Raw genomic sequence first — 71,012 nt, forward strand, 5'->3', positions numbered from 1 at the left:
AGTTAGTAAAGGAGGCAAGATGTTATGAGTGTTGTCATGGATAAAGGTAACCAAGAGTGTTGATATGGGGCAATAGACCAGAAGTCAAGAGCGATCAAGTTAGTGGAGTGAGGCTTCAAGGAGGGAACAAAATGGTGTGGAGTGATGACTAACATGCTTTAGTTTGAGACTTGAAGGCATATGAGGCTTTGGTAAAAACCTACGAGGGGTAGTGGAGAGCATATGGTAAGTGAGTCAGTATATTATATACAAGTTAGTGGGGCAGGTATGGAGAAGCATTCCAATTTTAAGGCTAGAGGATTAGGAGTGCTTCGAGAGTAGTGACCAAACTAATCTACATAGTTGAACACATATCGCTTAGCACAAAGGCAAAGTTTCTAGTGACTATAGGTGTTGGAGTAGTTATATCGTCCGTGTTTGAGTGGTGGTTCTTAGAGGAGATAAGGAGAACATAGCTCCTTCCTATCTCATCCATGAATTTTCGAGGACGAAAATTTTGTTGTTGGGGAGAATGTAAAACCCTCTTTTTCTGCCCTAAAAATTTAAATGGGCCTAGCCCTATCTGTTGGGCCTAAGTACTGGCCCATAGGGTGTCTAAAGCCCCTAAGGCAGCCTAACCCCTTTCATTTCTGCCTTTCTTGCAAAACAATAACTTATTGTCGCAACCGAAATCACGACGAGACAACGAACCAAAAATAAAAATTTGTAAAAACAGAGTTTGGAGTCGCCACCATAGTTATTATAGGAAACTATGGAAAACCATAAAAAAAAAGCAAGGTCTGCGAAAAACTAGATTTTGGGTCCGGGAGCCGGTTACGCGTGGGGAAGGTATTAGCACCCCACAACGCCCATCCTAAGACGGTACATTTAATTAAACGTAGGTTTAATTACTCGTAAGGTACCCAGTTTGGGTCAAGGGTGTCAATTTGGTTCCCGGCGAAAAAAAGGTTTCAATTTGGTACCCAAGTTATTTTAAGTACATCAATCACGTACATTTTCATTGACGTCGTTAAAGTCTTTAACGTTGACAAATGAACAGGGTATGTTGACACAAATAAATGACACGTGGTATGGCACTTATTACTGACGTGGTATTTTCAAACTAACTAATAAAATAATCTGTGTTTGAATTAAAAAATTAAGTTTGTGAGAGTGTTAAGTTTGGAAAGTCGAAAAGGTGAGTGAGAAGTGAGAAGGTCTGGAGGAAGAAGCGATCGAAGTTTCTGCAAAATCGAAGGGCGAATTGATCGGAGAAGGTGAAATCGTTCGGAGAAGGCGATCAAAGGTACGTTTTTTTGAGACCCTTGTTCGTCGTTCTCTTCAGGGTATGGATTTAGGGTTTTCTTATTCGAATGCGTTTGCTTTGAAATTGGTGTGTTGGTATGTTTTAGGGTGTTGTTTTTATACGCGTTTGTCGGTTGAATGTGCTTTTTAAGTAATGCGGTTGGTTGTGTATTTGTTTAATCAATTTTATGGTCCACCGTTTGTGTGAAAGTGATGGTGTTATAGTTGTGGTCCCCCATTTTAAATTGTTTGTCGGTGTGTATGTGGTATTGACTGTAAATTTGGTATTATTGTTTGGGAAATTTTATAGATTACAGATGGACGACCACTTTGAAGTTGTCTTCCACCATGGGGGAAAGTTTATAAATGATGGGTCACTAAAATACATGGGTGATCATCCCAAAAGCCCAACCCTAAACATGTGGACCAAAGAGGATTTTCTGATACAGAATGGCAATCTGAAACATTAGATAGTGATACAAGTGATGAAGATAGAGATAGATATGGGAGTTTTAGTATATTTTCTCAACCAAAAAATATGGAGGACTATAACTGGGAGGTTAGGACTTACTTCACTGAAAAGGAACACTTCACTGATGCAATTAGAACTTATGGGGTGCATAGTGGGAGGAAGCTGAAAATATTTAGAAATGACAAAAGAAGAATTTGTGTTAAATGTTTAGGTGTGAAGGGTAAGTGCAAGGGGTATGCCTACTGTGCTTACAAGGCTGCCCAAAGCACTTGGCAATTGAGGAAAATAATAAACAAGCACACTTGTAGTCGTGAATTCAATGTGAGGCTAATGACTTCTAAATGGTTGAGTGGACGGTTGGAGAAGACATTAAGAGACAATCCAGGTGTTAAATTGACTGCCTTGAAACACAAGATTGGAAGGAAATGGAATGAGGGGAACCCAATATTCAAAAGACTTTATATCTGTCTGAAGGCTTACAAAGACTACTTTGTGTCTTCTAGGCCCATAATTGGTGTAGATGGTTGTTTTTTGAAGGGCAAATATGGTGGTGAGTTGTTGACAGCTGTAGGAAGAGATGGAAATGACCAGATGCTCCCTTTAGCATACGCAGTAGTTGAGGTTGAAAATAAGGAGACATGAAATTGGTTTTTGGATTTATTAATTGGAGACCTTGGTGGGCCTGAACTTTGCTGCACTTATACATTTATTTCAGATCAACAAAAAGTAAGTTTCCTGACCTTTTTCTGTCACTTTTCAGATTCTTATTCAATTGTTATTCTTTTAATAATGCACTACCTTACATTACTTTGACAAGGACTGCTCCCAACATTGCAAGAATTGTTACCTGGTATGGACCAAAGGTTTTGCGTGAGGCACATCTATTCTAATTTCAGGAAGAAATTTTTTGAAAAAATATGAAGTTGTTGTTATAGAAAGCAGCCTACTGCACACATCCTCAAGCATGAGAGGCAGTCATGAGGGAAATTAAAGAAGTTAATCTAGACGCATTCAAACACTTGTTAGCCATCCCCCCAAGGTATGTTGTAATAAGATTCCTGCAGTGTATTGTATATAGTATGAACTGTTTTTAAAGTCAATTTTTTTTTTTTGCAAAGTAGGTTTTGGTCTAGGTCCAGATTTACAGCCAGACCTGCATGTGATACACTGGTGAATAATATGTCTGAGGGGTTCAACAACACAATTTTGGACGCAAGAAGCAAACCAATTATCAGTATGATGGAAGAAATTCGGATTTATTTCATGAAGAGATGGGCAAGCAATAAAAAGAAGATTAGTACATTTAAAGGTACAATCTGCCCACAAATTAAGAAGAGAATTGAAGAGGAGGCAAAAAAGACTAAATATTGGCTTCCAAGGTAATACTAATACATTATTGTGATAATGTTACAATTCATTTTCAAATGTTAATTCACTTTATTTTTTTTGCACTCAGAACAGCTGGTCAGGACAAAGATTGTTTGAGGTGAGTCACAGGTCAATGATTGGAGAACAATTTTTGGTTGACATTGACAAACAAGAATGCAGTTGTAGAAAGTGGACCATAACAACAATCTCATGCTGCCATGCGCTAACTACTATTAGATTTTTAAATCTGAATGCTGAAGACTTCCTTCCACATTGGTTTCTTGCATCTACTTATGAAGAGACATATTTGTCACTCATATACCTTGTCAACGGATCTCATCTGTGGGAGATCACTGCTGCAAATGATGTTTTGCCTCCAACAAAGAGGGTCCTGCCAGGAAGACCGAAAAAGAAAAGAAGATTGGAGGCTTGGGAATTGAGGAAAGATGACACTCAACTGAGATAAGGTGGTACACGTAAAAAATGTGGGTTATGTAGAGAAATTGGCCACAAAAGAACAAGCTTCCCACATGCTCCTCCTGCACCAGTAGAAACTGCTCCATCTGGAACACAACAAAACACAGCTGCAGACCCTACTCAACCAAGCCAGAGCATTCCACAAACTGAGCATACTCAACCAAGTCAGCCTATTCCACCAACTCAGTGTACTCAACCAAGTCAGACTACAAAAATCTCACAGCCACAGAATTACACTCTTCCAACACAAGCAAGTCAGACTCTACCAACACAAGCAAGTCAGACTACTGTAGTCCATCAAATGCAGTCTACTACAACAGCAGCCTATAGAGAAAAATTGTCCTTCAGGAGGGGCCCAATACTGAATCCGTGATTTTGCAATACTATGTCAATTTAAATTTTATTTGCTGTTGTGTTTTGGAAGATCAAATTGGAAGAAACTTTTGTAATCTGATCGTGTATTTTGGTTTGTATTTTGAAAAGCATTATGTATTTTGAACATCCACTTGGTACGAACATCAATTACCATCTTTTGAGTTAGCAAAACAATATTCAATGAATGTGATATTGGGTTATTATGCACACATTGGCTTATTACTGGATGGCAATGTTTTTGGCTTATTATGCACAAGTTACCTTATTATTGCTGGATGAATATGGTAATCCAGTTTGTGTGCTTTCATGGTGTAGTTTTTTGTGGTTTCATTACAAGGCTATATATGATTGCTGGATGAATATGATGCTCCAGTTTGTGTGCTTTCATTCAATAATCAAATATAGTTCAAATAAAGTGACAGGAAAATTTACTGCAAAGCTATTTTCATTCCATAATCATAATCCATTACAATAACATAACGTAAATACAAACATTCCAACCTATGAAACTGCATCCACACCCACTGTACTCCATCCAGGTTACAACAAAATCAAAAAATTTTGCTCAACTTACAAACCAATATTACGTTCACCAGTCCCAGAAAACATATTACCCATGTTAAAAACTTAATCCTTTTTTCATACACCATAACTGATTTTTCAAGAGCATATATTTTTCTCCTTTGTCTTCTTATGGTTGCATCTCTTTCATCCCCATTGTCTTCGTTCAACCACTTGAAATAATTGCATCCTTTAGATTCTTCATTGGCACCACTTCGTTGGTTACAAGAAATGAAACCCACAAAAATGCTTACCACCAACAAACATTATGGAAACTAAAAATTTAAACAATAATTCATACCTTGTAGTTAGGGCACCCAAGAAATTGTTTTCCAAAATTCTTAATTGTTTTAGCAACTCTCAACACTGCAACCTCCCTACAATAGCACATTTGGGTTCCACCTGCACTCCTATACGAAATAGTAGGGGAGAAGACACTATTTTTTTGTGATGCCCACGAAGAACACGCACAACCCTCACTGCGAGACATTGAAGAATTGATTGGAAGAAGAAGACACACAACAAGAAGCACCCTCTTCAGCTCTAAACCTGCAACCGAATGGAGAGGAAGAAGAAGATGAGACATTGACGAATTGATTGGAAGAAGAAGACACAAATCAAGAAGCCACCTCTTCAACTCTGAACCTGCAACCGAATGGAGAGGAAGAAGAAGATGATATGGTACTATTAAGAGTTAGGGCAAATTTAGACTTCACCAATCATTAAATCACCACTGCACACTGTACAATTATTTTTTTTTACACGTCTTCTTCTTTCAAAGACACGTATCCGTTATCCATTGTCACGTCACCAAGATTTTAACATCGTTCCTGACAATCTAATGGGATGTACCTGATCGATGCACTCAAAATAACTTGGGTACCAAATTCAAACCTTTTTTTCGCCAGGTACCAAATTGACACCCTTGACCCAAACTGGGTACCTTACGAGTAATTAAACCTTAAACGTAAAAAATGATGTGGTTTTCAAAATATTTATTTTTCCCCAAAAATAATAATAAATGAATTTGCAAAAGAAAACTAAAATATTTTTTTGAATTTTTGGGCCCGACGAAGATTAATCCTCGCTCCTACATATCTTCATGTGAATAGAGAATCGGAGTTACGTAGTTCTTTAAAAGATATTTGAAAAAAACAATTGAGAAAATGATTTGATTTTTTGGAGGTGAATTTGACAAGGACTGGCCTTGCTCCTACGTATCTCACAATGGAGAATCAAGGATCACGTAGTTCTTAATGAACAACTATTTGAAAAAAAAAATTGAAAAATGATTTACTTTTTTTAATAATTTTGAAAACCTTTTTTTCTAATTTTAGTATTATTTTAAAATTGGTGTCACACGACGCAAACAGCCAAATAGACACTTGTAATAAATTCTTTTTTTCTAATCTTTTATTTTTTTATTTTTTAATCATTTATAAATTTTTAATATTTTTTAAAGTTATTTTAAAGTAGTTTTGGATGTCATTGCGACGTGAGCAACCAAATAGATATAAAAGAGTAAACAAAGAAAGCTATTTTTTAATTTTAGATCATCTATATATATTAAAAAAATCAAAAGTCTAAATTGGATGTCATGTGACGCGAGAGGCCGGGCAGACAATAAAGAAAAGGGAAAAATATTTTTTATGATTTAAAAAAAAGAATGAAAATTGAAAAAAACTGAATCAAAAGATGGAAGATTTGAGAGTGACGTACCTTAAAAAAATTTCATTGTCTATGTGGGTGGTAATGAGAGAAAGAGAGTGTAGAGAATGTTTTCTTCTTCTTTTTTTCTACCCCTTCAATATGTTTTTTTTAAAGAGAGATAAAAAAGGAGGTGTGTATGTGGGAATGGTGATGGGAAAGAATTAGAGAAGTGTAGAGAATCTTTTCTTTGTCCTGACAGAGTGAATATTTATACTCACACCTTATAATATCAATGCAATCTTAGCCTTAATTGTAATGAACACTATAAGGAAGGAATTGGTCATGATACCAGCAAATTATGGGGATCAAATCGCAGTCAAACAGAGCACAAAATCAATCATCATCAGTAACAAATCAAAGCACAAAATCAATCCCAATTAATAATATTGATTCTTGCCATTTGAAGAGATATTGCTTCTAATTTTTATTATATTACTAATTTCTCTATCAGGAACAAAAAGGTAGAAAATATTTGAGTTATTGGGCTCATAACAAATTGGGCTCTTCGTCCCTTTTTTTCTTTTTTTTTCTCTTTTTTTTTCTAGGTCTTTTCTTTTTTTTCTAAAATTAAAGTTTGAAAAATCTATGAAGAAAATAATGTTTCACATTTTTTTAATTTCTTTTTAAAATAAATTTATTTACCCGGACGAAATTGGGTGTTGACAACTGCTCCTCTTTACTTAGATTTTACTAGATAATATGAAAATTTGATTTTTTTCATATTATCGTAATAAAAGATAAGTAAAGATAAAAACACTAATTTCGTTCGGGTTTCAAAAGAAGACAAATTTGAAGATAGACTTGACCATTCAAAAGGAGATGGTCTGCATCTGAAAGAAACTAGGTGACCATTACCAAGTAGAGGGTCCCAATCAGAAAAACCAAATTCTTTTTGTATTTTGACTTTTTGAAAAAAAGATTAGACCAATCCTGAGGAGAGAGTCTATATTTATAAAAAACGATGACCATTACCATGTAGAGGGTCATTATCTAATAAAAGAAATCAATGACCATTGCCTCGCAGAGGGTCTTGATTTAAAGAGATCGATGACCATTGCCTCGCAGAGGGTCTTGATGTAAGGAGATCGATGACCATTCCCTCATAGAGGGCCTCGATGTAACATAAGAAATCAATGACCATTGCCTTGTAGAGGGTCTTGATGTAAAGAGATCGATGACCATTGCCTCGCAGGGGGCCTCAATGTGACTTAAGAAATCAATGACCATTGCCTCGCAGAGGGTCTTGATGTAAGGAGATCGATGACCATTGCCTCGCAGAGGGCCTCGATGTGACATAAAAAATCAATGACCATTGGTTGCAGAGGGTCTTGATGTAAAGGAATCGATGACCATTGCTTCGCAGAGGGCCTCGATGTAAAGAAAGGAAATCAATAACCATAGTCTCGCAGAAGGTCTTCATGTAAACATAAGGAAATCAATGACCATGGCTTCGCAGAGGGTCTTGATGTGAACATGAGGAAATCAATGACCATTGTCTCACAGAGGGTCATGATGTTAAAAAAGGAGAACCTAAATTTTGCTCTTGAAGTATGGACAAACACCGCATGAATGCTTAACATTTGTAAGACTTTAAAAAATGTCATTGCTGACTTTCTTTTTTAAATGATTTTCAAAATGATTTTGTGGAGTATGATGGATGATTTGATGATGCATGACATGTTATGATTTTCTTTTTGAACCTATATGGTGATGCATACATGGATGCGTGAATGCATGGGTGAAATTTGCTTTTTTTTCATTTTTTATTTTTCCTTTATTTTAATTTGAGAGCAAGGAAAACTAGGCTAAAAGGTTAGAAAAAAAAACTGTGAAGCCTGACAACACTGGATTTAGGGGCCAGTGTGGAAACTAGGCTTAGGGGTTAATGGAAACTGGGCTTAAAGTATATTGGTAATACATATGAATGAAGAGGATTTTGATTGAAAAGATGGAAAATATTTTATTCAAAAAGATGGATGACGCATGTATGCATGACTTAGTATGATGTATGAATTACCCTATGTATGAGTTTCTTTTGCATTTTGTTTTGAAAACAAATTTGAATTGTTCCCCATTACATGGTTATTTCAAATTCATGGAATCATTCTACTTTGATATTTTTTTATTTTTTCAAATCATTTTTTTGGTCTAATCAGTTTACTAACAAACACTTTCTTTTTAATCATTTCTTTTGAAACACTATTTGAATGACATCCATGAAATTGTCAAGGGCTTGAAAAGGCTTGGATGAGGTGATGAAGATTAACTAGGTAGTTGCCCCAATTTGAATTGGTCTCGGGGCACAAAATGTGTTTGGACTTTCCCTAGTTATTGATGGTATGAAGGAAAAGATGGGGACTTCAAGAATTTGCCTTAGTGTAAGAGCCTAGGATGGTCTTAGGGTGCAAAAGCATGTTAGACTTTTTCCAAATGATGAGATTGAAAAATGACGAGATCTTCACAAGTTGCTACTAATGTGATCACAATCTTTGATGTAAATAAATGCCCCAATTCAGAATGAATGATAGGAATATATGAATTACAAACAAAGTGATTGCCCCAGTTTGGGTTTGAGATTGATAAAGATGGATTATTTTAAAGTTGGTCAAGGTTTAGGCTTAGAGCGGGTTATTGTTGGAGCAAAGATGGAGTTGCATGAAGAATGAATTGAAAAAGAACAACCCAATTTTAACCAGATTGCTTGATTGCCCATGCTGATTTTGGAGCTTTGAAAACATGTCAACCAAACATAAACTACCCCAGTGTTTAAAAGAAAATCTCAGAACACACTTTTTCAATCCTTTTTTTTTATATTTTTTTAGAACAAACCTGTTAGCAAATAAAAATTTTCCTCTAAATTAAAATCTTCGAAAGATAAGAACCAATATTTGATCTATGTGAACTTTATTAGGCTTGTATCGTAGCCAAGGCTAGGGGTATGAAAGTGAATGATAGTAAAGGCCCAAACAAGTGATGTGAGGGTTGTTTCAAACAAGGATCTTTGAATAATGTTTCATTCAATATTTATTTGACTTTATTTCGTTCACCTTTTTTTTTCTTTCTATATTTTGACATTTTATTCTCATTCTTTAAACTTTTGCTTCTTTTTTTTATATATAACCATGTCATTTCTTTCTTTTTTTATATATTTTTGTATTGGTGAACTACAAGTCGGATGAAACAAATGCAAACATTATTTCAACCCTCAGTGGGAGGGTGATCCTTGTTTAGGGTAATTTGAAAGAAATTTTTTGGAAGGCTCAAATTGGATAGCAAAGGATAATTACTTTTGTTTTTTTGGATAAAGAAACATGGCCACACATCATTTCAAAACATGATTGTTTTTTCTAAAAAAAATTCACAAGAAAATTATTAATTTCATCTTACAGGATGCCCCTTGTTCTCTTTTTTTCACTTTTTTTGTCTTATTTTTTGCCTAGACTATCCTTCAAAGTTGTTAGTCTAGCGAACTTTTCTTCCATTTGATTTTTTTTGTGATCAAAGAGTTTCTTGTAATCATTTTTAACACATGTGTCCCTTTTATGATAATTTTCCATGAAAAAGAAAACAAGGTTTATGGTGGAAGAGAGATGGAAAGAAAGATAGATTTGAGCAATTTCATGCATGCAAGATTAGATGGGTATTTCAAAAGAAATGATAATAAATAATATTTTATTTCTTTATTAAATCCACTGATTTGACCAAAGAATATTTTATTATTTACTCATTTTTAATAAGAAATATTCCAAGAAATCATTAACAAGAAAAATGGGAAACAATTTGAATTTATTTGTTTTGTTTTTTTTTTAAATTATGCATATACATGTTGAAACTATGAACATGGTACCATGGATGACCACAAAATGGGAATGCAAATGCATGTTTGTGCATCGCAGAGCACTTATTCATGTGATATGCTAATGAAATGCATGCTTATACCTTAGGAGGCATTTTTTTTATAATGGTGTGATTGTGATGAATTTATTATTATATACAAGAAAAGATGAGGGTAAAGGACGCAAATATTCTCCCTTTTGTGCCTTTATTTAACATGGGTTTGATGCTTAAAGTTCTAAAGGAAAGTATATGTGCTCACAAGAATAGTTCCCTAATACCTAAATATCAAGCTCACTAGAGCTATGGCCCACTTCATGGCATTTCCCACGACAGTTGGTAAACAACAAGAAGTGGGAGTACCAATGAAGCAAACAACTCTAGCTGGGGTTCTCACAATGACCACTTGGGAAGTACATCCATTGTGACACTGTTAAAAAATCCCCTCTAATTCTAAGCAACTTAGACCCGGGTATAGGGCCCCACTCATGTAATGAACAAAATGTGTGTGTGTGTGTGTGTGAAGGGAGAACCTAATGTATACCCAAACCCACACCTGACAATTATTCCAAATACAAAAATAAAGAAGAATATACACATACAATTATTCTAAATAAAAAAAGATAAAAAAACACATACCCAAAAAAAATGAGAAAGAAAAAATATGAAGAAAAACCACATCCATTTTGCATATCCAAATAAATGGCCTGACCTTTTAGCATCCCCAGTGGAGTCGCCATCTGTCGTAACCGAAATCGCAATGAGACGACGAACCAAAAATAAAAATTTGTAAAGATAGAGTTTGGAGTCGCCACCATAGTTATTATAGGAAACTATGGAAAACCATAAAAAAAAGCAAGGTCTACGAAAAATCAGATTTTGGGTCCGGGAGCCGGTTACGCGTGGAGAAGGTATTAGCACCTCACAATGCCCATCCTAAGACGGTACCTTTAATTAAACGTACAAAATGATGTGGTTTTCAAAATATTTATTTTTCCCCAAAAATAATAATAAATGAATTTACAAAAGAAAACTAAAATATTTTTTTGAATTTTTGGGCCCGACGAGGATTAATCCTCGCTCTTACGTATCTCCATGTGAATAGAGAATCAGGGTTACGTAGTTCTTTAAAAGATATTTGGAAAAAACAATTGAGAAAATGATTTGATTTTTTGGAGTTGAATCTGACAAGGACTGGCCTTGCTCCTACGCATCTCACAATGGAGAATCAATGATCACGTAGTTCTTAATGAACCACTATTTGAAAAAAATTGAAAAATGATTTACTTTTTTTAATAATTTTGAAAACCTTTTTTTTTTAATTTTAGTATTATTTTAAAATTGTTGTCACGCGACGCAAGCGACCGGATAGACACTTGTAATAAATTCTTTTTTTCTAATCTTTTATTTTTTTATTTTTTTAATCATTTATAAATTTTTAATATTTTTTTAAAGTTATTTTAAAGTAGTTTTGGATGTCATTGCGACGTGAGCAACCAAATAGATATAAAAGAGTAAACAAAGAAAGCTATTTTTTAATTTTAGATCATCTGTATATATTAAAAAAATCGAAAGTCTAAATTGGATGTCATGCAACGCGAGCGGGCAGGCAGACAATAAAGAAAGGGGAAAAAATATTTTTTATGATTTAAAAAAAAGAATGAAAATTGAAAAAAAAAAAACTAAATCAAAAGATGAAAGAATTGAGAGTGACGTACCTTAACAAATTTTCATTGTCTATGTGGGTGGTAATAAGAGAAATAGAGTGTAGAGAATGTTTTCTTCTTCTTTTTTTCTACCCCTTCAATATGTTTTTTTAAAGAGAGATAAAAAAGGAGGTGTGTATGGGGGAATGGTGACGAGAAAGAATTAGAGAAGTGTAGAGAATCTTTTCTTTGTCCTGACAGAGTGAATATTTATACTCACACCTTACAATATCAATGCAATCTTAGCCTTAATTGTAATGAACACTATAAGGAAGGAATTGGTCATGATACCAACAAATTATAGGGATCAAATCGCAGTCAAACAGAGCATAAAATCAATCATCATCAGTAACAAATCAGAGCACAAAATCAATCCCAATTAATAATATTGATTCTTACCATTTGAAGAGATATTGCTTCTAATTATTATTATATTACTAATTTCTCTATCAGGAACAAAAAGGTAGAAAATATTTGAGTTATTGGGCTCACAACTGTAAGACCCGCGAATTTAATTAATTAATTAAATAATTAAATAATAAATGCGGGAGCCTAGTGTATTTATGACATTAATTTCTTTTATGTATGACGTGGAAAAGTGCTAGTTCAAGTGGTTGAGAGTGCTTTGATTGTGTGTGAGGACTTAGGTTCGAGTCCTAAGTATGTCAATTATGTGTATTTTGTTATTAAAGTTTTTATAATATGTTGGGCCACACTTAGAAACATGGGTTGGCCTGATGGTTTAGAGTTGATACTACTTTGGCATGGTGTGGGTTCGAACCTGGGTGGACTCAAATTTAACTTCTTTTTGCTAAAAGGTTGTGTGGCTGAATATGAATAGATGAGAGAGACCTTAGGGGGTAGCTAAAAGGGGCTGAAAAACTATTAAGTGATGGGCCTTGAATAAAAATAAAAGTTAATTCACGTTTTTTTTAATTAACCAATTAGTAAGACCTATAAAAGGCAAAATCTAAGAGGAGAATAGGGTTTTGGAAGGCTGTTTTCTGAGAAGCTTAGAGGAAGTGCGAAAATTGAGCCAAAACCTGCAATTCTCGCTCAGGCGAGCTAGGCTCGCCTAGGCGAGACGGGCAGGGGCGTGTGTTCTCTAATCGTGCTCATGTATCTCGCCCAAGCGATGTGGTTTGGTCTTGGGCGATGGGTCATCTTGCTTAGGCGAGTATACCTCGCCCAAGCGAGAATTCGTGGGTGTTTTAGGTGTTGATGGACATCTTACGTAGGCGAGATCGAATGCTGTTCTGAGCGGAAAGGCGTCTCGCTCAGGCGAGCACCCCATCGCCTAAGCGAGATCTCGAGGTAAGGTTGGTGGTTATTGTTGCACTCGTCGCCTAGACGAGGTTTGTCAATTTTGGGCGAGTGGCAATCTCGCCCAAGCGAGAATGATCTCGCTTAGGCGAGATAGGTTGGACAGGTTATACAAAGGAGTTTATTTTGAGAGAGTGAGTGGGATGAGAAACTTCCACAGCAGGTGTCATTGCTATATTAATGGGATGAAGTGGAAATTATAGAGCATGGTCTATAAGGCTTCTAAGGATATCTCGATGGTGGGCTTGCTGGTGTTCCAAGGGTTGTGGCCCGGAACGTATCCTTGAGTTGTGGCTCAGGATAGGGGTTAAGCACGTGGCATTCTATGGGTTGTGGCCCGGAATGATTTCCTTTGAGTTGTAGCTCGGGATAGCGGATGAACACGAGGAACCTTGAGTTGTGGCTCGGGTTGGCGAGTGTGCCGGTGTGAGTGTGCTAGTTGTGGCCAGTACGGATGGGTCCAGATGGATTGCTCTCCTCAGTGGTTGTTGACGAGTTTGGTAGTCCTGGGACATTACGGACTATGTTCGTATTTGGGAACTCCACCTGGCGTTACGATGTGTGATCCGTAGTATGGTTTTCGCACGTGCTCTATCGGTTGTGGCCGATAGGTGTGGCAGCAAGGCACCTGGAGATACTCATTAGAAGATATAGAACACTGCTTACATGGTTGTGGCCATGAGAGAAACTCAAGCGAGGTTTCCTGATGTACTTATTATGCATGGTGGTGGCCATGTGGAGGGAAGGTAACATGACTTCCATTAAATGCATCGGTACACATGGTGGTGGCCATGTGTTGGAAATAGGGTCAGATTCTGTGGGAAGAGAAAAGAAGAATTGTGTTGTTGTTATACTATTTGTACTGGTTAACATGTATATGTATATGTGATATATGTTTTGTATGTTTTAACTATTAGGTCACCCTATCTGTTTGTGTTTGGCGATGATCGTGTACGTGGTACACGTGAACAGGTGATGATGCAAGTGGAGCTGGTGAGGCTTAGCTGCGGAGAGGGGCTGATAATGGGGATTTTTATGTTCATGTTTTGTCACTCTATTTTAACATATGATGTAAAGGCTCATGGCCTACTTGACTAAACTTACATTTTGTATGTATGGACTTATTAGTGATTTTTAATGAAGTTTTACATTTCCCGTGTTTTGGGAAATGAGGTGTTATTAATAAATGAGTTTTTACATAAATGATGCTCATGTATTATTTCTTTTTATTTAATTAAATTCGTAATATCCGGACGGGATGTTACAACAACAAATTGGGCTCTTCCTCCCTTTTTTTTCTCTTTTTTTCTAGGTTTTTTCTTTTTTTTTTAAAATTAAAGTTTGAAAATCTATGAAGAAAATAATGTTTCACATTTTTTTAATTTTCTGAATTTTTTTAAAATAAATTTATTTACCCAGACGAAATTGGGTGTTGACACTTACCTACTCTCCTTTTCCTTTCCCAGGGCTCTGCTAGGGTTTGAAGTTCAATCAGATTCAAGTTTAGCTCGATCTCGTTTTTGCTCACGTAAGTGGTTCGTCAACTCATACTCTTCTTCGCTGGTTTGGTTCTTCGTAATTACTGTTAGGGTTCCTTGTAGTAATCTCGTACCCCATTTGTGTTAGGGTTTTCAGCTCTTAAATCTACTTCGGGAACTTTCGTGCTTATTCGCTTAAGTGTCGAGGTCGTTTGGCTAGCCCTTTTCTAGGTAAGGGAAGCTAGGGTTTCACGTTATTTCTATCTTATGCGATTATTGTTTTGTGAAATATGAGATAAGATTAGGGAAAATGTTAGTTTTTGGAATATTTCTAAGTTAGGGGTTCAAATATTCATGAAACTGTGATATTTGACGTTATTTTTCGTATTTTGGATGCGTTGCACTGGGTCACTGAGCGACTGCGTGTTTTTCTGATATGCACAGTTTTAGTAAAATTTACTTTCCCGACTCATTAACCGTTGGATTGAGATCAAATTTTGACATTTGGTTCATAACATGCTATTTTATGGTTTGACCGGTTGGATCGTCGATTAGATGTCTGTAACTTGAGAAATGTGTCACGCATTACTGCAATGATTTTTGTTTTGTGATAATAAATTTTCTTAGAAATTTTGGTGTAAGAATTATGGTTGTGGGTTGTGCTTGATTGTATGGAATTGCAGGTACTTAAATGTTGGCACTCATTTATTTGGGATGAATATTATTTTGTGATATATGTATGTCTTGGTATGCATTTATAAAGTATGAGATGAATGAATTTGCATGAGTGATGTGATTCATGGATTGTGAATGATGAACTTGAATAAATCTTGGCATGCGATTTCAATGAAATGGTTGGTTATATATGTGGTCATGAATTCGGTATGAACAATAATGTTACATTGATGGCATGGTAGTGGTATGAGGTGAAGTTCTATATCCCTGAATTGGGAAGAATGGGATGGTATGAAATCAACATGGAATATGAATGAGGATGGGTTACAAAGGATGGCATGAGGTGTTAAATGCATGATCAATATTATTTGTTTGTTTGGAATGTGATTGGTATGTTGTCAGTATGTAAATCCACGAGTCTTTAGGTGAGACTTCCTGAAGGTGCTTCAGTGGTCGGGACATAATTCTATGGCCCCTATTAGTGGGAGTCCATGGTGGTGCCCCATCTATATAATTTGGTAAGGATTCAAGGTAAGGTTGCATCCTGACACTCTAAGGAGTCAGTTAGTCTCACTTAGAGCGGACTCACTCTTGTGGTGAGAGTAGCAGGAGGCCTAAAACTCATTAAGGGCTAACCTTGTGTGTGAGGGATTGAAACATTGTAACACTTGTAACACTTAGCTCGGGGGTGAGCACGATAATCCACCACAAGTGCAAGCATCCGCTGAATCCCACCTGATTATATGTAATTCAGATGAGTCAAGTCCTAGTCTAGTGTATTGCTTGAGAAGTCATAACATGATTGGTTGATGAATATTGTTTTGGATTGTGTAATAACATGTTATTGCTTGATAAACTGTTTCTGCTCTAGCGTACCATGTTTGCTTGTTTGGTTGTCTTGTATGTGGTTCTTCTCCTTTTGCGATGATCATCAATTTATTGATGTGAGCATATGCGAGAAACACCCGTGGTCAACAGGGAGGTGACGGTTCCGCTGCTTAGCCATCTGAGCTGGATTCTACTGCTCTGGACTTTCTTTTTGGGGTTATGGCCTATGTACTAGTCTGTCTTTTAATTTCCTATTTTGAGTACTGATGAACATTGTATCTAGTTTAGTTGTGGCATAGTTGTGTGCCTTGATTATTGTATGGAATAGTGTTTAAACTCCAGGACTGTGTTTCTGTATTATCATGTGTGACACTTTTTTTAATCATGATTATAAATTAAATGAGGTGTTACAGTTATATTGACCAGATTAAAAAGACAAAACACGTTATATGTAATTTAAAAATAATATATATTTTTTTCTTATTTTACATTCTTTTTTCTTTTGATTCAGTCATACATATTTCATGTTATTAAAGTATGAAATCGAATTTTACTTATACATATAAATAGAAGGAGTAAAAACACACTTAACCTAAAAATTTTGCATGTTGTATTCATGCATGAAGTATAAAGATAAATTTTATATGAACTTTGATATAAGAACGAATTTTCCAATTTGCATGCAAATAGAAAGACTAAAAATATATTTAATTTATATAAAATATAAATTAAGAAAATAAAAATAAAAATAATATTTTAAATGAATGCAATTAAATTATTGTATTATGAATAAATTAAATTGCGTATTTATTTATTTATATAAGGCTTAAATAATGATTTGGTTATAGTTTTCATTCAGTTTTTTTAATTTGGTCATACTTTTTATATTTGTTTTTCAATTTGGTCCTCGTCAATTTTATTTAATTTGGTCATTTTCGCTAACACCGTTAAAATAGTTAATGAATTATGAACAGTAATTGGCACGTGTCATTTTGTAATTTTTTTTTAATTTTAAAAAAAATATTTAAAAAAATGTCCATGTGTCAAGTTCATATCATGTCACGTGTCATTTTGTTTTTTTTAATTAAATTAATTTTTTTATTTTTAAAAAAATTTCACGTGTCAATCTTATATCATGCCACGTGTCAGGGTCAGTTTTTTATATTCAATTTGGTCCTAATATTCGTTATTTTTTTTCAATTTCATCCTAATCTTTTTTTCTTTTTTACATTTATCATTCTTGTTCTTCTCCCAATTGAAACAAAATTTAATTTGTATATAAATATTATATGGATATTCTTATTAAAATGTATATTTTTATTAAATATTTTTAATTTAGAGTTAGAGTTGGTTTAAAATTAAAACGAAAAATTTAAAAGTAGGCAATAACACCATTAATTTAAAATTACAAGAGGTTAAAAATACTTAAATTAATGGTGTTATATCCTACTTTCAAATTTTTAAGAGGAAATTAAAATTTTAAATTAATGATATTATTGCCTACTTTGAAATTTTTCGTTTTAATTTTAAACCAACTCTAACTCTAAATTAAAAATATTTAATAAAAATATGTATTTTAATAAGAATATCCATATAAAATTTATATACAAATTAAATTTTATCTCAATTTGGAAAAGAACAAAAATGTTAAATTAAAAAAAAAATATTATGACCAAATCTATTACATCTATTACATATTACATTACCTATCCTCTTTTATTGACAAGTGTCATAAAATTTAGTTTTTTCGTCATTTTAAAACTGTGTAACAAAAAGACCCGGGTTCAAATCCTACAAAAACCAATTTGTTTTTATTTTTTCATTTATTTATGATTTTAACTATAATATTAATTATAAGTAATATTATTATTTGTAATATTTTTATAAATATTATTATTTGTAATTATTAATAATATTATTATTTGTAATGTTTTTATAAGTATTATTATTATTTTTAATTATTAATAATATTATTATTATAAATATTATTTATAATGATAGTAATAAAATTATAACTAATATTAATATAATAATAATAATTATTATTATTATATGTTATTATTATATATTATTATTAGTATTATTAACATTATTATTATATATTATTATTATTATTATTAGTAAAAGAGTAATTAGAAAAATTATTAATTATAATATACGAAAATTAATACTTAAATTAATAGTGAAATTATTAGTATTACTATTAGTATTATTACTATTATATTTTGTTATTATAAAAATTATTAACATTATTAGTAATAATAAAATTATTGATGTTATTATTGTTGTTATTATTATTATTAGTATTATTAACAATATTAACATATCATATATTAATATTATGATTATATATGATTGTTGTTATTATTAAATTTATTGATAATATTAGTAGTAGTAAAATATTAGTATAATATTACTTTTAAATATTTATTTAATAAAAATTGATAATATTTATTTTTATTTTATTTAAATATTTCTATTACAATGACTATAAATTATAAATATTATTATTAAATTTATAAAACTATAATATAATATTTTTATGAGATAATTTTATATTATATTTAAATAAAAAAAGGTACGTATAGGTTACTATTAAAAAATGTATATTTTTTATTTCTTTTCTCTTAATAATTTTAGGGTTAAATACGTTTTTGGTCCCTCAAGTTTCAGTGAATTTTGAAATTAGTCCCTCATCAAAACTTTATACCAATTTAGTCTTTCAAATTTTAAAATGCGTGAATTTAGTCCTTTTAACCAAATTTTGTTAAGTTTATTTGACATTTTAGACACATTTCATGATAGTATTTAAATTAACATTGAAGCAAAAATGTGTCAAACAGTGTAAATAATTTAAATACTATCATAAAATGCGCTTGAAACGTCAGATAAACTTAACAAAATTTGGTTAAAAGGACTAAATTCATGCATTTTAAAAGATGAAGGACTAAATTGGTCAAAAGTTTTGATGAGGGACTAATTCCAAATTTTGCTGAAACTTGAGGGATCAAAAACATATTTAACCCTAATTTTTATTTAAAAATTAATTACACATTTTCTATAAATAATAAATATAATATCAATTATATTATTTAAAAAATAAAAACAAAAAAAAGACCCCTTGTATATGCACGGGTGAGAGACTAGTTGAATATAAAAAAATAACCTTCACACGTGGTATGATATTGGCTTGACACGTGAAATTTTTTAAATAAAAAAAATAAATTAAAAAAGTCACAAAATGGCATGTGGCATGATATGAGCTTGACACGTGAATATTTTTTTTAAATGAAAAATAATAATTTTAAAAATATTAAAAAATCATAAAATGACACATGACAATTAGTGTTCACAATCCGTTAATTATTTTAATAGTGTTAGCGAAAATGAACAAATTGAATAAAATTGACGAATATTAGGACCAAATTGAAAAAATAAATAAAAAGTAGAACCAAATTGAAAAAACCTAACGAAAACTATGATCAAATCATTATTTAAGCCTTTATATAACAAATGTAATTACACATAATTTATTTTATTTAATATATGAATAATAATTACTTTTAATTTTTTTAATATAATATATTTAATAATTTACTTTTTAGTATTATTTTAAAATTATAACTATTTTTTATTAATTTTGATATACTTTTTTAGTATATCACAAGCAATGACTTTATCTTACAAATAAAAAATAGGTTAAAATACTTCATTTGTCATCATTTTTGTACCAAAATATTTAATAAGGCGTAGATTTTTATTAGTCTCAATTGGATCCATATATTTTAAAATATGTAGCAATTAGGTCATTTCTGGAAGTATGATACTAACAACATTAAGTATGTGTTTTTTTTTTTTAATTTGTTTTTAAAAATTATTTTTGTCATGTGTCATGTCAATATCATGCCACATGCCAAGTCAATATGGTGATATGCGTTAAGTCATTGTCTGAATATCAATTTATAAATGACCAAAGGGGAATATCAAAACCAATATAACGACATCATATAAGAGCACCTGCAGAATACACAAGAACTATAAGGGGAATGAATGAATGCCATGGGATTGATAATTGTTAGAATTGTTTTTTAACACACAACTGTAGAATACACAATATTACTAATGGTTAGACAAAATCTTGCAAAATTAATTTCTCTAACATGTGGTCTTCGTGTGGCCAAATGAGTATCAATTGGTTAAGACTTAAGAATTGCCTTATTAGCTCGAGAAATGCCTAATCAAGAAACTGGGGAATTTCCTAAATTACCATTCTGCAAGGGAACTTATTCTTTGGATATCTCCAATAGTCAATCACAACATTTTCAACTCCAAATCATTAACAATATACAGAAAAAAGGAAAAGTTTGGCTTGGAGGATTTCTTTTCCATAGAACTGCTACCAGTTTCCGCAATTTTATAAACTTTTCCCTTAATTATTATTTGTTTGGGAATTCCCTAGTTTCATCATCTGCAATGATCATGAATGATAAATGTTAAACCACCAAGTTATAATAAAAATATATATGAAATAGTAAAAACACTTCTGATCCTATATTTTTCATTACAACCTTAACTTTCTTGATAGGTTGAAACACTTCTGATCCTATAAATCAAACTAATTAATATTATCTTTAACCGTACGAAAAACATTGTGTCCAAAATATACCACATTGTCAAATGCATTTTTTTCAATATACATAAAATATAAATTATGACGTGACAAATTAGACTCCCAATACAAAAGTTCAAAGAAAATGCTTCATTTTTTCCATTGTTTAACTTCTTTTCTTTTTTCTTTTTCCTCTACCGTCCAAAATTCCTCATCTCCCAAATGTAACAGTAATATTTTCAACTTGCCTAAAAATGTCAGATCTTGATAATTTTAGTGGTGGATTCCTTATTTCAGTGCTCCCATCAAAGTGAACACGATTTAATCTAAATTTATGGTTTCTACTCAAAAAGCGACGATGCCCCATAAAACACCACTTCTTCCTATGAGGAAGATGACAAGGTTCTACATCAAAGTTACAAGTAAGGAAGCTAAACCTGTGTGTGTTCCAACCAGATAAAATGCCTAGGTCAGGAAAGTCACTAATTGTCCACATTAGAGCTACTCGCATCCTAAAAGTTTCATTTAATGAAGAATCAAAGGACTTCACACCATCATTCCATAGCTCACGTAACTCATCCACAAGGGGTTGTAAGTACACATCAATATTATTTCCTGGCATTTGCTTGCCTGGAATGATCATGAATAGGATCAATGAAGTGTGCTTCATACATATCCATGGTGGAAGATTGTATGGAATTAAAAATACTGGCCAAATACTATAAGTAGAACTCATAGTACCTAAAGGATTAAAACCATCACTAGCAAGGCCTAAACGAACATTTCGAAGATCAGAAGCAAATTCAGGATGTAATAAACTAAAGGTTTTCCATGCGTCACCGTCCCTTGGATGCCTTATGAACCCATCCTCGTTCTCTAAAGAATATCATCTGATATGCTCTACAGTCTTAGAACACATAAACAATCTTTGCAATCTTGGTTTCAATGGAAAGTAACGCAAAATTTTGCAGGTTGCTTTTTTCTTCTTCTTTGGGTTCCATCTAGATGTACCGTTATGTTTGCATGTTTGCAAATCTTTTTCATCATCTCTTAAATATAACATACAATCATTCAGACATGCACCTATTTTGGTATAGTTAAGACCAAGTTTGTTGATGATTTTCTTAGCCTTATAAAAAGAAATAGGCAACTTTGCTTCATTAAATGCATCTTTTAACAAATCTAGGATCATAGTCATTGCCTTGTCACTTAATCCACACAAAACCTTGATATGATATATTTTGATTACAAACTCTAATTTTGTGTACTTGCTCCCGTCACATAATGTTTGATTTTCATCATTGAGAAACTCATTGAACTCATTATGATCCTCCCTTGACCTTTCATTCAAAACATCATCTACACCCAATGGTTGTGTTCTGCCTAAATTAGTACCTTCTTGCCTATAATGCCCAAATGTTTCATTGATCATTGTTTCCATTGGATTTTCAAAATGAAATGCCTCTTGTATATCATCTTCATTACTAGAAATATCTTCTATTTGTTTCTCACCATGAAGATTCCATACAACATAATTTTTGGGAAATGCTTTTAAAATCAAGTGTTCCTCAACTACACCTCTAGTTTGTCATTTCATAAACCCACATTTGGGACATGGGCATTTAATTGTATCTCCAATAGCCCCATTATCAAAAGCAAAATCTAAGAATTTTTTAAACTAATTGAATATTTAATTGTATTTCGAGGCTTAGCAATCCAAGATTTATCCATTGAAACAGATACCTAAGCAAAATGACAATGAGTATTTTATAAAATACACTAACACTTATAACATTTTTTGATTGAAAGTTATAATATATAAGAATATAAGAAATATGTTTCACCAATAATTAAATATGTAACCCTTTCATTCATCAATATATATCATACCAAGGAAGGAAATAACAAAAATAAATCATTCATTTTTCTCTTTTTAAAAATATGTGATTTCTAGGACTTTATGAAGGTTTCATCAAGTATTTTAAAAAGAGAAGTTTGGATGTCCTATATGTAGTACACAAATTTTGGCTTTTATAATAAGGATATAGATAATTGATAGAAAAATCATGACATGGGTCGAGCATGCAATCCAATCCAAGGTAGCTGAATTTCTAAAATAGTCATATCCAACATATATTCTCAATTGTCTTTGAGGACCCATCATAATCCATTTTGGTGGGGAAATTGAAACATATACACCACACCCAAAAATTCTTAAATGAGAAATATTAGGTTAGTGACCGAAAACCAACTGCATAATAGAGTATTTGTGATAACTTATTAGCTTGATGTGAATTAATACTGCAACATGAAAAATTGCATATCCCCAAGTAACCATTGGAAGATTAGCTCTCATAAGTAATGGTCTTGCAACCAATTTTAGACATTTTAGTAATGATTCCACAAGTCTATTTTTGAGTATGAACATGTGCTACTGGGAATTCCAATTAATATACAATACTCATGAACAGTGTGAGATGTAATTTCACCAATATTATCAAAAAAGATTTTCTTAATCGAATAATCTGGGAAGTGAACTCTTAACTTTGCTAATAACTTTGCAATTGCCTGATTACGAGTTGATAATAAACAAATATGTGACCATATAATTGATTCATTAATTAAAATCATGAAATATCTAAATGATCCACATGATGGGTGTATTGGACCATAAATATCACCTTGTATTCGTTTTGAAAATGAGATTGACTCATTTCTAATTTTTCTGGTGATGGTCTTATTATCAACTTTCCTTTGTGAACATGTAGTACATGAGAACTTATTAGTCTGAAGAAGTTTTTTTTTACTCTTAAGTGGGTGTCCATATAAGTTTTTCAGCTCTCTTTTTTTTCGCATCATAGTAGATCAAGGATGACCCAACTAACCATGTTAAACAAGGAATTCATATTTGATTCGTAAACTTCATGTTTACCATGACATGCATTTTAATTGTATTAATATATGTGTAGTACAAACTATCCAACTGATCATGCCAAATAAGGCATTCATTTTGATTCCTAAACTTCTGGTTTACCATGATATGCATATCAATTGTACTAATGTATGTGTACACCATAAGAAAAGGTTGATAATTTATCCAATACACATTTTTTTTTCATTCAAATCAATTATAGTGATATAAAGATATTTCATATATTCTTCATTATTTCTCTCAATATGATATCCATTTAGACAAATATCTTGAAACTCTTAATAAATTTCTATTAAACTTCTTGGTAGAAGTATAATAGCTCTTTTGGAGCCTTCAAATATATTTGTAGTTGTGAGACTCGAGAAAATTAAATAATTAAATAAATAATTATTTAATAAATGCGGGTAGTATGAGCCTTTATGGCATTTAATGCGAATTGTTAGATGTGGAAAAGTACTAGCTCAAATGATTGAGAGTACTTGATTGTGTGAGAGGACTTGAACCCAATTGGATGATATTTTAATATGTGTATTATTTTACTATTATGTTTGAATGTGATTAGTGATAATGTAATCCTAAAATTGTAGGAATTATCATGAAACATGAATTGGTTGTGCATTGACTTTGTAGTTTAGTGGTTGTGCGTTCAAACCTTCTAGGAACGAATTTAACTTTCTTTTTGCCAAATTTTATTTTTGCCAAATTTTCTTTTGACATGAACATGAAAGGGTAGAAAAACCCTAACTGCAAGAAGGGCAGCCTAGTGAGCTGGGAAGGCAGCCACTAATGGTCTTTGAATGGCCATTAACACCACATTCAAAGTCATTTTCGTTTTCATATCACTAACAAGCATTAAGGCTTAGTTAATGGTCTAATTAAGGTGGTTTTTAAAGAGGAAAGAGAGAAAAAGTGAGGGAGCAAAAGGGCAAACGAATTTTGCAGTGAGAGAGGGAGTCTGAAGGTGATTTTGAGTGGAATTGAGCAGAGCATCAAGTGCATTTGGAGAAGGCCAAGGTTGGACTAATGGTGGCACAAAAGAAGTCCTAATTCTTCCAAGTGAGCAAGAATTATCCAGGTTAGGAGAGTTTCCTTACGTGTGTATATATTCTATAATTATTTTCGTGTTATACTGTATGAATATGATGCCTATGAATGATCAAAATCTCTTCATCTTCGTGTTCTGGAAAATTTCCAGAAACCGCCTTGCGGCTTTGAATGAGCCGTCAGGCGACACAAGCATGCTTTTGTTCAGGGTGTGTTTTGAATTTTGTGATGGATTGGGTTCTTTGAGATTGTTCATGTGTACGATGGGAAATCATGAAAAGTATGAATGTACGAATGCCTGTGTGTTTGGATGAACCTTGGGGATTCAATGAGAGACATTCAATTGCGTTAACCTTGATAGGGTTTGGGAAGATGATTTAGTAATTTGATTACTTAAGTATAATCGTGAATCAATCATGTTCTGATTGGATTAGTATGATGTTATTGGTTAAGCACGCATCCAAAAATAGAATAATTGAGAAATATTGTGTCGTGGGTGAAATACTAGAATTTTGCAGGTTAAATTATTGGTGTTCTCAGGCGCAAAAAACCTAGAATTTTTCCAGATACTGATGTGCTGCCTGGCAGCATCTTATTGGCCGTTAGGCGACAATATTGAAACCTTACTATTTTAGAGTTTAATTGGATGGCTGGGGATGAGGTTGTAGGAGTGGAATCATGTTAGGGTGGTGGGTTACCAAGAAATTAACCTTGATTGGAGAGTGCATATCTGAACTTGTGGGGAGTACATGAGATTGTAAGTTCAATCTATTTGGGTGCTAAAACCAGTAGAATATCATTACTGATATAGCGCATGGCGGCACGGGTGTGACTGCTAGGCGTAGGACCACCAGGGGTGTCCCTATACTGTGTAGCGCCTGGTTGCAAGGTGTGCTCCGCCAGGCGATAGACCCTGAAACAGTGGGTTTGGGAAAGGCCTGGTGCCTGACGACAAGGGTCCCGCCAAGCGGTTTGCATAGTAATTTTGCATGGCGGCGCTTAGGCTGCGCCAGGCGATAACGCTGCAGGTAATGGGTTGCGTGTGTTGCTTATACGCAGTAATGCGAGACTTGGATCAGGAGATGTTGTGCCATGAGCGGATAGGTTCATGGATGGTGGTGAACACATGATGATATGAGCGATGAGGTTCATATCCTCTTACTCTCGTGTGGGGATACGAGTGGGTATGTTCGTATGTTCCATGCTCTCACTTGAGAGATGTTGTGAGCGAGGAGGTTCGTAGCTGGTGGATCACGTGTGTTGGACTACGGGTGGGGAGGTCCGTAGAGTAGGACTGCAAGCAGGGTGGTTCGTAGAGCAGGACTACGAGCGTGGAGGTTCTTAGAGGCAGGACCACGAGCGGGCAGGTTCGTGTGAGTATCATAAATCCTAAGTCCAGGGCTAACTATTTGTGTGAATTGAAGGTTGAAAAGCCTTGGGGTGTTAAGGTCTTGACCAAGAACTTACTAGATTAACATAGTTGGGTGTATTTTGATATTATTAACTTATGTGTTAATTTCTTATGAGCTCACCCTTTCTGTTTGTATTTGGCTATGATCGTGTGACTTGTCGCACAGGAGAAGATGATATTACAGGTGATTTTGGTGATGCATAGAGACGAAGAGAGGGCTAGCTTGGGGACTTTGAGCTAGAAAATTATTTCTGTTTCTACTATTTTTGCTGGATTTTGAGAAATTGACTTTATTACTTGAGATGTTTAAATTATGGCGCGTTGATAAATATTTTCAATTTTCCCGCATTTGGGAATAATAAAATTATGACGTTTTATTTTCAATTCTTATATACTTATTTTAATTAAGTAATTTTCAGTAGGGACGTTACAGTAGTACTATATCTTCATCATTGGTGTTAGTGCGAGGAGAAGAAGAATAAAATATTTAGAGGATTTTATTGATAAAGAAAAACTTATTTATAAGCACAAATATAAAGCATTATCTTAAAAGTGAGAACATAATATGAGAAAATGTATTCTTTTAACACTCTCATCACCAATGAGGTGATCAATGCTTCCATTTGGTTTAGCAAAAAAAAAAACAATATCAAGATGAGTAGTCTCCATATGGCCATAATCAAAATCATCATCTTTATAAGTAAAGTATATTTCTATGTTCTTCTCCTTATTTTTTAAGATGTTTTGGTGTACGACAAGTACAACTAAAATGACCTTTACCACCATAATGATAACTTATATTCTCATCTTATTTGTCATTATTTTCACATTTCCCTCCTTTTTCACATTATTGTTCCACTTCTGGTGATAAAATGTGTCTTTGAAATTTCCTTTATGATCATGTTCAAAATCATTATCACGACCATGAAAACATATATCAATTGTCGCTGGATTCACTTCTAGGAATGGAGCGAAACCAATTGGACGGGTTTCATGATTTTTTTTTATCAAAAACTCATTGTTTTGTTCCACCACAAGAAGGCATCAAATAAATTCAGAATATTTTTGAAATTCCTTTTCACGATATTGTTGTTGCAGGAGCAAATTATTTGCTCAGATACTTTATTTATTTCTTTAATGACATCACCAAGACTCATTGCATCTAAATATATTTCAGCATTCAATATCCAATATAAATAATTCTTCTTCGTAATATCAAGGATCACAAATTCAAAATTTACAAGATTTGACATGTTTAGAACTAACACGTAAAATAATAGTAATAAGGCAGATATGAAGATTGATAAACTCAAATCATTCTTATGACAAAAATAAGAATGTAAGATAAAATTGTAAATGAAAAAATGATTAGAAAGACCCTGGATTAAGACCCGTAGAACATTGTCCTTAGACAGAAAATGCTTCCATTAGTGCTGGGTTGGTTGGAGCATTGTGCTGATAACATGTTATAAAATAAAGCTAATAATAGATAAAAAAAAGAAAAAAAAAGGAAGGATGGAGGATAAGAGTAAGGGGAGAACTTTTCTCTTTGTCTAATTAATGATAAGAAGAGTCTTATTTATAGATAGAACATGTAACCCATAAATGATCCCAATAATATAATTAATACAAATATTTAAACCTCAATAAAAATAATTAAACATATAAGTAATCATAACAAATGAATCAATTATATAATCATATAAATCGTAATAATTATATCAAATGGACGGCTAATTATTCATATCCGTCATGTAATTTGATTGTATTTAATACTATTTTTTATTCTATTTAATTTCACTCTTAATTTTATTTTCATAAATTATTTCCTCTAGTTCTTTTTTTTTCATTTTAATCATTTAATGTTCATTATGTATTTAATAAATGACGAATAGTCCATTAATTTTATGAAATTGAATAGAATTAAAACCTTTAATTACATTTTTGTTTATAATTATTAAGTCAACAACGTAAACATTCCCGCCAAAAACGAATCTGCCTACCATTCCCAACAGCCCATCTACTTGTCACCAACATTGTCTCTTACTAATACATATAATATATATATTTCTTTTCATTCTTCAATTTCATAATAAACTTTCAATTTGCAACTTAAGATAATAAGAAGTCACGATATTGCCCTTTTAAGGTAGCTTTTCATTCAAATCGCTATGCAATTGTTCATAATTTGTTACTAATCGATTTTGATTTTGTTTATGATTCGCATGATTACTACTCAAAACTTGTGTTTGACTTGAATTGACGAGTAATTAAAAAAGGTAGAATTACCGAAAAAGAGAATACTAATTCCAGCTAAACAAACATTCCTTAGGTGTATCTCTCTATCTTCTTCTCGCCCACCGAAAACGACCCACCTCACCTCACCTCAGAATTTCTTTTTCTGCATATAATTTAGGAAAATCACATAAACGGAAAGTTAGGCTCCGTCACTTCATGCCCACCAAAATGGACCCATTCCATAAACAATCACATGAAAAATAATAATGTCATTTATCACAATATTCTCCAAGGTGTCCACTTCAACAATTATTCAGATTTTTCTCTTTACAACACATGCGTCAATCTAAGTTTTGTATTAAATGAAAATAAAAAGATTAAATTCTATATAAAGAAAAAAAATTTAAACTTATTAATTTATTGTTTTAAATTAAAAATAGTATAAATATAAAAAACACATAAATTTGTTATTTTAAAATTTTAAATTAAAAATAATATCTATATTTTATATAAATTGATTTTATATGATATTATATATTTTTTTCAAAGACTCGTATTTCTTTTCTTCTTTTTGATGAAAATGGATGGTTATAGATTCACCAATTTTATTTATCACAATATTCTTCATGTTGTCCACATCAACCATTATTAAGATTTTTATTTTTTCTTAAATATAAATATAAGTTTAAGTTCAACACAAAAAAAAAAATAACAAACATTAAATAAAAATAATAAAGTTAAACATAATAAGAAAATGATTAATAAATTTATTATTTTAATATTTAAAATTAAAAACAGTATCAAACTTTTATGTTCATTGAGTTCATTCGATTAATTTTCTTAAAGTTTTTTTTTTTTTTTTTTTTTGTGAAAATGAATCTGGTGAACTAAATGTTTTGTGTCACATAATACCAATGGATGGTTATAGCTTCACCAATTTTGTTTACTATATTGTTTTAGAACTTTTTTAACCGCCATTCTGATTTGGTGATGAATCATACAGCTTTATAAGAAAATATTTTATAGTCAAAAGACACGAAAACGTATTAGGTACACAAGAAAGAAAATTGTCATGTTGAATGGATGTCAATAATTTAATGGACTGTTACAAAATCTATCATATATAAAATTAGGATTTATCACCTCTCCCTTTGCATTTACAAAATCTGTTATACTCTTGTTATTGTATATCAAATTCAAGTATGTGAGCACTTTTTCTTTTCTTTTTATTAATTATTTTTATTAACCACAACCACTCATGTAGCTAGATATCAAACTCTTATTCTGTAAATTTGGAATATTTCCCTTTGGAAGAGCTTGTGTGCTAGTACTAGAAATTTGAAAACTTTATCTTGATTCTATGTTTTGTTGTTTCATTCTCAGCACGCGTTTTGATTCATAGAAAAGTGGTCCCCTTTTTGTTTCTTCCCTTCCTTTTTTCTAAGGCAACCTTTTTATTAGCTTTTGTTTTTTTCCTCCATTTTCTTTTATATATCTGTTAATGCAAATCGAGCACTAGTTTGGTTTTATCTTCTTCTGTGCTTCTGGTTTCTGGGATTGATCACCTGCTAGGGTACTGCCTCTCTCTCTTTTACAAGTGCCCTTGTGCTATTGTTGAATGATTTAAGTGATGCATCAACATGACATGATTTTACAATTATTGGATTCTGAAATGCTGGAGAATCTCTGGTTTGATAATTTTTTTTTTTTAAGATTTGATACTTTATCAAAAATGCAGTCTCCGAAATCTATATTTTGTTAAAGTGATGTTGTGTTGATTTGCCTATTCCAGTTGAATTCTGGTTTCGAGACTAGTTTTAACTGAAAGTTCTTGGTTACTACTGTAAGATCTCATGGCTTCTTTACAGTTGGAAACATGGTTCTCTTTGATCTCTTTCTGGTGCATTTCTGCATTAACTAGTTAAAAAATGGTATTTCTGGGGTTTGGTTTTGCTATTGATCGTGCACCATTCTAAAGCGGGGAAAGATAAAATCTCTAGGGTGGTGTTTTGAAAAAAAATAAAATAAAATTGAGGAGTCAGTGGCTAAGTTGCATTTCATCCAAGACTTCAGCTTTAGTGTTTTTGAAACCATAGGGACTACTGGGATTTTCTAACCTCTCATCAAAGAATAAGACATCTTTTAACCATTGGTTAAAAACTTAACTGTTGTTAAAGTTTGCTTAGGAACTGATTGTGATGTGCTTTTCAGGTAGATACTTCATATCTTGGCAGAAATTGTAATAAAGTTGAACCATCACAGAGGATGAATGGGCAGAAAATTAAGCGCAGAGTGGGTAAATATGAGGTAGGGAGGACCATTGGGGAGGGAACATTTGCAAAGGTGAAATTTGCAAGGAACTCTGAGACTGGGGACCCTGTGGCTCTTAAGATTCTTGACAAGGAGAAGGTTCTCAAGTATATGCTGGCTGAGCAGGTACTTCAACAAATTTTCTTTTAAATTACACTCTTGTTCTACCTTCCTATGTACTATTAAGGCATACATTTTTATGTGTAATTGGTTCAAGATACTGATTAAGCATGGTTTTTTTCTTCAACTGAGTTTCAGTAGTCATTAGGTTTCAGATTTCAAATACATCTATTGTAGTGAAGTTGCTGCAGAGCCTCACTTGAGGAAGATAAATATGTCTATGATGTTTTCTTGATGTATTTTCACAGATCCAGCGAGAAATAGCCACAATGAAGTTGATCAAGCATCCAAATGTTGTTCAACTGTATGAGGTCTCTCTCTCTCTCTCTCTCTCTCTCTCTCTCTCTAATACTACACGCACAACCAATATCTTGTCCCTCACTTTTTGACAAAGATATTCTTCTCTTTTTATTAGGAACAGATAAACTTTGACTCAAATGTTGCTGATGCAAAGAGTAATCAACTCTGTTATGAACTCAATTTACTGGCCTATGTTTTGATATCTTTACTATATCTTTCATTGCATTTAATCGCTTCTAAAAATTTTCCTTGCCTAAAGTTTTCCAATTTTTAAAACCAGTGTTTGGGCATAGAACTTAAAAAGCAGTCGATTTGAAAGAATTTAGCTTACCGTTGAAGAAATTTGTCAAAGTGTCATGAAACAATATTTGAAGTCAAAGGATTATAAAAGTTTTCTAAATGTTGAAAGTAACCTCCTTCACTTAAGGTTCTAAACATGTTTATTCACCCTGTCTAACAAAAGGAATCTCAAATCAATTTTGCTTTCTTGTTTTTATATTTCTTCACCTTACGGGTGAACTTTCTATCCCATAAGCATGATTATCTTTCTGATCAATTAAGCACTTAATTTGATGTCAATCATCCTTGCCACTTCTGGCTTGAAGACCGCCAAAAGTGATTTGCATACATTCCATTAAAGCTAATACTCAAGACTCATAATAACAAATACCCTATCAAACTGAGTGGCCTACTCTCTCATTATTTGCTTTCTAGCTGATACTCAAAGAACAAAGATTAGAATTCTTATGCACGAAACAAATTACCAAATTATTTATCAAACAAATCCTTATACACTAAATTCATTTCTTAAAGTGCATCATGCAAGATTTCATATTTCATTTGCAGGTCATGGGGAGCAAGACAAAAATATACATTATTTTAGAGTTTGTGACTGGGGGAGAGCTTTTTCATAAAATAGTGAGTAACTAAATTTTTCTTAGATCCTATTTGGTTGTAATTTTCTTTCATTTACGATTGATCCGGAAGTTGATTAGGAAAATATAAAGTGGATACGTTTTAGATTACATTTTGGGTTCTCGCACTCCATTTGGATTATGATTCTATAGTTGTGCTCTACCTTTTTCGTGCTTGTTAATTCCTTCGATCCCCACTGGTATCATAGTTTGACATGTAAAAGGGTGTTGTGTGTCTTAGTCCATAAGTTGCAATTTTATTGAAGTGGAAAAAGTGTTTGTTAAAGGTTTTAATTTTTTTTTTCTTGTGAAGCTAAACAGTGGACGAATGAGGGAAAAGGAAGCACGCAGATATTTCCAGCAGCTTATAAATGCCGTTGACTATTGCCATAGTAGAGGTGTCTACCACAGAGACCTGAAAGTAAAGCCCTTTCAGCCTATTAGCAATATGCTGATTCCTCAATTTATGCTTTTGATTAAAGAAGACAAAAATACTTACTTTTGTTTCATTGTTATTCATGTAACTTTGTTCTGCAGTTAGAGAACTTACTATTAGATTCTTTCGGGAACCTTAAAATTTCTGATTTTGGATTGAGTGCACTTTCCCAACAAGTCAGGGTAAGAATGATTCATTGCCTTCAGAATTAAATTTGGGTAAAACATCATTTTGCAATTTAAAATTTGCACCATTGATTAACTTAGTCCTCTATATAAGGAAAAATGGTAAATTTAGCCTGATTTTGGCAATTGTAAGTTAATTTGAAGCCCGACTATGGCATGCATGAGTAACACAGCACAAGGACTAAACTTGATTTTTCAGTATGTTTGGGGAACAAAACTAAAATATAATTGGCATGTAAAATCAAACAAGTTTCAATTATATAAGTAGGGAAATTAGTCTTGAAAATTTGAATCTCAAAAGATAAGCTCGTTAATTTTCTACTTTTCGGCAACCAAAGTTGTGGCAGATCCTGGCCAAGTAATTGTTCTTTTTATCTCATAATATCCACATGTTTTGAATTTGAATATGAATGACAAACTGGTCTTTTGACAGGATGATGGACTGCTTCATACAACATGTGGAACTCCAAATTATGTTGCTCCTGAGGTGCAGACAAATTATATGCTAACTACAAAATTTTCTACATTTAAAATCAATCCTGTAACCATATATTCTTGTTTAGTAGGTCCTTAATGATGGAGGCTATGATGGGGCAGCTGCAGATTTGTGGTCATGTGGTGTGATTCTCTTTGTATTGCTTGCAGGCTACTTGCCTTTTGATGACACTAATATTCTGAACCTGTATAAAAAAGTAAGCACTTTTGTGTTTTTGCATGACTTTATTATTGTCCTGTATATTGTGTTTATTATTTTCATTTCTTGGTTTGCAGATATCAGCTGCTGAATTTACTTGCCCCCCTTGGCTTTCTTTTAGTGCCAGGAAATTGATAACTAGAATCTTAAATCCCAACCCCGTGACTGTAAGATGCAAATGAACCCTTTTAGTCAAATGACATAGCTCTCTGGACAGTTTGAAAAGTTTGAACTCATTACAACTGAAATTGCATCCTTATTCCTAAATTAAAAGAGCCATTTCACTTGTAATATTTGTATTTTTTGAAACTGAGTTAGCTATGTCATTTGACTGATTCACTATTTTTCACTTATTGTAATCTCCTTATCTTTGATTTTTGTTGCATAAACCACAAATATTTAAAAGAAGATGATAAGTAATAATCAAATAGTTTCATTGTTCCTTTAATTGTTTCATTCGTTTTTCTGATTTTCTATAACTTCATTGCAGCGTATCACTGTATCGGAGATTCTGCGTGATGAATGGTTTAAAAAAGAATACAAACTTCCAGTTTTTGAGGAGACAAAGGAGAGAAACACTGATGACATTGAGGCCATCTTTAAAGACAGTGAAGTATGTTGAAAATGCCCTGTATGATTTTGGTATTGGTTTTCTGTATTCATTGTTGTATTGAACACAGAGCAGTAGGTTCATATTAAGGATTTTCTCAAAAAATGCAGGTACACAATGTAAGAGAGAAGGAAGATCAGCCAACACCTATGAATGCATTTGAATTGATATCCTTGTCCAAAGGGCTGAACCTAGAAAACTTGTTTGACGTAGACCAGGTTTTTAACTTCATATGATAGGATTGTTTTTATTATAATGATGAATCTTTAGCATCCATTTTTTTTCTCTCCAATTCTCATCCACCAGGAATCTGGTTGAGATGTGGAAAGGTTTCCAGATACCAAGGAAATGAGTGTAGCCCCACAGGCATGTCTCATTGGATATTCAGGTTTTTATTTACTATAATAGTAAAAATCATCATTTATGTTAGAATATGTAGTCAACAATAATCATGTTGATTTAACAGTGACCATGCTACAAGTTAGTTAGTGATTATTGGGATGCAAATTAGCATCTGTTTACCTCCTAATTACCCCTTAAGTACTCCATCGATTAACTGTAATCAAGCTATAAATAAGAGATCAAGTGTCCTGCCATTACACACTGTTACTCTCTATAATTATCTCTTTCAATATTATTTATTACTTTACTCATAACACCATTTATATAGTGTGAAATGTTTAACCTTTTTAGGATTTAGTAATAAAATATAAAATATAGTAAAGCATGAATTGCTACTAAGTTATTTAAATTTCAGCATACTGAATTAAGGAGAACCTAGTTCTTTTTAGCCAGGTTATTTTTCATTTTCATAAAAGGACTATAACCAAACATTTGTGAAAAATTCTGAAACAATTAAGGAGATTAATTTTGCATATCCTCGTCTTGCGCTGTTTGTCATCCTGAATTAATTGGAACAAGACAGTGAAACTATTAGGAAGGGAAATAATGGTAGAGTGGAAGGTGTATTATAGAAGGAAATTTAAAAATATAATGTAGTTATGCAGTTAGTTGTTTTGGGTGAGAGACTTGTGAGAAAGTCTGTGTATAGTTTTCCTTTGGGAGGTGTTGGGGTCTTTTTTAGTGGGGAGAGTTTTCTTTCTGTCGTAAGAGGGAGTACCCTGTGTGAAAGGAGGTATCTTTCTTTATATGTGGTTGTTTGTGTACAATATTGAGAGTTTCTGATATAATACTGCACAAGTTCTCTACGTTTTTGGCTTTTTGTTCTTTCTTGATCATAACAATTTAGTCCGACCTGCCGGATCTGAAAACAGAGGAACCAAATGGAGAGTCGACAACTAAGCAAGCTTGAAAGATGGGCAATGAACAAGAGAAGGTGGTTGTGGAGTTGGAAGGTGATATGACCGTAAGGAAAGAAAGTTTGTTGGATATGAAAAAAATCAAAGAACTAGTACAGGACATCAAGAAAAGTGAGAAAGTGTTTGAAGGAGGGGAGAACTCGATTAATGATGAAGAGAAGAAGGAAGAAGGATCGAAAGATGTTAGTAGATCAAATGAGGAAGGAGAAGAATTGTTAAAGCCTTGGACTAAAAGGGTGGAAAGGAATTACCACATTTGAGGAGAATGATCACTTAGGATGAAATCTTTTAAAGTTCAGAATGTCACTTCAAAGGAAAATCTATGTTTGGCTCTCATTAGCATGGAAGGGAACGCAAGCCATTTAAATTTTGGTGTCAGAAGTCCAAGAATCCATCTTGTAAAGCGGTTGCAGTGGCGTTGAATAGGAGATTTGGATGCAGGGAGAAGTACTGTGTTTGAAAGGTTAGCAGCAATAAGACAGAATGATAAGGTGGACGATTATACCAAAGAGTTTGAAATGTTGGTGTCACAAGCTCTGCATGTGTCTGAAGAACAATTGTTGGGATATTTCTTTGTGGGGGTGCAAATTAATACCAATTTTCAGAATAGGGAGGAGCTGAAATAGTTTCATGTGCATAAACCTTTAAAGGTACTAGAAATATGCAAGATTCTTCTAGTATGGACAACAATGCAAGAAAAGGGTCACTCAGCACTACATATGATTCAACTATAGGAGGAAACACAGCAGTGGGTTTGAGGAACCAAGGATCAAGAAACTTTCCCTAACCTGAATATGTTAGAAGAGAAGAGGGGAGATGTTTCCATTGTGGAGGAGCATATAGTCTAGGGGCATCATTGTGCTGCAAAGAATTTGGGGGTTAGCATCTTGGCTGAAGATGAGGGATCCTAAGAAGTGGGGGATATGAGGTAGATGGAGAATGGCAAGTTCTCGCAGAAGGGAGGAGAAGAATACATTGATTAAGAATGTCAGAGCATGGATTTGTCTGTTTTGTCAGTAGGAGGATTGACACAACCCCATACTATCAAACTACAAGGAAGAGTGATGGGAAGATTTATGTTGATATTGATAGATAGTAGGACGAGTCATAATTTTATCTCTTCTTGGCTAGAAAGTTGAACTCAACTTCATCATACAGTGTAATATAAGAACATGGACTCAAGAAACAGAGGAGTAGATGTGGCATGTATGTAGAGGTACAACTGAAAAAGCATACGGTTAAGGAGACCTTTTTCTTGTTTGATTTAGGAGGGGTGGATTTGAATTTAAGGGTAGCACGGTTAGTGATAGAACAAATGAGCTCTAGAAGAGGGGATTGAATAGAACCTGTAAACACTTCTCGTCCAGGGTTAAACTAGACCTCTAGTATCAAGAACAAGCACACAAAGGATTTAAATTGGTTCACCCAAACTAACGGCCTACGTCCGGTTCTCCCTTAGCATTCGAGATTAAAAACTTTCAAGAAAATAAAGAAAAGAGACAATCTCATAGAGAGCACAATTTAAGCTTATTCGGAAATGCTTCACAATGTGAAGTATTACACAGTTTTTCTTTCAATCACAAAAGAGCACTTCTCAAGGTCTGTTGTGTACAGTATTGGGAGTTTCCGATATAATTCTTCACAAGGTCTTTTTGTGTTCTTTCTTTCTTAACGAGAAACGTATAATAAACAAAGGTTTGGGTTTAAAAGGAGGAGTTTTTAGCTAAAAATGTCCAAACAAATAAATTTAAAACTCTTAATTTTTAACTTTTAAGACAAAAAATTGTTCCAAACATCACCTAGTTATTATAACCTGGTTTGGATGAGAGCCTTTGATTTGCAATGCCTAATTTATGAGGTTTCTTACTTTAAATTAATGTGCGGATTGTTAATCTGAAGTTATTGGTTACAGGGGTTTAAAAGAGAAATAAGGTTCACATCAAAATGCTCTGCCAATGAGATAATCAACAAGATTGAAGAAGCTGCAAAACCTCTTGGTTTTGATGTGCTGAAGAAAAATTTCAAGGTAAGCCAAGCTTGTGCAACTTATTATGTACATGCACTCATTTAGTTCCATTAATGTTAATTTTCTTTAATTAAGAAATAATCATTGACAGATGAAGCTTAAAAATGTGAAAGCTGGAAGGAAGGGAAACCTTAATGTTGCCACAGAGGTACATCGTTGCTATTTTTGGGTGATGTAGAGCCTCATTTCTCATAATATTGAATATTGATTTACTCTTGGCATTTTAAACAGATATTTCAGGTGGCACCTTCTCTTCACGTAGTTAAGATTAATAAAGCTAAAGGTGATACATTGGAGTTCCTTAAGGTACCCTTGTCTCTCCCTTCTCATTGAATTGATTTCTGTAGTATCTCCTACATTTTAAATATAATTCTTCTGTTGTGAACTTTTGAAACCTTAGTTTTCTGAAGTGGAACAAAATAGTTTCCACTTCACATAATCAAACTAAACTTGACGTTATGACATCCATTTTACCTTCTGTTGTCTCTTTTCTGTATCTTTAGAAATGGTAATTCTGAAATGTGATCTTAGTGAAATAATATTGCAAGTAATATTTGTAATCTCCGACATTATGTAAGTTTTTGCTTAATAACATTCAGAATGGTGTGGTTTTTAACACCTTTGTGTTCCTTCCTTCTAATTCTAATTGAAAAGAATTTGCCTGTTTGACACTATGCAGTTCTACAACAATCTTTCAACACGCTTGGAGGATGTTGTTTGGAAAAATGAAGATGACATGGACGATGCGAAGTGAAATTGATGCAACCACCAATGTTGTTTTTTTTGGGGTATAGCAATGTCCTACTATGATCCATTGCTATCATTGATTGTTGTCCACATTATTTTTGGTAGGTTTGGTGGGCATATACCAATGTTTTCCTTGAATTATTGTTGGAAAATCGAGTTTATGTCAATACTCTTGTAATGTTGAACTATGTTCATGAAACAAGAAATATGGAAAAACTTACTTGGACATTGTATATATCCATTTTGTTAGTAGCGATCTATTTCTTATTTATTGCTATTTCTTATTTATTGCTATTATAATTAGATAATGTTATTATGCATATTACAACAATACTCTTGAGAGAAAGACGCCAACAAAACAATATCAAAGTAAAAGATACTAAGAAAACAATATTATATATAGAAAAAAAAAAGCATGAAAAAGAACATCAACTTAAGTTATTGATAGAAAAAAAAATTATTAGTGCATTTAGTTGTCAGCTGTACAACCAGTACGAAACTTGAAGAATATATTTAGGGATGTCAATATTTTTTATATATAATTTTTTAATTAAAAAAATATTTTCTTTACTTAAATCATGTAATTCAAACTTTTCAATTTTTAATCTTCCTAATTTATTGAATTCACATAAATGAATATTCTAATTTTTATTTCAATTCAAGACTATTCAACTAACTTATTATATGAAGTTGAAAATACAAAATATCAACATTTTATAAAGTTGGATTATACAAATTTGAGAAAATATAATTAGGGTTCAGGCCAATTTCATACAAAAAATTCTAAAAATCATAGTTAGGGCTCATATTAATTTGGAGAAACTTAATTTGGGAGAAATATCATAATGGAAGAATCATAAATCTAACATACATAAATCATACTAGGGTACTGATTCATGAGATCGTGTGAGTATGCATGATTCATTCTCTATGTTCTCCAATTTCTTTTTTCTAATATGTCTTTCTTTTATTTCACACTTTCTTGATGACTTGCTGTGGAAAAACCTTATAATTAGATATAGAACCTTAATCTCTTTAATTTAGTTATTAACCATACTAGGGTACTGATTCATGAGATCGTGTGAGTATGCATGATTCATTCTTTATGTTCTTCAATTTCTTTTTCCTAATCTGTCTTTCTTTTATTTCACACTTTCTTGATGACTTGCTGTGGAAAAACCTTATAATTAGATATAGAACCTTAATCTCTTTAATTTAGTTATTAACCAAGGTCCTCAAATTAATTTTTATTTTACTTTTGAAATAACATATATATATATATATATATATATATATATATATATATATATAACACAATTGTATAGTTTTGTAAGGGCTATGCAAACCATGGCAGGGTATGTATTGGGAACCACAATAACAATATGTTTGGGGGCCTCTCCCTACACCTCCAATAGATTCTCTCCTATACCTCCAAAATATATTATAATTCCTAAGTTGCTCGATAGTAAATATTGAAAACAATTTTTCTCCCTCCTATTAATGAAGCAGCCTCACTCATTTATTATACCAACACCTCCAATGACCTAGTTCTTTGCCGCAATATATATATATATATATATATATATATATATATATATATATATATATATATAAAAGCTAAATAAAGAAAATGGTATTTACTTTTTTTTTAATTTCATCAAACGAACTGGCACGTGATTGAAGGGGTTAATAAAATTAGCCTACCATTAACTTTCTTGCCGTCACCTACCATTAACTTCCTTGCCGTCAAAGTGAAAAAAGAATCCAAAAGCTGATTTTCAAAAAAACTTTGCAGACCCTCGCATATCATCGTGTCTCGCAGACCAAAAGTAGTTTTCTTCTCCACCATGCCTCTGAAGTCCACCGTCCCTGCAAAGTCCACCATCCCCTTCGAAAATCCACCACCACGAATTCAGTTAAGGTATGAGTTGCATCTGAAGAATATTTATTCTTTTATTGTTTCAATTTCCTCTCATATTTTTTCGTGTTTCATTTATAGATATGTTATATTTACTTTTGTAATTTTATCTATGTTTGTAATCAATAAAAAATGAACAAAATTTTTTCTTTGAAACCCTAATTTGACAGCTTTGGCTGTTGTAACGGTGTATCTAACTTTTTGGAACTAAGACCAATTTTTCATTTGTTGTCATCCAATTATATGGGCCATATCATGTAGTCGTTTTTTTTTTACGTTTTTTTCTTGCTACATGGGTGATCTTCAAGATCGATGCTTTTGTGTAAGGAGCTAAGCAGCTAAACTAAACCCTTTTGCCTTTTTCATAGTTTTGACATTTTTCCATTTGACTCTCTTAATTACTATATTCATAAAGGATTCTGAGCCCCAAGTTTGTACTCTTGGGATACTGTTGTTTTTTATGTTCTACACTGGTTCCCAAACCGAGCCATATTGGGGTGAGGCCAAAAGGTGAAGGCTTTTGGCCTCGAGTGTGACCCAAAGCCATATATCACGTTTCTACTTCGATTCTAGTACACCCGAAGCCATATATCCACTTTTATGCTTCGGTGATCCTGACCACCACCATTGAACCCACTCCAACCCATCCAAAACAGGCCGGCGCTGGCAAGCCCTACGATCATGTTGTTTGATGGAAACCTTTCTCTCTCCTTTTCACATCTTGGACCCACCTATTCAACCACCCAAAAAGTTATGATCTTTAAAGAAAACTGGAAAATGGAGAAATGTGAGTGATGAAATGAAGACCTGATGAGCACATAATATATAGGTATATTCATGCATTAGTGTAAGGCATTTTTATTCATTTGTGCATTATTAGACTCATTTCATCCCATGATTTATCTAGTTTCGGATCATACATTTGGATTGGTGTGTTATTGGTGTAAACAGGTCTGAAGGGAGTAAGTTAGACACAAAATAGCATGTTCCACAAGTATCTGGTGGAATCTTCCACGACTTGTGAATTTGGCTTCAAAGATGCGAGTTTCAAAACAGTTTGTTCCATAGGTGCCTGGTGGAATTTTCCATGACTTGTGGAGTTTGCTTAAGGAGATCATGCGCAAAAATAGTGTGTTCCACAAGTGGCCTGTGGATTTTTCCATAACCTGTGGGATTTCCAGCGAGAAATTTAAAGATTACGTGGACTGATAAAGATTTAAAAGGAAAAGAAAATATAAAGAGGAGAGAAAGGGGAAACGGTTAAAGGAGAGAGAAAATCACTTCAGCAAAGGAGAAAACGTGGGGAAAGATAAAAGGGGAGCGTTCACGGAAAAAAAAACTTTTTCTCCTTCCTCTCAATTTGGTTTGTTGTTTTGGCTACCGTTTGGAGTTTTTCTTTTCATTATGCAGAATTAATTTCTTTTTGTTGGAGGATTGATGTAAGACTTTGGATTATAGGTTCTACTCTTTACATTTGATGTTTGTTAATGTTCTTCATCTCAGTGCTCTGTTTATGGTTTTATCGTTTATTTATAAGCAATTTCACAATTGGGAAATTAGGGATTGCTTGCGATTATAAACAAGACAGGTTAGATTATGTCACAATTGGGAAATTGGGCATATCTAATTAGTTTGCAATAGAGATGATTATTGATTTTCATGATTTTATTGAATTTTTGTAAATTGACCTAAGGAATTGGGGGTTCGAATTCAATAAATAGATTTTACCTACTAAGGGATTAGGGGTAAAACAGCTCTCAGTAAACTCAAGTGGATGATTACATTACTTGCATCAATTGAAAATGAGTAGAATTTTATAGAAAAAAGTACAAAATCAATCCTCTAACGATTCTTCTCTTGATTAAAGTTTTCGTTATAAATTTTATGCTTGCAATTATATTGATTCGCATTTGCTCAAAATTATGTAAATTAGGAATCTAGTATTCAACAAATCAATCCTAGAGGACGATATTTTATTACTACGTTAACGATTGGTTCACTTGTGAAACATTCATCAAGTTTTTGGCGCCCTTGCCGAGGATTGATTTTCTATTGATATTAGTGATCTAATTTGCTTGAGATTTGAGTTTTAAGTTTTAGTTAGTTAAAATTGTTTGTGTTTTTCAGTTTTTTGTTTTTTTTTGTTTTAATTATCTTGTTTGTTGTTATTTTGTTTTCACGCGATTTTTGTTGTTAGAATCTTGTGTGTTTAAGTTGTTTATACGAGGTATAGTTGCAAAAAAAATCTTGCTTTTTGACCCAGAAATTGAACGTACTGCTAGACATAATAGGAGTATCACAAGAAAGAAGAAGCAAGAAAGAAAAGCAGGGTCATCAATTCATAAGAAGGAGCACATATCAACAATGGCAAAAGAACAACCTATGAGGAGGACTCTGCTTGACTACTCGATGCCAAATACAAATAATTACCAAGGGAGCATCGTGAGACCTCCTATTCAAGCCAACAACTTTGAAATCAAGTCTGCACTATTACAAGTCATCCAGCAGAATCAATTTGGAGGTGCAGTTTCAGAGTATCCTAATTCTCATATGGAGAATTTTTTGGCCATTTGTGACACTTTGAAGATTAATGGAGTTTCAGATGCAATCCGCTTGAGGCTTTTTCCTTTCTCATTACGGGATAAAGCTAAAAGTTGGCTTCAAACACAACATCAAGGTAGTATTTCTACATGGGAAGATATGGCTACAAAATTTGTAACCAAATACTTTCCTCCATCCAAGTCAGCAAGAATGAGGAATGAAATCACTACTTTTGTGCAACAAAAACTGAATCGTTGTACGAGGCTTGGGAAAGGTATAGGGAGCTATTGAGGAAATGCCCACATCATGTTTTACCAGATTGGTTGCAAGTCCAAATATTCTATAATGGTCTTGCAACATCTTTTAAAGCAATTCTTGATGCGGCAAGTGGAGGATCGTTTAATCTGAAAACACCTAAGGAAGTTATGGAGACTCTGGAGTTAATGGCAAGTAGTACAATGAATATGCAGTTTGACCGGCGAAATAGAAAAGCTGGAGTGTTGGAGGTTAATACCTAGGATGCTATCCTTGCCCAAAACAAGTTGTTAACACAACAAATTACTAAGTTGACGCAGAAGTTGGGGAATATGCAAGCAAAAGCAATTAATACAACGTCTCTACTATGTGATTTTTGTGGAGGAATGCATCAAAATGGTAAGTGTCAAGTAACTCAACAAGAGGTGTAGATGAATGCAATGGGCCAACAACAAAATCAGTTTGCTAATAATTTTTCAATTTGGAGGAGCCAACCAAATAGACCTTGGAGTGGTTCGAATCAATCCAATCAACCAAGGCCTCCTTATCAATATCAAGCACAACCTAGTAACCAAGGAAACAAGATGTCTACTTTGGAGAGTGCTATGGAGAAATTAACGGTGCAAACCTAAACATTTGTGGAGCAGACTTCTAATTTCATGAATGAGACAAGGACTAATCTCAAGAACCAGGAAGCTTCAATCCGAAAGTTGGAGAATCAAATTGGTCAACTTTCACGACAAATTTCGGAGAGGCCTCTTAGAACATTCCCCAATGACACCATTCCAAACCCAAATGAGCAATGTAAGGCAATTCAATTGAGGAGTGGGAGGTTGGTAGAAAATGAGAAAAAGAGTGATGTGAGTTGTGAGAAAAATGCACGAGAAGAGGAGATTGTAAAAGAGAGTGAAAAAAATGAGCGAAAAAAAATGTGAGGAGAAGAGTGAGGGAGAAAAAAATGAAGAGAGTGAAAAAGGCAAAATGAGAGAATATGTTCCTACTATTTCATTCCCTCAAAGGTTGAAGAAGAAAGATCAAGATAAACAATTTGCCAGATTTCTTGATGTCTTTAAGAAGCTCCACATTAATATCCCATTTGCGGAGGCATTGGAGAAAATGCCAAGCTATGCTAGATTTATGAAGGACTTGTTGTCTAAGAAAAGGAAGCTTTAAGAAGATGAAATCATAATGCTCACAGCGGAGTGCAGTGCAATAATTAAACAAAAGTTACCTCCCAAGTTGAAGGATCTAGGAAGCTTTGTGATTCCATGTGAGATTAGAAATATAATGGTGAGCAAGGCATTGTGTGATCTTGGAGCAAGCATCAATTTGATGTCTTTATCCATTTTTAAAAGGTTGGGTTGGAGAAGTGAAGCCTACTATGATAACCCTCCAATTGGCGGACCTTTCAGTGACTTATCCATATGGAGTAGTGGAGGACGTCTTAGTAAAGGTGGATAAATTTATCTTTCCAGCTAATTTTGTGGTCCTTGACATGGAAAAAGATACTAAAGTTCCAATTATATTGGGAAGACCATTCTTAGCCATGGGAAGAGCATTGATAGATGTACAACAAGACAAGTTGATGTTAAGAGTGGGTGATGATAAAGTCACATTTTCCATAAATGAAGCAATGAAACACAAGGTAGAAAAGGAGGATTGTTTCCGAGCTGAAACTATTGAGTCTCTGGTGTTTAAAGAAATGGATAATTATGGGAGGAAGAGTCCATTAGAGCTCACTTCGTTGTCAGGTGGGCAAGCAAAGGAGTTACTTGCAGAAGTGAGTGATGAAGAGGTGGTTCAATGCGCACATCAACTAGAAGTTCTCAAGCCATTGTTCAGTACTACAAGAAGAATAGACCTAAACAAGAGTAAAGGTGGAGGTGAAGGGACATCCAAGGATGTCAAGCCACGATCAATCCATTGGATTCTCTTAATGCAATAGTTTGACATGGAAATCCGGAATAAACAAGGGAAACAACATTTGATAACTGATTACCTTTCAAGACTGAAGTTTAATGAGGATGAACAGGATGTTCAACCTATTTTAGTGGTGTTTCTAGATGAGGAGTTTCTAGTTATTAATACTTTGCCATGGGTTGCAGACTTTGGCAATTTTAAAGCAGCAACAACCTCGTCACTTCACAAGCAAAGCTACTTTCAACGTCGACAACAATGCACCGGTTCCACCACTAATAATTTTGTGAGTTTTATCCCTTCTATTCTTAATTATTTTGTTTATGTTGGGGAAAACTTAAACATCTAAGCTTGGGAGGGTCACTTGCATGTTAGTTGTTGCATTTCATTTTGTTATTTCATTTGCATAGCATACACATCAATCTAACTCAAGTCTAAGTTTATTCAATTATATTTTGGGAAGCACATTATATATAATTGTTGGGGAACTCACACACTACACAAGAGGAGGTCTTGACAATCGACATGTAATGAAGATAATTTTTGAGTGATAGACTTAAAGAGGTTCTTTTTAGGTTTATAAGGTGACACTCACTGCAATTGGTTACTGGAGAAATGTTTGTCAATTTCACAAAATAAAAAAATGAAAAAAAAAGAAGAAAAGAGAAAAAAAAGTATAATTATTAATAAGAATAAGTGAAATGGACATCCCTTTAAGACTGTTAGTTACTGGGAAAAGAGACACTCCTTTGAGACTGGGTGTGGAAAGTGCAAAGCATTTGAGTGGAGGATCCATGCTTAGTTAGCAAGTAAGTGTTTTCTAGGCCAGAAACCTATGAAGATATCTTTTTGCAGAGAACTTTAAAAACACATAAAAGATTCTCATCCTTAGTGTCTTGTGTCTTTACTCATTGATAAAATTGCACTTAGGGACCCAACATATGTGGAATGTGTGTATCTGGAATATTTTTGGATGAATTTAGATTTGAGATAGATACCAACACATCATTCTATTTGCATTTGTTATGCTGTTTCATTACATTTTCTTTGCTTGAGGACAAGCAAAAGTCTAAGCTTGGGAGAATTTGAAGAGCACATAATATATAGGTATATTTATGCATTAGTTTAGGGCATTTTTATTCATTTGTGCATTATTAGACTCATTTCATCCCATGATTTATCTAGTTTCGGATCATATATTTGGATTGGTGTGTTATTGGTGTAAACAGGTTTGAAGGGAGTAAGTTAGACACAAAATAGCATGTTCCACAAGTGTCTGGTGGAATCTTCCACGACTTGGGGATTTGGCTTCAAAGATGCGAGTTTCAAAATAGTTTGTTCCACAAGTGCCTGGTGGATTTTTCCACGACCTGTGGAGTTTGCTTCAGGAGATCATGCGCAAAAACAGTGTGTTCCACAGGTGGCCTGTGAATTTTTCCACAACCTGTGGGATTTCCAGCGAGAAATTTGAAGATTACGTGGACTGATAAAGATTTAAAAGGAAAAGAAAATATAAAGAGGAGAGAAATGGGAAACGGGTAGAGGAGATAGAAAATCACCTCAACAAAGGAGAGAACGTGGGGAAAGATAAAAGGGGAGCGTTCACGGAAAGAAACTTCTTCTCCTTCCTCTCGATTTGGTCTATTGTTTTGGCTACCGTTTGGAGTTTTTCTTTTCATTATACTGAATTAATTTCTCTTTGTTGAAGGATTGATGTAAGACTTTGGATTATAGGTTCTACTCTTTACATTTGATGTTTGTTAATGTTCTTCATCTCAGTGCTCTGTTTATGGTTTTATCGTTTATTTATGAGCAATTTCACAATTGGGAAATTGGGGATTACTTGCGATTATAAACAAGACAGGTTAGATTATGTCACAATTGGAAAATTGGGCATATCTAATTAGTTTGCAATAGAGATGATTATTGATTTTCATGATTTTATTGATTTTTTGTAAATTGACCTAAGGAATTGGGGGTTCGAATTTAATAAATAGATTTTACCTACTAAGGGATTAGGGGTAAAACAACTCTCAGTAAACTCAAGTGGATGATTACATTACTTGCATCAATTGAAAAGGAGTAGAATTTTATAGGAAAAAGGACGAAATCAATCCTCTAACGATTCTTCTCTTGATTAAAGTTTTTGTTATAAATTTTATGCTTGCAATTATATTGATTCGCATTTGCTCAAAATTATGTAAATTAGGAATTTAGTATTCAACAAATCAATCCTAGAGGACGATATTTTATTACTACGTTAACGATTGGTTCACTTGCCAAACGTTCATCAGACCCACCCAATAAACTGCAATGTAATCGACAACTCTAGTGGAGAGGGGAATGACATATCCACCGGAGAAATCAATAACTCCTAGCTTCGCCAACCACCATTGGGGGCACTAAATGCTAAACGCAGTGACGATGTAGGAAAAAGTAACCCAAAGAGGAACAAACAACATCCACGCACGAATGTTCATTCTCCCGAGTAATGCACCAACTATGAGGATCAAAGTGGTAGCGGTGGGAAAGAGCCCCAGAAACGCTTTCCCTAGAAGAAACTCTTGGTCCAGCGTCGCCCTTGGTTTCCCCAAGAAGAACACCATTTTCTCGTCGAATGACATGTGGAAACCCCACGCCACCCAATAGAGAAGAACCGCGGAGTGTGGTGGAGTTCGCGATCGGGGTGGTTGTTTGCGGTGAGGCAATGGTGGTGATTCGCGCAAGAGGAACAACAACTTCGAATTTGGGACGAAGATGAACAGTGCTGGGTTCACGAATTTGGAACCCTAAATAAGGGATATGGTCTTGGTTCAATTAATAACTGAGACATAAAGTGGAATAGGCCTCAGTCCTATTCCACCCGAGGCCAAAGCCTCTACTGTTAGTGGCAATTTTGAAAATTTGGGGAACTTTGACGCGTTATAGGCCTCGGTTGAGTGATAACCAAAGCATAAAAGCCCTTATAGGCTTTGGTTGGATTGGGACCCGAGGCAAAAAAGTTTAAAAAATTTCAAAAATGCCATTGCGTCCTTATAGGCTTTGGTTCTACAATAATCAAGGCCTATAAGGCGATGTAAAATCACGATTTTGTACTAGTGAATAATTAAATTTGAAGTATGTTCGTTGGACTAAGTATTTTTCCCATTAAGTTTCTTCAATAAGTTCACTAGTATTCAATATATTGATAACAATTGCATTGATGTAAGTTTCACTTATGAATTTGTGATCACCTCAATTATGTTTTCAAGTGAGAATTATGAGTGAAGTTAGTGAAGGAAGCAATTTTAGTGGTGACTGGAAGGTATGACATTTTTTAATTTATTTTGTTTTGAATGTGTCTTTGATTAAAATTGCTATAACTAGTTTTTTTTTTGTTGATCTAGATTTTTTTAGGCATTCATGCCGAACCAAATTTATTGTTAGTTTGAATAAGAAGTTAACAAACGATCAAAAGTCATTTATTGAGGCAACACCATTTGCATGGTTGGTTAAGTTGAAAGAGTTTGTGAAGATATCTAGGAATCTATTGAGTTTGTTAATTAGTCGGTGGGTTGAAAGGCTTGGGCAGTTTGACATGGGCACAAAAGTTGTTGCTTGTAGCTTATTAGACGTATGTCTTGGTCTTGGTTTGAGGGTAGTTGGTCAGAACATTGATTTAACCCAAGAAGGGTTAGATAGTCATTGCAAGAAGTTATTTGGACCTAACAAAGTTGTTAATGTTGAAATGGTATATGATACCTATTAAAACATAGTAAACATCTAGAAGTTAATGATTTTTGTAACCTTTATCTTTTGCTAGGAATTTCTGAGTTTTTGTTGGCCAATCGTAGTGGCATAGTCTTTTCTATTTTGTTCAACATTGTGGATGAGTTTGTAGTATTGAGAAATATAATTGGGGTGGTGTGGTGTATGAGTATTTGGTTGGAAGCATTTGTAAAGCTAAAATGTTGATGAGGGACAAACCAGGTTCAAAAAACTTCCATGTAATGGGATGTGTTTACTTGTTACAGGTACCATATCTTTAATTTGGTTTATTTTCCATTTCATGAGATAAAAGTTAGTGGTGAAGAGTTCTGACTGATTTTCCTTTAAAATGTTCTAGTTATGGTCGTTCGACAATTTTCTCATGTCCAACTCAAAGGAACGACGTCCAACCACCAAGTTCCCCAGAATCTTGCATGGGATGGAAGTGAAAGTACGGGACTATGTAATTAAAAGGAGTGTGCATAGAAACACAGTAGGCTGTTTGACATGATTGATATTAAGTTTTTCTTAATTATGTGATTAGTACTTGTTGAGAGTTTTTCTGAATTCTTGCAGGTTGTTTCAGATGTTGTTGCCTCTGTAGAAGAGCTAAGCAATACCTTTTTGAAAGAAGGTTTTAAGGAATTTGGATGTGGAAGTAAAGGTGGCAGAAAAGATGACCTAATGGAAGCTGTTGAACATCAAAAACAAATGTTGGGTGAAATGCAAAAAGAACTTTATGAGTTGAAAGCAAATATGAGTGATAGGAAGAAGCAAGGCCATGATGAGGTTGAAGATAATTATTATCAGTGGGATGAATCTAGTGTTGCTGACATAAGTAAAGAAAAATTTACTAAGATTGCTTAACATAATATTGGTCACATTGATGAACATAAATCTGGGGATATTGATGAAGGTAATTTTGGCCAACGGGCCTTAGATATGCATGCATTTTGGTAATTTTTGTTCTGTTAGCCAAAGTGGTGTTGTTGGTTACAGTGGTGATTTTGCTGAGACATCGATGGATCAACTTGGGAAAGAAGAAGATGGTTTACATCAAGATGGCAAGGAAATACAACTAAGTAATATGTATGTAAGACGAATGGATGATCCAAGGAAGCATTTCAAGAGTTTTTCGATAAGAACTCCTTTTGCAACATATAATAGGAGGAAACACCCTCATTAGTTTATTTAGATGAATCTTGCTTTGTGTACTTAGGAGTTCAGTTTGAATTATGTTAAGTTGTTATTTACATATGTTAGTTATCAAACAATTGTATTTCATATAACTTTGTTGAAATTGTCAGTGATTTATAGAGTTGTTTTTACTGTTATTGAATTGTTTTGTTTAGGATACATCTTTTGTTTTATGAAATTATATTCAAGTGAATATAGCATATTATATTTTATAATTGTTTGTCATGGGAACCCAAACACCAGACCCTAGTTGATAATTTTGTGAAAAATGTTATGAGCAAGTCACCAGGTAATACATTAGGGTCACCAGATTATTCAGTCAATGTTAGATTCTGTGTGCTCAAGCACTTGTGGGCTAATTATTACTCACCATTTTGTTTTAGAATAAAATATACCTATTATACATGTCATTAAGGTATTTCGTGACAGCATGAAGATTTTAGTTATAGACATCCTTACAACATAACAGGAGTGAATAAGTTGTGCAAAAAGTTCAGGGAAGATCACCGATTATGAATTGTGTGGTCACCAGATATTTCATGCAGACTTAATTTATGTGTGGTGGATTTTGTGGACCAATTATGTCGCACCAATATTTATTATATTCAACATACCTTGCACACATGCTTTGAGGGTCATTCTTGTCACTGTTAGTGGGGAACAAGTTGACTACCTATACATCAGACCTTAGTTGATATGTTTTGCAAAATGTTATTGTCATGTCACCAGTTATTGAAGGAGGTAGAAAAAAAAAGAAGAAAACATTCTCTACACTATCTCTTCCTCTCATTATCACCCACATAGACATCTCTCATCTTTATCTCTATTGGAAAAACAAACACAAATTAGAAAAGGAAGCAAAAACAAAAAAGAAAAGAGAAAAGGTGAGGAGATATTGAAATTTTTTTTAAGGTACGTCACTCTCAATTCTTTCGGCTTTTGATTTAGTTTTTTTCAATTTTCATTCTTTTTTTTATCATAAAAAATATTTTTCCCCTTTCTTTATTGTCTGTCCGGTCGCTCGCGTCGCATGACATCTAATTTAGACTTTTGTTTTTTCTAAAAATATATACAGATGATCTAAAAATAAAATATAACTTTCTTTGTTTACTCTTTCTATTTGGTTGCTCACGTCGCAATGACATCCACAACTACTCTAAAATAACTTTAAAAAAATATTAAAAATTTATAAATGATTAAAAAAATGAAAAATAAAAGATTAGAAAAAAAATAATTTATTCGAAGTGTCTATCCGGTCGCTCACATCGCGTGACACCAATTTTAAAATAATACTAAAATTTAAATAAAAAGATTTTCAAAATTATAAAACAAATTAAATCATTTTCAAATAATTTTCCAAATAGATTTTGCAAAAAAGAACTACGTAACCTTGATTCTCCATTCACATGGAGATACGTAGGAGCGAGGATTAATCCTCGTTGGGCCCAAAAAATAAAAAAATAGTTTTGTTGTTTTTTTATATTCTTTTATTAATATTTTGGGGGAAAATTAAATATTTTGAAAAAAACACATAACTTTTGCACATTTAATTAAAGGTATCGTCTTAGGATGGACGTTGTGGGGTGCTAATACCTTTCCCACGCGTAACCGACTCCTGGATCCAAAATCTGGTTTTTCGCAGAACTTGCTCTTTTTTATGGTTTTCCATAGTTTCCTATAATAACTATGGTGGCAACTCCAAACTCTGTTTTTTACAAATTTTATTTTTTTGGTTCGTCGTCCCGTCGCGATTTCGGTTGCGACAGATGGCGACTCCACTGGGGATGCTAGACAGTTAGACCATTTATTTGGATGTGCAAAATTGATGTGGTTTTTCTTCATATTTTTTCTTTCTCATTTTTTTTTGGGTATGTGTTTTTATCTTTTTTTTTATATTTAGAATAATTGTATGTGTATATTTAATCTTCTTTATTTTTGTATTTGGAATAATTGCCATGTGTTGGTTTGGGTATACATTGTGTTCTCCCTTCACACACACACACACACACACACACACATTTTATTCATTACATGAATGGGACCCTATACTCGGGTCTGAGTTGCTTAGAATTAGAGAGGATTGTGTAGCAGTGTCACAATGGATGTACTTCCCAAGTGGTCATTGTGAGAACCCCAGCTAGAGTTTTGCTTCATTGGTACTCCCACTTCTTGTTGTTTACCAACTATCGTGGGAAATGCCATGAAGTGGGCCATAGCTCTGGTGGGTTGTTGGTGCCCACATTTGCCTCCACATTATGATCCATATTTATGTTTAAATTAGACTGCACATTTGTCTCCATATGTTCATCGATAGTTTGTTTTGGAACATAATTAAGTCGCATTACAAGCAAAGAAGCTTTCACTTCTTCTTCAGTTGGAGGGCTAATGTCATATTTGAAAACCTATTAATCAGAAAAATGAGGAAAGTGTATCAAATTCAACCAACACTACAAGTAAAGAAAATAGATAATTATGTGTTGTTATTTTATTTTCCTTGATAATGTTCCTTAGAGTGATATTTAGGTATTGAATCCATCGATCAACTTTGAAGACAACAACCTACACATTCAATATGCATGCACTTTTAGCAAGAGTAGTTTATGATGATGACAAATAATATTTTAAAAAATGAGTGCCTTGTTTTTGTACTTCTTTCAATAGCAGAACAGATCCAACAACAATGTCTGAACCAAATTTAGCATCCTTAAGCACTTTATTGTGGATGCTAGCCTTCACGATATCAGATGGGTCCTGATATAGTCATTTTCAACATAAGTGATATGAGAAAGTAGGAGTACATCACAATCACTTAAAATAACTAACCTTCATAGTGATAAGCATGTCACCAAGCATGTTTGGCTTACATTCTTTGACTACACAAGCCATAAAGTGCATTCTTTTCAATGATTTCCTCTATGACAATGGAGTTATATTTTTAATGTTTCCATCCTCAACTAGAGCTACGGATAAACGATGAAAGCACTCATTAAAGTAATATCATGAATATATTATGTGCTTCATCTAACTGCTTGTTAATGATAACAACCTAGGCGTTTCCAGTTGGTCCAGGGATGAAAGTTGTGGCTGAGTTTGACCTTTCCAAAAATTCTTTGAGAACCTCGTCATCTACCGCCAATGCCTCCCACGGATCCATTATTGAAACAAGATGGACTTCCCTTTAGAAGTGGGTTGAGCAAACTCCAAAGTATACCTTGACACTTTGAGATCTACTTACGAAGTTGTGAGATAATTGGTCAGGTCATCTTACTTTTCTTTTATATATGGACAAATATAAGGTAGAATTACTACTTTGCCCTTCACTTGCTTTTTGAACACACCAAACTTAATGCATTCCATTCAAGCTGTTCTATTTCATTGCATTTACGTGTCCCCCACACACCACCCTAAAATCATTTACGCAATATTAAATGGGTTTTATTGCATTGCATTGAACCACCGTTTTAAAAAATAGGGTTTCATTGAAGCAAAATAAAACCATGGAAATGAGCACTAAATGTTGAAGGCCTACTTCCCAATTGCACAAACAAGTTTGCTATAAACCATCAAACAATGTAAGTGTTTCCTTTTTATTTATTTATTTCAAATGTCATTCCGTACCAAAGCTTATTTAATGAACACTGCACCATTGATGCGAGGGTTTTTGTAAAAATTTTCTTCAATGGACGTCACATGAAAGAACTTTTCACACTTATGAATAAACTATTAATGCTCATCGTTATAAAGATCAAATTTTTATCTTTAAAAGGAAGGAATCATTTGAATACATTAAGTTTTAAGCAACGTCTATGGTCATGTTTTATATGATAACTTACGTACCTAGGCCCATGATGAAACACTTTACACTTTAGTGTGGTGATCCTTTCACAACTTTATTAGACATAAATGGGGGGTACAAGAAGTGTGATTCAGAAGCATTGCAATGATGACTACCATCATTCAAAGCACTTTGATGAAGTTCTCTGTCTATATGTTAGGATGATTTTTGAAAGTGCTGATGAAGTGAAGAATTATTATAGAGAATACGCAATCAAATCTGGTTTTGGAATTAGAATAAGAACATCTAAAAAAAACAATGAAAACCAAATGTGTTACTTAAAGTTAGTTTGTGTAAGACCCGTGAAAATTAAATAATTAAATAAATAAATAATTAATTAATTAATTAATAAATGCGGGTAGCGGGAGCCTTTAAGGCATTAATTATTGATTTATATAACGTAGAAAAGTACTAGCTCAAGTGGTTGAGAGTACTTTAATTGTGTGAGAGGATTTGGATTCAAGTCCTATGTATGCCAATTGTGTGTTATTTAATTTATTATTATTTTTAATAATATGCTTGATCATGTTAAGTGATAATATAATCATAGAATTATATTAAATATCACGAAACATGAATTGGCTTGATGGTTTAGCATTGACTTGGTATTGACATGGTTATGGGTTCAAGTCTTGGAGAACCCAAATTAAACTTTACTTTTGCCAAACTTAGTTTCTTCTTGAATGTGAAGAGTTGAAGATAAACCTAGATGCATGGGCAATGGTGGTGCACGGTTGTGGAGTGGGTTGGTGCGGAAGAGAGAGAATAAGATATTGTGGTGCACGGTTGTGGAGTGGGTTGGTGCGGAAGAGAGAGAATAAGATATTAGGGTTAGGGGTGCAGTTTACTTGGTGCACGACTGTGGAGTGGGTTGGTGCGGAAGAGAGAGAATAAGATATTAGGGTTAGGGGTGCAGTTTACTTGGTGCACGGCTGTGGAGTGGGTTGGTGCGGAAGAGAGAGAATAAGATATTAGGGTTAGGGGTGTAGTTTACTTAACAGGAGAGGTGCAAAACAGAAATTGAAAGTTACAATTCAGAAGGGGTGTAATTAGCTCCAGAATTGTCTTTTTTTTCAGAAATAGTTATTCCAATTGGAAAAAGGGTGTGTAAACCTGAAAACAGGGGGTGTAGTTAGCTCCAGAATTGTCTTTTTTCAAAAATAGTTATTCCAATTGGTAAAAAGGAGTGTAAACATGAGAATTGAGGGTGTATGTAGTACCTGAACTATTCCTCTCCAAAATTCTTATTTTGGGACTTAATTTATGAATTAAAATATTCATTATTTACACTCTTAAGGACTTAAATTAAATTACAGTTGCATTATTAAACTCAATAATATCCAATAATATAGTATACAACTAAATACAATTTTTAAGTGCAAAAATAATATTAAATTCCCAAAAATTTAAATATTGAATGTGAGTCAAGGTTCGACTCATCATACCTTCCAGGCGGTTTGGAGGCGGGCAGTGCTTGGCAGTACGTGTCCCCCGCCAGACGATTTTACTACAGCAGTATTGGTGTGATTGTGTGATATATATAACTGTGCAATATTTATATATATGTGTAATTTATTAGCTCACCCTATCTGCTTGTGTTTGACGATGATCGTGTACGTGGTACACGGGAGCAGATGTTATTGCAGGTGGATTTGGTGAGGCCTAGAGACGGAGCAGGGCTAGTTTTGGGAGAAGATTTTATCAGAACTTTTATGAAGTTTTTATGCTTTCAAATAATTTGTAATTATGAATATTCTGGACTTTTGGATAATTACAATCTTATTTATACTTATGAAATTTTGGTTTATTGTGAAAGTAATAAAAGTTTTGAATTTTCCCGCGTTTTGGGAATATCAGTTCTAATAAATGAATTTTTATTATTTACTTCATTATTTTATTATTTAAATCCGTAATATCCGGTCGGAATGTTACATTTGGTATTAGAGCCATGGTTTTCAAAAGATTTTTGGGGTCTATGGGGAGTGAGCTTATCGTGTTCCGCTTACGAGTCAATGTGTTAATTATTTTGTCCTGAACGGAAGGGAATCTGAAGTTCCACGACAACAATAAGGTAAAGTCCGAATTGATTGTTTTGGAGTAGTAAAGCATGTTATGTTAGTTTGTGTGATGTATGCTCGAAATTCGTTCATACCATTGAAACCAGGTTGTACTTTTACTCAGAAGACTAGGAAAAGCCGAGTAAAAGGAGTTGTTATTTTACCCTTAGGACTTTGGAGAGTCGGGTAAAATGGAGTTTTGGTTTACTGTAAGACTTTGATTTAAGCTTACTAACAATGTCCTCGCTAGGTTTTGTTGAGAAGGCAAGGAATGTTGCTTGTGAGGCTTAGGAAAAGTTATGCTCTTACCGGGTTTTGGTGAACAAGTAAGGGTGGGACTCTTGTTGGGTTTTGTTGAACAAACAAGAGTTGTGTTTGTGAGACTCAGAAAAAGCAACACTCTTACCGGGTTTTGGTGAACAGGTAAGTGGTGGGCTTTTGCCGGGTTTTGATGAGCAGGCAAGGGTGGTTATTGTGAGTCTCAGGGTAAGCAACGTCCTTACCGGGTTTTGGTGAGCAGGTAAAGGTGATACTCTTGCTAGGTTTTGGTGAGCATGCAAGATTTGTTGCTTATGGGTCTTAGTGGAAGCAACACTCTTACCGGGTTTTGGTGAATAGGTAAGGGTGGTACTTTTGCTGGGTTTTAGTGAACATGCAAGGGTGGTTCCACGTAAGACCTAAGGAAAAGTAGTACTCTTACCGGATTTTGGTGAACAGGTAAGGGTTGGGACTCTTGTCGGGTTTTGTTGAGCAGACAATAGTTGTTGTTTATAAGTCTTAGGGAATCAATGCTCTTATCGGGTTTTGGTGAACAGGTAAGGGTGGGACTCTTGTAGGGTTTTGTTGAACAGACAAGAGTTGTGTTTGTGAGACTCAGGGAAAATAACACTCTTACCGGGTTTTGGTGAACAGGTAAGTGGTGGGCTCTTGCTGGGTTTTGATGAGCAGGCAAGGGTTGGTGTTTGTGAGTCTCAGGGTAGGCAACGCTCTTACCGGATTTTGGTGAGCAGGTAAGGGTGATACTCTTGTTGGGTTTTGATGAGCAGGCAAGACTTGTTGCTTACGGGTCTTAGTAGAAGCATCGCTCTTACCGGGTTTTGGTGAGCAGGTAAGAGTGGTACTCTTGCTGGGTTTTGGTGAGCAGGCAAGGGTAGTTGCTTATGAGACCTAAGAAAATTAATGCTCTTATTGGGTTTTGGCGAGCAGGTAAGAGTTATTACTTGTCCTTCCTTATGCGTTGGTGCGCAAGGGGAGAGGTTCCTTCCAAGAAGCATTGGTGCGCAGGGAAAGGAACTTGTGAACTGGAAGTATTAAGAACAGAAAATGTCTTGGTAGAGTGATGAGGGTGCACATTCATGACTATATCTGAGATAGTTTCCTTTCTTAATTCTAAAGGTTTTGGTAAAAGAGAGAAAAGTGATAGGTTGAGTTTGTCTCCTATACCTTTCTTGTTAGGTTTGCGTTTGTTTTGTGATATGTGTGTGTTATCTGTAGTGGCTAACTACAGAAAAAGGGTCGAACTTGATTTTTTGTTTTGCAAGGGTTGGGTAGGACCTTTGAGAAAATCTCTTGATTAAAGATGTGAGTACGCATAAGGATATCTCGGGGGGGCAAGGAAAAATAAGTTGGTTTGTTAAGCCTAAGAAGTGAAGTCGAAACTCAGAATCAACGCGTTTGGCGGAGGGATTTTCAAGGATAAGTTCTTGGGGCTAACACTACAAGTTTGGTAAGAGGAATGCAATTTAAAAGTTAGAACAAGGAGAGGTGTCAGCGCATGTGTGTGCAATAGAGTGGAAGAGTTAAATTGATACTACAACTTAATATAGGGATAAGGTCAGAAGGAAAAGTGGTGAAATGTAAGAGGTGAAGGCTAAAATAAAAGGGTAAGGACCAGGAGGGGAGAATTTCAAGATAAAGGAAGTTGAGGCAGTCCTATGAGAATTTTTCCTGGGTTAGCTCAATTTTCGAGGACAAAAGTTTTTTTAGGTGGGGAGAAAGTAAGACCCGTGTTAAATAATTAATTAATAAATGCGGGTAGTGGGATCTTTTAAGGCATTAATTATTGATTTATATGTCGTGGAAAAGTACTAGCTCAAGTGGTTGAGAGTACTTTAATTGTGTGAGAGGATTTGGGTTCAAGTCCTATGTATGCCAATTGTGTGTTATTTAATTTATTATTATTTTTAATAATATGTTTGATCATGTTGAGTGATAATATATTCATAGAATTATATTAAATATCACAAAACATGAATTGGCTTAATGGTTTAGCATTGACTTGGTATTGACATGGTTGTGGAAAGTCTTAGAGAACCCAAATTAAACTTTATTTTTGCCAAACTTAGTTTCTTCTTGAATGTGAAGAGTTGAAGGAATACCTAGATGCATGGGATGCATGGGCAGCCAAGGTTGGCTGAAAAACGGACCATGTAATGAATGATAATAAACATTACCATTACAAACTTAAATTTCGTTTTTGGTAATTACCTATTCTTTAAAAGGCAAGAAATTAGGTTAGTAGAAGGGTTTTGCAAAGCTGAAATTGCACTCAAAAAATAGGACACGAATTTTGTTAGAGTGGCGAGGTTTGAACGAGGTTTTTGGAGTTGAATTGAGAAGAACCAAGGAAAGCTTTTAGTGATCAAGGGAAGAGCTTGCAATTTTCAAATTTGGCAAAGGAATTCAGGTTAGGGGAGCTTTACGCGTTAACTTTAATTTTAATTCGAATGGCATGCTAAATAGCGAAATTTCATGCGTCGATTAATTTAATTCTGATTGGTATGTTGAATTTGGTATGATTATGATTGATATGTTATTTCCTTTTAATTTATTGTTTCTGGAAATTTCTAGAAATAGTCTGGTCGGCGATGAACAGCCACCAGACGATTCTTTCTAGTCTAGGCCTTTTAGGGTTCCTACAAAGGAACCACCTGCCAGATATAGCGTAAAATAGGCAACTGACCCATGTTGATCAAATTCTTGCCAGAGTTGACTGGTTAACCAGTCTTGACTTTCTGACAGTCCATTAAGAGACTGCCACGTGTCAGTGAAGTCTCTCCATTAGGGTTTGACTGCCACGAGTGATTGGACGAAGGTTACGGGGTTGCCGCGGTGGCGACAGAAACGCCGAAGGGTTCACGTTCCAGAGATGCGATGGTGGTCGCGTGAATGACTCGTGGTTGCAGGTCACAGTAGGGTCTGCAGGATGCACGGAGAAGATGACACTCGTGAACTTCAACGAGTGTAGTGGTGGACGACGTCGAGCATGGTAGTGTTGGCGACGAGTAGGGCTGCGAGAGGTGGTTGCGTGTGGTGCGCTGGCTGTTCCCGTGAGTTGCAGGTGCGGAGGAGGGTGGTGGTGGTTGCAGGACGTGCGAAGAAGACGCAGCTGTCGCGGACCACTGGTGCAACAACGGTGATGAAGTTTCCGACGAGGGCGCGATAGGCGGCGGCTTTTCAGCGTGTGCAGTGGTGGCCAGACATGGTGTGGCGGTTGCGGAGTGGGTTGGTGCGGAAGAGAGAGAATAAGAGATTAGGGTTAGGGTTTGTGTTAGGAAAGAGATGATGACGTGGCAAATATTGATTGGTGATTTGAGTTAGTGGAGGATTGATGATGTGGCAATCTGTCATTGGTTAACTTAGTAAGTGGAGGATTGCCACGTGGCGAAATCTGGTGAACTAGATTTTAAGTGACATTAGGGGTGCAGTTTAGTAAACAGGAGAGGTGAAGAACAAAAATTGAAAGTTAAAATTCAGAAAGGGTGTAAACCTGAAAACAGTGGGTGCAGTTAGCTCCAGAATCATCTTTTTTCAGAAATAGTTATTCCAATTGGAAAAAGGGAGTGTAAACCTGAAAACAGGGGGTGTAGTTAGCTCCAGAATTGTCTTTTTTCAAAAATAGTTATTCCAATTGGAAAAAAGGAGTGTAAACATGAGAATTGGGGGTGTATTTAGTACCTGAACTATTCCTCTCCAAAATTCTTATTTTGGGACTTAATTTATGAATTAAAATCTAATACTATATACAATTCTGAACTAACAAATGACAACTTTTTCAATATTTTAATATTTCTGAACCACTCATTCAAATTTTACTTTCTACAAGAGGAAAATATGGTTATGTGTCAATCTCCCAGAATTTTGAAAATTAAAAATTAATTAAAAATAAATCACTCTCACAATATTTTTTTCTGACTCTCTGTGTTCCACACACAATACCTCTTTCTCATCCTATTTCAAACCATTTCAGCTTCTTCTCTCTCTTTCTCACTCACACACATTCAAACCTCTTCAGCTTCCTCTCTTCCTCTCAGCCTCTCAACTTTTCTTCTTCTCTCTTACTCCACCAGTGTTCGTCCTCCATCTACCTTACACCCATTTTCTTCTTCTCAAACTTTATTTCTCGGTTGGATGGAATTTTTGCTCTCAGATTTATGAGCACAGTGAGTAACACCAAAAAGGTATCAATTTTTCTGCATTTTTTCGTTGTTCTAACATATTTAACTAAGTTTTTTTGTTGTATTTCTTGGTTGGATGATTTTTGTGCTGACAGATCTATTTTTTTTTTGTATTTCTCTGTTAGATGAATGAAAGTTTTGCTCTCAAATATACTTATTTTTGTTGTATTTTTGTGTTGGATGGATGTTTTGCTCCCCAGATCTACTTTTATGTGTTGTATTTCTCTGTTCGATGGATGTTTTGCAGTCAGATCCACGAGCACAGTGAAGAACACAAAAAAAGGTAGCAACTTTTTTGCGTTTTTTCGTTTCTACGGATGAATGTTTTGCTCTCATATCTACTTATTTTTGTTGTATTTCTGTTGGATGAATGTTTTGCTAACAGATCTACTTTTCCTGGTTGTATTTTTTCGTTCGAGGATGTTTTGCGATTCATGAGCACGACAAAGAACACAAAAAATGTAACAACTTTTTTGTGTTTTTTCGTTGTTCTACCATATTTAACTACGCTGATGGATGAATGTTTTGCTCTCAAATTCATGAACATTATGAAGAACACCTCAAAGGTAACAAATTTTTTGCTTCTTTGCAATTTTTGTTCTTCTACCATATTTAAACACTTTTCTTTGTATTTCTTCTCTGTTGGATGAATGTTTTCTTGTGAGATTCATGAACACGATGAAGAACATCAAAAAGGTAACAATTTCTCTTCTTCTCTTTGTTTTTGTTCTTTTACCATATGTAACTACTTTTCTTTGTAGTATTTTTCTGTTGGACTGATGTTTTCTTGTGAGATTCATGAACATTGTGAAGAATAACACCAAAAAGGTAATAATTTTTCGTCTTCTCTCATATTTTTAGTTCTTCTACCATATTTCACTACCTTTCTTTGTAGCATTTCTATTTTTGATGAATGTTTTCCAGTCAGATTCTTAAACCCATGGAAAACACCCAACAGGTAAAAACTTTTGTTCTTCTCTTTGATTCTTTGTTCTTCTATCATATGTAACTATTTTTTTTTTGTAGTATTTGTCTGTTAGATCAAGGTTTTTATGTGAGATTTATGAAATGATTGAAGAATGCGAAAAATGTTTAATTTTTTCTTCTTCTGTCTAATGTTTTCTCTTTTACGTATCTAACTATTTTTCTTTGTATTATTCTTCTGTTGGACCCATCTTTTTCTTTATCATTCATTAACTAATTGAAGAACACCAAAAAAGGTCAATGTTTTTCTTCTTCTGTCTAAATTTTTCTTCTTCTACCCTATGTAATATCTAACTCATTTTCTTTGTAGTATTCAACAGTTGGATCAAGTTTTTCTCTGTCAAATTCATTAACTAATTGAGGCAAGGACATCCATCAAGATTTTGGGCAAAATAGTTCAATGAACTCGTTAAGCAACATAAGAAAGGTGAAACCTGTTGAATCAATAGTTATCTGCGAGATGATTTAGATTTTTTAAACTTGTTTAATCAATAGTTATCTTTCAAAAATCTCTTATTTTGATATTAATAGAGTTGACTAACAATCTTTCATTTTTGAAACTTCATTCATTTTTTTCTTTAGATAACAAAGTGTAGTAACAGACTTCAAAGCTGCATTTTTTAGCATTATCAACATATATTTTTTATATTTAATTATTTTATATATAATATTGAATGACTTTATTTTATTGATAATAGTCAGTAACAATTTTTTAGTTTTAAAACTTCATTCTACTTTTTTGTCTTTTTCTTCCAAATTTTATTCTTCACATAACAGACCTGCAAATATGGTGGGTGTTTGAGAAGAATGAGGGAGCCAAAAGATGTTTGTTGAAGATGCAAAGGTATGCCTAAGACATTTATGCAATTCCTAAGAATAAAAGAGCATATAAACCAATGTAGAAAATTTAATCTTTGGGTAAAACATTTATGTTTGACAGAGATTGGGAATGGCATGTTGGAGAAGGTCTGCATGGGAAGATACAACATTCATTTAATTAGTGAGGGAGTGCCATGTCCAAAAAAACCAACATAATTGGTGGTCTGCATAATTAATGTTTTGAAGCAGTAAGTATCATACCAAGACACCTTAAAAACCTTTACAAAGTTTCTTCGAGAAGGTAATCAACTTTTTTAAAAAATTCAAAGTTTCTTGGAGAAAATAACTAATTTTTTTATAATAAATTAAATTAAAAATTGTAATAAAACAAATTGATTAAGATTTGGTGTGGAATTTACAAATATTACACGATATTTACTAAAATGTTTTGTAGCCTTGAGAATGAATAATTTCAAATATAATTTTAATGTTATTTTATAAGATAATATTTACTATTTGAGAATTATAATAGTGAAATAAAAAAAATTATAAACTACAATTTATTTTTAAAATAAATGCAAATCATAAAGGTAGAATCCAAATTTTCTAAATTTTTCAACAAACAAACTTAAAATAAAGCTCATGCTCCAATCAATATTTCTTCAAGTTTAATAGGTTAAATCTATAACACACATTATAAAAATTTCATAGTAAAATAAAAATTATAATTTAAAATTAAAAGAAATACATAATGACTCGGTTTGTAACTATCAAATATTTTTATATAAATAATAATAGTTTCTCCTTTCTTTAGACAAAATTAGGTATTTTATAATTTTTTTTAAGAATAATCATTAAATATTACACATTTTTTTGAATATGATAAATTAATAATTTCTTATTAATTAATAATAATAATAATAATAATAATAAATGAAAATAAAATTACTTTCTTTAAAGTTATTTATTTACCAAATTAAAAATTAAGATTTTATTTTACCTAGCTTACCAAAGAAGATTATATACTTTTCAAATCTTATTTTTCATTATCCAAAAATTAAAAGATGTTGAGAAGAATAAAAATAACTTTTCAGTTTCTTTCAACACTGCTTTTCAACTTCAAATCTTATTTTTTATCCTCCAAAATTGAAAGATGTTGAGAAGAATAAAAATAACTTTTCAGTTTCTTCCAACACTACTTCCAATGTAAACTTTAGTCTCTTCAAATCTCTTTTTGCCATTAATTAGCATTAATTATGAAGAAACCAACGAAGTTTTGTGTGTCTCGATACAATGTTATATTTGAATTTATTGTATTATAATTTTAAATTAAAAATACTTAAAAAAATCTACCTACTTTCTTGAAAAAGTTTTACACTGGTTTCAAAATTCTTCTCACTTTCCATTAAGTAAAAATCATTTTGAATTATCAAATATCTAATGGTATCTAATGTAATATGTAATACATAATATTATATACAATTGCAAAGCTAACAATATTTTTTTTAGTTTTAAGTGTTAAACGTAAATATTATAAATAAATGAATAAATAGTGAATAGTAGAAACAATTAAATTATAATAAAGAACAAAGATAAAAAGAAAAATAACGAAAAATAAATAACAAAATAAATAAATATTTATTATATATAATGTATAAAAAATATATATACTTTAGACTTTATAAATTTGTCAATAAATAAATAATAAAAGTAAAGAACCTAATTGCATACATTTATTAATAAATTTATCTACATTAAATAAGTGTGCGTATATATATATATATATATATATATATATATATATATTTATATTGAATTGAATTGAAATATTCAAATATATACAACATTCACAAATACATATTCAAATATATGTTATAATGTATTATAAAATGTTTTTTGAAACTAAATTTCAAAATTAGTTTATTAGAAACGAAGATGTTCTCTGCTTTTTAATTCAGTGAGAAATCTATTTTAACGTATTAAATAATAATGTTTGGATTTAAAATTTGAAATAATAATAATAAATGCAAATAAAATTATTTACTTTAAATACATTTATTTACTAAATTAAAAATTAAGACTTTTGTTTTTTTTTATTTGGCTTACTGGATATGTTTTTTATACTTTTCAAAAAATATTTTTTATCTTCAAAAAATTAAAAGATGTTAAGGAGAACAAAAACAACTTTTTAGTTTCTTTCAACACTACTTTCAAGATAAAATTTTGTCTTTTCCAATATATTTTTATAATTAATTAGCATGAATTGTGAAGAAACCAATTTTAATGTCTCAATACAATGTTATATTTGAATTTATTGTATTATAATTTTAAATGGAAAATGTTTTAAAAAATTTACATACCTTCTTGAAAAAGTTGTATACTGGCTCCAAACAATCTTCTCACCTTCCCGTAGAGTAAAAGTCATTTTGAATGACCAAAATCTCTAATAAAATCTAATCTAATATATAATTATATACAATTGCCAAACTAACAATACTGTTTTGAGTTCTAATGTGCATTGTCCCAAAAAATACATAATTAGTGGTCTTCATAATTAATATTTTGAAGTAAATATTACAAAATAACAACTTTAGAAACTTTTACAAAGTTTCTTGGAGAAGGTGCCTATTTTTTATAAAATAAATCTAATTAAAAATTATAATATAATAAATTAATTAAGATTTTGTGTGAAATTTACTGATATTACACGACTGAAATGTTTTGTAGCATCGAGTGAATACTTTAAAATATAATAATATTTACTATTTCATAATTTTTATAGTGAAGTAAATGCAAAACATAAACTACATTTTAGTTTTATAATAAATACAAATTATAAAGGCATAATCCAAGTTTTTAATTTTTTGAACAAACAAAATTAAAATAAAGTTCTAACTCCATGAATTTGTCTCATTAATGATAACATAGACTTTTAAAAAGTTTAAAGAAGAAGAAAGATTTATAACTAACAAATATTTTTATATAAGTATTAATATTTTCTCATCTTCTACAGAAAAATTAGGTATTTTATTAATTTATTCTAAAAATAGTCATTACATATTACACTTTTCTTAAAATCCAATCAGTTAATAGTTTCTTAATAATTAATAACAATATTAATAAATGCAAATAAAACTAGTTACCTTAAATATATTTAATTATCAAATTAAAAATTAAGAATGTTTTTTTTACCTAGCTTACTGAAAAATATATTTATATTTTTCAAAATCTACTTTTCATCTTCCAAAAATATAAAGATATTAAGAAGAATTAAAACAATTTTCCAGTTTTTTCCAACACTACTTCCAAGGTATATTTTTTTAACCTCTCAAAGAACTTTTCAGTTTCTTCCAACCCTACTTCCAAGATATATTTCTACAACTTCTCAAAGATGAATGTTTTCATCATTAAATAACATTAAATATTAGAAACCAACAACTTTTTGTGTTTTTCATTGCAATGTTATATATGAATTTATTGTATTAAAATTTTAAATGGAAAATATTTTAAAAATCTACCTACCTTTTGGAGAAAGCTTTAAACAGGTTTAAAAAATCTTCTTAAAATTTAACGTAGTTTATTGAATAAACTTTATAAATCAACACTTACGTCTTCCAATATAAATGTCAAAAATATAAAGAATAAATGAAAAACTTTTCGTCTTCCAAGAATTTTGCATTTTGAATTATGACTCTATTTATTATGAACAACAATAATCATGATTTGTGGGACTCAATGAATCATGAAGTATCAATCAAACATATAATTAGAGTTTAAGACATTCACAAAAAATATTATTTATCAATTTTAAGTATATAAAAAATATAAAATTTTTATATCACCATGTTGTTTTTTGGAGATGTTATCTGCTTTTTTATTTATCGTTAATGATTAATACAAAATGCAAAATCTCCTTCTAATAATGTGCTTGAAAACCTATTGATCTAATATTACTTATTATAGTTGTATTCTTAACTTTATATCAATTATGATTTTAAAATATTGCATTGAAAACCAAAATCTTCTTCTATTAATCTGTTTGAAAATTGATTGATCTAATATTACTGATTACAGTTGTATTCTTAACTTTATATCAATTTATGATTAAATTTAAATATTAATTTAAGAATAAATTTATATTTATGTAGAATTAATGTAATATTATCATTATATATTTTTATATAATATTAAATTACATTGAATTTACATTGTAAATTACTTTTTTCATTTAATATGCTTCGAAACCGAACTTTTCTTATAGTTGGTTTTTTTAAACATCAAGCAGTAGATAATATTAGATAATATATTCCTTCCGTGTGTTTTTAGAATAAAATTCAAAATTAATTCATTGAAAATAAAATTGTTTTTTGGTTTTAAGTTGTGAAAAATTAATCATAATACATATAATAATATTAATAAATTTTGGATTCAAATTTGAAAACGTAACAGACAGTCAAAGAAAAAGGATGTGATAACAAAATTTAAATTTAACATTTAAAATGAAAAATATATACAAAAATTTAATTTTTGTAATAAATACTTTAATATTTTTGATAAAAATATATAAATTCAAATATTCAAAAAATTTGATGACCCATAATGATATAATAATATATTATAAAATATAATAATATGTAACAATGTAAATATAAAATATAATAATATTACTATAATTAAAATATAAGGTAAAAAATAAAAATAATAATATTTTTAAACTTTTAAAGATATGGAAATAATTAACTATTTCAATTTCAATATTATTGCAAGATTAAGATTCATATATTGTGAAAATTGGAATTTGAAATATATACAGTAACATTTTTTCTAAAAGCGATTATCAAACTGAAACTTTCGAATGAAAGTAGATACTATTTAACTAATTAAACCAAAAATATATCAATAAAATTTGAATTTTGACATTCAAAAAAAAGTTGTGAAATAGTGTGGGTTTTTTAATAGATTCTTATAATGTCTCTAAACAACTTTCAAATATTTTTAACTTATAAGAAAGGTTCATATTTAATATATTATCAAAATCTTAAAAATGATAAATTGAAAAAATTTAATGAAAATACATTAATATTCACAATTAAAAATAATAAAAGTTAAAAATATGATATAGAAAATAAACAAGTAATATAATGTTTAGGAACAAAAGCTTCGTGGTTCTTAATAATATAATAATATATTAATATATTAGTCCAAATATAACGATAACAATAGTAAAAATAATAAAATATGGTGTAAAATAGTAAATAAATAATTGTAAAATTTAAATATGAATTTTTAAATATATTTGACGTTTTACACAAACTTAAATAATAATTTAAAAAATAATTTTTATACATAGACATTGGTATATCATTACAAGTTAAAATTATACATTTTTAAAATTTTTAAAGATATAAAAATCACTAATGATCTCGATTTCAATATTTTTTTCTAAATTAGGATATATATTGTCAAATTTGAAATTTAAAATATATAGTAATAAAGTTTGAATTTAAATTTTAAATTTTAAAACCTATAAAATATGGGAGCAAAGTTAAAATTTGAAATTCAAAATCCAAAAAAATTGTGAAAAAAGGACTTCAATAGAGGAGTCCACCAGAGTCTAACCTTTGAATTTTTGCATAGTGTACTATGTATATTTGTCTACATAGTCTACATTTTGTAAGTTTTGGTTGTTTACTATTTATATTTTGTTTGCAGTCTAACATTTGTATCTTTAAAGAATCTACTATTTATATTTAGGTGTAATTAGTCGGATAATACTCACTTTTATTCAAATATGTCAGTTTGGTACCCGTTTTTAAAAAGGTGTCAATTAGATCCCTTTGAGAAAAAAGTATTAACGTCATTAACGGTATCGATATTTAAAATGATTTACAAGAGTGAAAGGAACCTAATTGAGACATTTTTTCAAAAGTTGGGACTCGATTGACACATTTTTAAAAGCGAGTACCAAACTCTGACACATCTGAAGAGAGTGAGTACTATCTGACTAATTAAACATTACATTTATAATGATCTATCATTTGTAGCTTTATATCGTTTACTCTTCACATTTTTTGTATCGTAGTCTACTCAATAATTTCTATATCGTCCATCATTTTTATTATTAGAGAATTAACTATTATATTTTTCTACATTTTTTACTCAATATTTCATTTAAAATTAAATTAAATTTCTTAATTTTAATTAACTAAATCTTAATATATTATTTAAAATATTAAAAACATATATGAATAATTTAAATACATTTTTATCATAAAATCGATTAAAATATTATTATTGAATTTTATAAAATAAAATTTATATTAAATTTAATTATACTTTTATAATTTTAAAATTCGATGTGCGTTGCACGGGTAAAAATACTAGTATTCATTATTTACACTCTTAAGGACTTAAATTAAATTACAGTTGCATTATTCAACTCAATAATACCCAATAATATAGTATGCAACTAAATACAATTTTTAAACGCAAAAATAATATTAAATTCCCAAAAATTTAAATATTGAATTTAAGCCAAGGTTCGACTCATCATACCTTCCAGGCGGTTTGGAAGCGGGCAGCGCCTAGCGGTACGTGTCCCCCGCCAAGTGATTTTACTGCAGCAGTATTGGTGTGTTTGTGTGATATATATATATATATATGTGTGTGTGTGTGTGTGTGTGTGTGTGTGTGTGTGTGTGTGTGTGTAATTTATTAGCTCACCCTATCTGCTTGTGTTTGGCGATGATCGTGTACGCGGTACACGGGAGCAGATGTTATTGCAGGTGGATCTGGTGAGGCCTAGAGACGGAGCAGGCTACTTTTGGGAGAACATTTTATCAGAACTTTTGTGAAGTTTTTATGCTTTCAAATAATTTGTAATTATGAATATTCTGGACTTTTGGATAATTACAATCTTATTTATACTTATGAAATTTTGGTTTATTGTGAAAGTAATAAAAAATTTTAATTTTCCCGCGTTTTAGGAATATCAGTTATAATAAATGAATTTTTATTATTTACTTTATTATTTTATTATTTAAATCCATAATATCCGGTCGGGATGTTACAGTTTGTTCCCGTGAGGGGAAGTGTGTGTCTTCCATTCCACCCGAAACGAAGACTCTTCCAACACAAAGAAAGCAATTTCCAACATGCATGACAACGATTAGAAAGCAAGATATGTGGATGATTAGTAGTGTGGTAGATGAACGTAACCATGACGTGCTTTAGGGAAGGAAGGTGGCGGACAAGCTTTGTTAAACCACTTTTCAGCTATGAGGGAATTGAACAAAGATTTCTTTTTTGAAATTGATATGGATTCACATAATCGAATAAGCAACGTATTTTGGGTTGATGTGAGTAGGGCTGCCTTTATGGAGTTTGGGGATGTTGTATCGTTTGAGACAACGTACTTAACCAATAAGTACGACATGTGTAACATCCCTGGCTACCCCTCCTCGGGCCCTAGAGGCTGTCAGGTTACTACAGCCCAATGCACCCCAACCCATCACCCTTCTCCATCCATTCATACTGGGTGGGTTGTTGCCAGTGGGAATCGAACCCCTAACCTGACCTTTAACACCTCTGGCTCACTAACAGATGCTACCAGTTATGCTTTGTAACATCCCTGGCTACCCCTCCTCGGGCCCCAGAGGCTGTCAGGTTATAACTGGTAGCATCTGCTGGTGACCTAAGCATACTAAGACCTAAGCATATACAAACATCATATATTGATAAGCGAACTAAGTGTTGGCCAACACGAATGAATTCCCCATCTACAACCCACTAATTCAAAACTTCCCTAACCAAAGGGCAATTTATTTCAAACACCTTGTCCAAAGACAAACACCATCTAAATGGTGTTCTTTCAATCCGCTTAGGTGGGTCGCTTTGACTACATTGTTTACTTCAACAATGTATTTCGTATCACAACGATGCACAATCCTCACCTATATACACGACAGTATAATTTAGTTGAACAATTAGTAAACAAATTTTCATTTAAATGGTCCTAAGGAGTGAAAATTGACCTAGGCATCCTTCTCCATCTTGGTCATCTTACCCTTATTCCATGAATGCAGAGAAGATTTCACTTCCATTTTCCCTGCCATATAATTAATTGAACTATTAAACAATTGTAATAACCTAAGACCAAAATAAATAAGATTGAAAAAATGTTACATAATACTTTTAATTATCCGTAATATGCATACTATTGAATTCATTCAATTAAATTCATGGGATCAAAAAACTTATAATCGAAAGTAGAAAGAAAATTCCTTCTAAGTCAACCAAGAGCGGAAAGCCAAAAACATTATTAAAGCAACCAAATAACAAAGCAAGAAGAATAAACATTTAATGATCATTCAATACATATATCTTATTTCAATAAACTTTTCTATAAGTTTTGCGTATAAGTTAAATCAATTTATACAACTAAGCTCTAAAAAAAAGATGGACTACGGTATACTTATACAACACTAACAATTGAGATTTTGTATAAAAGATAAAATTAGATTATCTTCTTTATAAAAGGTACTGCATTATGAATGACTAAATTAGATTAAGTAGAAGATACTGCATTGTGAATGAATAAATAATAGTTTTAAAGTAGTTCTATTTGGGAGTATTAAGATCAATATTTTGTTTTTGTTTTAAAACTACATATATCAAGTGATGGCTTACATATGGATTTCAATTCTCTGATGATTCATGAATTGGTATGATTTCCTATCACTGAGAATGCTCTAAGGCTTAGAACAGTAGAAAATGAGTAGATTACTTGCTAGTTACAACTACTACTATTTATTCTATTATAGTTTCGTCAACTACATTAATTATGGAGGAGCAGCATCAATTGAAGGTATTAGGATAAGAATGCTAAGCCCGACAGTTTTGGAAAGGACTAAGAGAGACTTTGACCAAATAGAGCCAACATGTATGCTTACCTTTACTCTTAATTGTCTTTATTTTACATTATATGCAAAAGTTCCTCAATTATTTTGAACAATTAAAAGGAGGGATAACTTCAGTAAAATACTTGTCAAGACAAATGCACTGATCAAAATTACTAGAAATCATCCACTCAATATTACAATTTAATAACACACTACCAATCAAAAACTAGATTCAACGCAACTATTATCATGCAAATCTTAAAAAAGTAAGTAAATAGTGAACTAAAACTACCTAAGCAAGTGTAAAGAGGTATACGGACTCTAAAAATCTACTTCTAAAAATTGAACCTTAAAAAACAATTGCACTACCTAGACTTCTACCAATTTTGTTCATTTCTA

At 32.6% G+C, this 71,012-nt stretch overlaps 1 protein-coding gene and 1 non-coding gene across 9 annotated transcripts; one reads left to right on the forward strand and one right to left on the reverse strand.

Annotated features, from left to right (window-relative positions):
- The first annotated feature begins 29,445 nt into the window (after positions 1-29,445).
- On the forward strand, positions 29,446-38,242 carry LOC114187931 (CBL-interacting serine/threonine-protein kinase 3-like). 8 transcript variants are annotated; one of them, XM_028076353.1, is made up of 15 exons: positions 29,446-29,525; positions 30,537-30,761; positions 31,004-31,066; positions 31,902-31,973; positions 32,283-32,390; positions 32,507-32,587; positions 33,024-33,077; positions 33,157-33,282; positions 33,362-33,451; positions 33,775-33,897; positions 34,005-34,112; positions 37,126-37,239; positions 37,331-37,387; positions 37,471-37,545; positions 37,919-38,242. In XM_028076353.1, exons 2-15 carry the CDS (start codon positions 30,591-30,593, stop codon positions 37,991-37,993), a joined length of 1,317 nt encoding a protein of 438 aa, XP_027932154.1. In that variant the 5' UTR covers positions 29,446-29,525; positions 30,537-30,590; the 3' UTR covers positions 37,994-38,242. The 8 variants fall into 8 exon arrangements, 6 of the variants coding, with proteins under 6 accessions (XP_027932154.1, XP_027932155.1, XP_027932156.1 ...); XM_028076352.1 differs by lacking the exon at positions 29,446-29,525 and adding an exon at positions 29,597-29,898; XM_028076356.1 differs by lacking the exon at positions 29,446-29,525 and adding an exon at positions 31,171-31,210 and having other exon boundaries at positions 30,708-30,761.
- A 4,410-nt stretch (positions 38,243-42,652) lies between these two features.
- Positions 42,653-42,758, reverse strand: LOC114189295. Its single transcript, XR_003605601.1, has one exon. It is a non-coding gene; the product is annotated as a small nucleolar RNA R71 (small nucleolar RNA).
- Positions 42,759-71,012: the final 28,254 nt, after the last annotated feature.

This window comes from Vigna unguiculata, chromosome 6 (genome assembly GCF_004118075.2).
Source record: "Vigna unguiculata cultivar IT97K-499-35 chromosome 6, ASM411807v1, whole genome shotgun sequence".
NCBI lineage: Eukaryota > Viridiplantae > Streptophyta > Magnoliopsida > Fabales > Fabaceae > Vigna > Vigna unguiculata.

Excerpts from the sequence above, each read along its gene's own strand:
- LOC114187931 (XM_028076353.1), top strand. The coding sequence starts at position 30,591 with ATGAATGGGCAGAAAATTAAGCGCAGAGTGGGTAAATATGAGGTAGGG. Across the intron at positions 30,762-31,003 it reads AGTATATGCTGGCTGAGCAG|ATCCAGCGAGAAATAGCCAC; the intron begins GTACTTCAACAA and ends GTATTTTCACAG. Across the intron at positions 31,067-31,901 it reads ATGTTGTTCAACTGTATGAG|GTCATGGGGAGCAAGACAAA; the intron begins GTCTCTCTCTCT and ends TTTCATTTGCAG.